This window comes from Lucilia cuprina, chromosome 5 (genome assembly GCF_022045245.1).
Source record: "Lucilia cuprina isolate Lc7/37 chromosome 5, ASM2204524v1, whole genome shotgun sequence".
Classification (NCBI taxonomy): Eukaryota; Metazoa; Arthropoda; class Insecta; order Diptera; family Calliphoridae; genus Lucilia; species Lucilia cuprina.
The window spans coordinates 19,609,782-19,681,870 of NC_060953.1; the positions used below are offsets into that span (position 1 = coordinate 19,609,782).

General features: G+C 29.3%; 4 protein-coding genes across 7 annotated transcripts in view; 1 reads left to right on the forward strand and 3 right to left on the reverse strand.

The window, feature by feature from the left end:
* LOC111683231 (serine/threonine-protein kinase BRSK1) overlaps window positions 1–6,834 on the reverse strand; it is a 34,057-nt gene extending 27,223 nt beyond the window's left edge. For both annotated transcript variants that reach the window (XM_046951957.1, XM_046951956.1), the window contains exon 1: window positions 6,467–6,834. The gene's annotated coding sequence lies outside the window, so the exon portion shown is untranslated. The remainder of the gene's footprint in view (window positions 1–6,466) is intronic.
* Window positions 6,835–15,377: 8,543 nt separating this feature from the next.
* LOC111688016 (cAMP-dependent protein kinase catalytic subunit 3) lies at window positions 15,378–49,548 on the reverse strand. Of its 3 annotated transcripts, none has more exons than XM_046952305.1 (9): window positions 49,057–49,548; window positions 47,890–48,074; window positions 40,213–40,729; window positions 23,398–23,566; window positions 22,278–22,387; window positions 21,961–22,206; window positions 21,712–21,893; window positions 19,245–19,322; window positions 15,378–15,576 (listed from the first exon to the last, which is right to left on the reverse strand). In XM_046952305.1, exons 3-9 carry the CDS (start codon window positions 40,685–40,687, stop codon window positions 15,451–15,453), a joined length of 1,386 nt encoding a protein of 461 aa, XP_046808261.1. In that variant the 5' UTR covers window positions 40,688–40,729; window positions 47,890–48,074; window positions 49,057–49,548; the 3' UTR covers window positions 15,378–15,450. The 3 variants fall into 3 exon arrangements, with proteins under 3 accessions (XP_046808261.1, XP_046808260.1, XP_046808262.1); XM_046952304.1 differs by having other exon boundaries at window positions 47,890–48,084; XM_046952306.1 differs by lacking the exon at window positions 47,890–48,074.
* Window positions 49,549–58,251: 8,703 nt separating this feature from the next.
* On the forward strand, window positions 58,252–61,399 carry LOC111688018 (group XIIA secretory phospholipase A2). Its single transcript, XM_046951958.1, has 2 exons — window positions 58,252–58,619; window positions 60,754–61,399. The coding sequence occupies exons 1-2, from the start codon at window positions 58,373–58,375 to the stop codon at window positions 61,203–61,205; spliced, it is 699 nt and encodes a 232-aa protein (XP_046807914.1). The 5' UTR covers window positions 58,252–58,372; the 3' UTR covers window positions 61,206–61,399.
* A 229-nt stretch (window positions 61,400–61,628) lies between these two features.
* LOC111689028 (shematrin-like protein 1) lies at window positions 61,629–62,069 on the reverse strand. Its single transcript, XM_023451532.2, has 2 exons — window positions 61,792–62,069; window positions 61,629–61,702 (listed from the first exon to the last, which is right to left on the reverse strand). The coding sequence occupies exons 1-2, from the start codon at window positions 62,033–62,035 to the stop codon at window positions 61,629–61,631; spliced, it is 318 nt and encodes a 105-aa protein (XP_023307300.2). The 5' UTR covers window positions 62,036–62,069.
* Window positions 62,070–72,089: the final 10,020 nt, after the last annotated feature.

Below are 72,089 nucleotides of genomic sequence, written 5' to 3' on the forward strand. Positions count from 1 at the left end.
TAGCTACAAATCCTATTCAAAACAATTAATAAATGTTATTAATAACGATCACTCATTACCAAGTAATGTATGAAATAACTATGTACATGGCTAGTATGGCAAAAGATTAGATAGCTCGAGTACTTAAGCAAATAGACCGGATATCCATATACTTACGTAAATTGCAACCTGCGTGTAAGATAAACAAAGGTGCAGTGTTCTTTTTACTCACCCAGTGGATGATCACGTAAAGAGTTCAATACCTACAATACTCAAATTTGAAAATATTTTACCAGGAACATTGAGAAATAGATTTTTTTTTAATATTTTAGAATTAGCTGTTAAGCCTAAATTGGATTAAATTGTTTTAAATTTACATAATAGCCACCTAAAAGTTTCTTCGGATCTTAAGTTCGTGAGAGACTTTTCGTTCGATTTTGACATTTCCTAGCCCGTAATAGCCTGATTTTTTTGTTTGAGCGGAAAAAAATTAATGTTATAAAACTTATATTTCTAAGCTACTTTTGTTTTACAACTTTGTATTATTTACATGTGATATGTGAAAAATACCTGGTTGGCTCCTAGAGGAACCATTAGGCATCGAACTTTTGTTAGGGATGAATAATTTGGATTTTGTGATCGCGTTTTGCCTTATATAATAAATTTTGGTAAGAGTATTGTGTGATCTAGGTGAATATCGCTAGTTGGCAATAAACAGAGATTGTTCGCCGACGTTTCGAAGCAATTTCAACCCCAACCATTTTATGGTCTATATTTTCCCACTCAAATTTTAGCACAAGATTTCATCAAGCATTGACAGGCTATTGACATAAATGATGTGCTTCATCTTGAAATAATCAATTAAAAAACATTTCAATGATTTATATAATCTGATATATGAAAAAAAATGAAGTCTGGGTGCCAGATGGTCCCTTAAAGAACCAACCAGATATTTCTAAAAATCTCTCTAACAAATGAAGTAAAATCACTTCAAATACCTAGTATTACAATAATATTAGGTAATGAATTTTTCTGCTTAAAATTTTGTCGATTTACAACTAAAACTTTTTGACAAAAGTACACATTATCACAAAAGTAATTTTTTTGAGGTAATTTCATTCTTTTGAACCTGGAAGAAATTAACGCCGCTTGCAATTGAAAACATTTTAAAAATCATGACATGAAGTTGACAAATACATAAATTACAAAAAACCTAATTTTTATTGGTTAAAGGGTTAAGCTAGCTTATGCACATTATAGTTGGACCTTAAGTGTTGAAAGTACGAAGAAGTATAACAGCAGCTTCTACCTTGAGGCTTATTTTGTAAGGCGACATTCCTGATGGCGAAGTGCTGTTAAAAATTCGAACTGTTAGCTTTCTATTTCAGAATAAAATTGCATTCCACTGAATCAATTCTTAAGTATGTTAAACTAAACATTTCTGAAATGTGTGAAAGCTGTGAAACCATGGTGAAAATCTCCAATTTGCCTAGACCCAAATAATGAGTTTTGCTTTCTTAACCAAGTTTGCATAATAAGAGGTGTAATGTAAAAAATGATTTTCTATCGCATCAGTAGACTTCAAAAACCTATGGATAGTCAAAAACTATTATGAAGACAATTTCGGGTGTAGGAGCATATTTTTGTGCATTACAAAAATCAGCACAAACATACAATACCCTCCCCAGGATATAAAAAGCTATCCAGTTTTCTTTTATCTGTCAATAAAACTGACAATGTTTACAAAAATGTCAGATAATTTACTAAGGGCCAATCTCAAAAAACCCGCTCTACCGATATACTTATTGCTAGATTTTCTAACAAACATTTTGCAATCAAAAAAATTGGCAATCTATATTGTGTCTGACCATTATCAGGTCTTACAATATTGCTATATCCCTCTACTTCTGTACGTAAACATGACAAAGATTGTAATTAATGTTATTAAATTTTAAAACTAAAAGAGGAAATACACGAAACAAAATATTCGGTAAATATTTATTTAGTAAATTATAACATTTGGGTATTTGGATATGACGCATGTACTTTCTGTTAAAGTTTGTTTCAATACATGTGTATGTATGTATAGTATTTTTGTATGTTTTGTTATTTATTTCATCTAAACAGGTTAAATTTTATCGATGATGCAATCCAAGTTCATAGACTTGTTACAAAACAACCCTTAGCGCCATTAAATAAAAAAGAATAAACGAAAAATGTCATCGAGTAGCAATTGTTCAGCAGAAAAGTTTGCTTTTATATTGATTGCATCTTATACCATTAAATATTTTTGCACACATTGTATACATACACTAGACTGGTCCTTCAAAATATTATTATTTTTTTTCTTGATGAATCTTATTCTTATCCGATAACGATTGAGTACTTCTAGGAAATTGATTAAAAGTTATTAAATTAGGTAAACAATGGTACTTCTGTTCTACACTGAAAATAATACATACTTCACTTTACGAAATATAATCGAAATATTTCGTGCATAATACAAAATATGATTAAATAACAATATTTATGATCCCATAAAATGCGATATTTGTGAAAGTTTAACTCGAAAACATCTCAGCTCTAAACAAATGAGATTTCATTTCATATAACCTACTGTTCCCGATATACCGAATTAAAGTTTCTAAACTATTGCGCACTAACACGGATTGTGTTACAATTTTTCTTTTGACTTACTCCCTGGCACATACTGCATTCGAAATATTCTCAGGTCATATTTATGAATTAGTGGACGTTATCTGCAAAGCCATGGTGCTACATATTTCTATTTAATCAGACTACGTCTTTAACTCTCTCTAACATAAACTATTGGTTTATTTTGTTTATATTACTATATTATTACGGATTTTAAACACTAATTTCTTTTGAATTTAATTAATTAAATAATTATCCTCTGTGGCACTTTCTGAAATTATGGCACTAGGTACTATCAATCAATCACAGAACGATTTTGAGGTAAAACAATGCATTAGAAAATATTAAAAGTTTATGATTAACGTAAAATTATGACAAATTTGTTATTAGTGCATATATTTAACAATATTAATGCCGTGAAAAAATAATTCACTATAGCTCGAAAACGACCTATGATGGGCCAAAATGTAGAAAATTTAATTGTCAATAGAAGTGTAGTAGCATCTGAAGGCGTAAGAATTCCAATAAGCAAGATATTTGTAAAAAATTAATTTCTGTAACCTTAAACACCTTAGCGTACATTGAAATAAATGGTGTTTGGATTAATGGTGATTTTTAGCCAAATAATGAAAGTCCCAATATTAATTAAGACCTCAAGATTCCATAGTTTACAAATTTTGAAAATTGAAAAATTTTAGGAAATATTCTAATAAAACCATATTAATCAATTCTTATTATTTTAAATGTGAGTTTTCATTCTCATTTTATTGGGAAATATTTTATTGGGAAATATTATAATTCGATGTCCATAAATTCAGTTTCCAGACATAATTCCTAAGAATTTTCCAATCATTATTCGCTAGAGATGTTATATCCGCAATAAAATCACAAGATATTTGAATCTAATGGCGTAGAATGCTTGACAATGGCTTCAAAGTTTCAGTGTCATACATGCCCTACATTCGCACATCCAATTTTGTATATTTGTGTCTGTAATCCTGTGTGTCTACACAGAATACTTGCCATAATTTTAACCTTAGGCTGTTATATTTCTGTTTCTGGGCCTTTAATTTAGAATCCCTGGACCACTTTGTCCACCAATTTGGAGAAATCATTGTAGCAAGTTATTCCTATGGACATTTGCTCTAATGTTTCGCTTGACCATGGTATTCAATCAATAATCAACATTTCAAAGTTTCTGGGATTTTCTGTTCCTTATGTGATTAGACACTTCAAGGCACGATTATATTTAGCTTTCGAGTATTATAACGTGTCCTTTAATTGCTTTTGTCCAGTTCGTCTAAATTTAAGAGCCATTCGGCTGTAAGTGCCGCCTCATATCTTAAATATGTTTCATTTAATGGTATATCTAGCAATGTTTCCAGAGCCTTTGTAAACGTAGTACTTACTGATGGCACAACTTATTAAAAACTTTTCAGAATATAAAATTTAATATAATGAGAATAATATATATCTCAAGTTAGTTAGTAAAATAACTTCTTTGGCCTGTATAATTAATAACAGTAGTAACCCTTTGTACAGTTTGGATGTAATTCTTCATGTAACCCAACAAGAGTTATTTATATCATTTAGTGTTGTAATTAAAATTGACCGGTTAACATCTGAGTCCAAAACAATCTTTTTTTGCTCTTACAAACATCAGCGCTAACTTCTCATACCGTCTCCATTATGTTAGTGTAGAAAACAAAAATTATTTATTGTAACCATTAAAATCAAATTCTTGCAACGAATGATTGCCAAAAGAAAAACAAGAACTCTTGAATACATTTAATATGATCAAATGACAACTCTTGGATATGTATATGCACCATACATGTTAAAAATATGAGATATGTATTTTAAAATAAAATTAACGTATATGTAGGTATATTCTTATCTATATCATTACAATCTTAAGTACCATATCAGAAACTAAATTAGCTTTTGTACAAGGAATAATAAATGTTGGAATTAATTGCCATAAATTTCATTTTCCAACAATTATTTACCATAAATAGACAAACTTTCAATGCCAGTTATAATAAGTAAGTAACAATTTCAAATGAGTTAAAGAAAGTAAAATACAGGTGTATTTAATTGAATTTTACGTTTGTTTGTTCAAAATATGAATCGAATCTATTTTTATACTTTTGGGAATATGGAACAAATATATGAGTATAATAGAAGTTACAAGTATGGGTATGTGGGTGCGTGAAAATTCAATATGAATGGATGGATGGAAGACAGAAGGGATGGATAATGAAATGTACAACAAAAGAAAACGCGTAGGAATGTTTTTAATGTCTTGTGTATTTTTATATTTATTCTATAAGACTTAAGGCGGGAGTCGTTTAAGTTAAATTAAAGACAATTTCAAAATTCACCACACTCAGAGAATGAAGAAAAATAACAAAAAGAGTATGTGAGAATTACAACAGACAAAGAGAGAGAAAGAGAGTGTACAATGAAAACAACAGTAATTGTTGTCTAGTAAAATTTAAATGAGAAGTGAATAACAGTAAAAAAGCACAAAATGCGGAAACTAACTTGTGTGCACAGACACACACACGCACACATGATACCATAAAGTAAAGGACAAAACACACCCAATGGGCGATTTAAAAAGGAAAAAATTAAAAAAATAGAAACATTGACAATCACATGGAGGGGTTGTTTTTGACATTTGTCTGTGCTGCTTAACCACCCCAAGCTCCACTCTCCCCCTTTCTAGTAAATATAATAAAACAAGTTTTAAACACAGCTGCTTTTGCTGTTCAATGGAATAAAAAAATAATTATTTAATTACCTTTAACATGATTTTAGTAAATTTTTTACGAAACGAACGAACTAACAAATAGGTTGACATTTCAAAATAAGACATTTTTAAATTAGCTATTTATTCATTTACAGGGTTTTTGACCTATTCAAATACACATTTACCAGCAATTAATGGTATTCATTACATTTTATGATTATTTTTGAAGCAATTAAAAATGAAACTATAAACACACAAACAATTGAATACAACCCTGCATTGAACAAAAAGTCTCGTGACTATTTTACTTCCTGCACTAGTATTTACATCCGCCATATTAAATTTAATTCACTACAGTTTTTCCTCATTATTATTGCTGGGCTTTTTGTGTTTTCTTCTGCTACTTTGACTCTAACTACAATAATAATTAAATTCTTTGTTATATGTACGTAAGAGTGTTTGAATATTTTACATTATTTATATTATGCAAACGAATGTATGCACATATGTATGAAGGGATGTGAGTTTGTTTAGTCAGTTCTCTTGTCTTTTTGTTTAATTTAGTTGACTGAATTAAAACCAATTCAATATTTGATTGTTAGATGTTTGGTTGTCTGTTTGTTTGGTTATATGAAACAAATAAAATCAACATCTATAGTACGACAGCAAACAACTGATGGCGATGATGACGATTAGGTTGATAGTCCGTATTTTATGTTGGGACTTTTTTATTCCATGGCGGCTCTGAATCTAGTGTTGAGTATGTTTATTTGTTGTTGTCCATGATGAGTTTTTACACACACATATATAAGAAATATTTTCTATTATTTTTTTTGGTACTTTTCCTGCTGCTCTGTGTTGGTTTGGTTGAAAATCGATATGTTGAAAAGTATATGTAGTATGTACGATGTACGAGTATTTCGTATGTGCATATTAGCAGCAATTCATTGTTTCAATTGGCATTTGTTTATGAAAAATTTCATTCTATTATAACTTTTTTCTTGTTTTTATTACAACTTTTCAAATTATAATAAAAAATAATTTATTTTCTTTATTTCATAAGAGACCAGCACTTACATTTTTTCAAAAACTCTTAAATATACATTTCCGATTTTCAGACATTTCGACATATTCGATTTTTTCTTACTCTCACTAATTTTTTTCACTATTCTTGTATTTTTCTATTTCATATACACGTAAGTAATGGATTTTTTCTAAATTCGTATGGATATTTTTCACACCTCTTTGGAATTTTTTCTTGTAATTTTTTTATATCAATTTAAAATTGGTTATAAATCAATCAAGTGATTTTTCAAATTATTTTTTTTTGTATTTTATTTGCTTTTAATTTATTTCATTTTCTTTTTTATTCTACTTTACATTATATTTATTAATGTAATTAACACTTTTTTACGTTACTAGGGAGAGGCAAGTGTTTTATAAGACAAATGAGTTAAAACTGATTTGCTGGTATAACCACAGCTAAGGGTAACTAGGAGTAGAGAATAATGTGTCTTCATTCAAGTGTAGGTGTGTTTGTGTTTTACAAGGAATAAAGCTTTGCCATTGACGTTTTGTTGCAGGATTTTATGTCAAAAATTTTGGTTGAGTGTGCGTACTACCAAAATAAGTTGGTATGTTGATATAATTATAGACACCCTGTGTTACAAATTCACCTCTTTGGTCAAATTTGAAAACAACTAGAGTAATATATTGTTTTACATTGTCTTAAATAAATAATTTTCTTGATTTTTTTTTAATTGAAATATTAAAACAAAAAATATTAAAAACACTGCATATGTAAGCATTTACAAGATTATATTAACATCAATGACGTCATCAACTCTCCTAAACAACCCCATAGTTTTATTATACCTATGGTGAATAGTAACATTTATATATGCCCTAAAGTATGCAATACTTTAGCAGCTTAGACATTTACATTGTAAACAAACCAAACATTTGTGGTAGAAAATGAAATGTATATTTTCCGGTTTCGATAGTCGCTAAGCAGTGTTGCCAATCTCAATCCTCTGGGACTGGCGTAGTATTCTGACAAACACCAAAAAAATCAAAAAAATTAGATTTGTGTCTTCAGAATTTAAAATGGCTGCACAAGTTGATATTAAAATGCTAAAAATGAATTTGGTAAATAATAAACCCAACATGTTCGTTACATTTAAGAAACTGAATACCAACTTGGATTAAATGGGTCATTAAATATAGAGACAGAGGTATTTTATCATCCTGAGATGAATCCTGAATTGATAAACATTTCGAATGAGAATATTTTATTTCCAATTTTATTTAAATGCGCTATAATTTTCAATCAATAATTAAGGACTGGTTTCGTAAAATATTTTTTAGCCATTTTTATACCCTTCACCTAATTTCTAAAATATAATTTTCCGGAACCTTATAGATAGCGGAGTCGATTAAGTCATGTCCGTCTGTCTGTCTGTATGTTTGTTGAAATCAGTTTTTAGAGGACCCCAGATATCGGCGAGATCCGAATCTTCAATAATTCTGTTACACATGCTTTCGGGAAGATCGCTATTTAAAATCAGCAAAATCGGTCCATAAATAACGGAGATATGAGCAAAAATCCGAGACAACCTCTAAAAATTTCATTAAAATTTTATTTTTTTAGTTTTTAGTTTATCCTGCAAAAAACTAAATACACAATAATACGGCAAATTTTGTTATTGTACTTTTGTTTAAAAAACCAAAGCAGAGCGTGAGCAGCAGAGCAAGAGTAGCAGAGCGAGAGCAGCACTAGTGCGTGTGAGCTAGAAACATGAAATTAAGTATGTGGAGCCTGGCTTAAATTAGAAACCATAAAAGGAAACTTTTTGCTACTTTTTTTTTTGTTTTTAAAAGGTACTTTTGGAATATTCTATAATATTGAACCAAGGGACATGAAATTTAGTATGTAGATTTGGAATTAGATGAGAACCCATAAAAGGTAACTTTTTGGTGCTTTTTCGTTTTTCAAAAGGTACTTTTTGAGTTTTCTATAATAATGAACTTAGAAACATGAAATTATGTATGTAGAGTCCGGATTAGACGATAACACATCAAAGGGGATTTTTGGTACTTTTTCGTTCTACAAAAGATACTTTTTGAATTTTTTATAATGGAGTCTGGATTAAATGAGAACCCATAAAAGGGTACTTTTTGTTGCCTTGCCGTTTTGCAATTGGTATTTTTGATTTTTTGTAATAAAATTCGTACTTTTAACACATCATAGTGAAAGGTATATAAGATTCGGCACAGCCAAGTATAAAACTCTTACTTGTTTATTTTCATTTTTTTAATGGTGAAAGAAAGAAAATTGTAAACAGAAAGTGCGCTATATTTTTGAGAAGTAATTTATATAAGTTTTATAAAAATTATGTCTAGCAGACACAACGACAGTCCCAGAGGATTAAGCTTGAAGTCCACAAAAAATCCCTATTATACTGTTTGTGAGGCTCAATAATATTTGCCCTTATTTTTCTTTAGTTTCATTAATTTCAACTCATTATTACAGCCTCTAATATAATTTAAAAATAACTTCCAAACCCATTGAAATCCCATTCTAAAATTTGTATATAGCAATAACAATAGTTTCAGTGCTCTACATACCTAATTCTATATTTCTAGGTTCAATATTATAAAATATTCAAGAAATACCCTTTGAAAAGTAAAAAATACGAAAAAGTTCACATGTGAATATATATTGTCAAAATGTTTTAAATTCAAAAGAAATTAAACGCCAAAAATTTTTTGATTGAAAGACAACTGACAAGATAAACACAAGTTAAAATTAATACCTGGAAATACTTGCGTGTGTATCTACCCCCTAAAGAGTTGAATGCAAAATATATTCAATTTCTGCTATGTGGTTGAGAAAGATGGCTATTTCGATCAATTCGGCATGTGTATACTTTGGAATATTGGTCCTAATACAAAATTCCATTAAATAGCGAACTTTAAAATTAAACTTTAAGTCGACGAATCTCTAACCAAGAAACTAAACATTCGGAACCACCGAATTTAGTGTTTTATACCTTACAACCATCTGAAATAAGAATCTGCTATAGAAAGTTGAACTAATACCCACAGCTAATGTAACACAAAAATGCAAGTATATAGATCAGGAACAAAACTTTCATTTTGAAAAATAGAAGAAAATTAAGTGCCAAATATTAAAAAAAATGTTTGTAGATATTCCACTCAAATTCCATTATAGGACTATAAAAAACCTTTCTTTAGAGCATTTTGAAAAAAAGAAATAAAAATTGTTGGAAACAATGAAAAAATTGCTACCTCATAGTCCGGCAGTTCTGGACCGAAATCGCTGAAAATTTGTGTCTGGCCTACTATCCATTTCATCAAAATCGATTTTTGAGTTGGTTCACTTGATATGAAATTGCCCATATGTTAGTAATTTTTATCCAAAGTCTAATATCATGTAGAGTTCTTTCCGTTATACATAAGTATATACACATTCTTAGCATTAACTCATCTATATATATATAAAATTCTAACGTTACTGACTGACTGACTGATTGACTGATTCATCATCGCACAGCCTAAACGGTTAAAGCTAAAGAGCTGAAATTTGGACAGGGGGTTGGTCTCCCACCAAATAGATCCACTAAGACGGGATTTTTGGAAATTCGAATGTTTAGGGGGTAAAAAAGGGTAAAAACGGGTAAAATCGGTAACCTCATATCTCCTAAACTAGAAAAGATACAAAAATAGTTTAAAGCTTATCGTCGTTCATTTAAAAAATAAGCGGACAGGTGTCTGGTACTTTTTTCAATTTCGGCCCCTTTAGGGAATAAACGGGTAAAAACTGTATTTTGGTACTTTTTTTGCACCCCATGTATCTTTTAAACCAGTGAACATTCAAACAATATTTTTGACTCCTTCATAACTTGACGAAAAAATAAAAATATAAATTTAGTACTTTTTGGTTATTCGGATGTTTAAGGGGTGAAAATTGTACCTATTTTTGGTACTTTTTTCATAAAACATTGATTTTGGTTTATTAACTTATACATATAAATACGTAATAACGGGCTCCCACTACGATGTTGCAACATTTTGGAATAGAATTTTTATTTCGTTAATGAAATTAAGCATGTAGAGCCCGGAGTAAATGAGAATCTATAAAAGAGGACTTTTTGGTACTTTTTCGTTCTCCAAAAAGTACTTTTTGAATTTCCTATAATATTGAACCTAGAAACATGAAATTAAGTATGTAGAGGATGGATTAAATGAGAACCTATAAAAGGGGACTTTTGGTACTTTTTCGCTCTTCAAAAGGTACTTTTTGGATTTTTGTATAATATTGAACCTAGAAACATGAAATTAAGCATGTAGAGCCCGGAGTAAATGAGAATCTATAAAAGGGGACTTTTTGGTACTGTTTCGTTCTACAAAAGGTACTTTTTAAGTTTTCTATAAAATTTAACCTTCAAAAGGTACTTTTTGAATTTCCTATAATATTGAACCAAGAAACATGAAATTAAGAATGTAGAGCCCGGAGTAAATGAGAATCTATAAAAGGGGACTTTTTGGTATTTTTTCATTCTTCAAAAGGTACTTTTTGAATTTCCTATAATATTGAACCTAGAAACATGAAATTAAGTATGTAGAGGATGGATTAAGTGAAAACCTATAAAAGGGGACTTTTGGTACTTTTTCGTTCTTCAAAAGGTACTTTTTGGATTTTTGTATAATATTGAACCTAGAAACATGAAATTAAGCATGTAGAGCCCGGAGTAAATGAGAATCTATAAAAGGGGACTTTTTGGTACTTTTTCGTTCTTCAAAAGATACTTTTTGAATTTCCTATAATATTGAACCAAGAAACATGAAATTAAGAATGTAGAGCCCGGAGTAAATGAGAATCTATAAAGGGGACTTTTTGGTATTTTTTCGTTCTAACAAAAGGTACTTTTTGAATTCCTATAATATTGAACCTAGAAGCATGAAATAAGTATGTAGAGGATGGATTAAGTGAGAACCTATAAAAGGGGACTTTTGGTACTTTTTCGTTCTTCAAAACGTACTGTTTGGATTTTTGTATAATATTGAACCTAGAAACATGAAATTAAGCATGTAGAGCCCGGAGTAAATGAGAATCTATAAAGTGAAACTTTTTGGTACTGTTTCGTTCTACAAAGGTACTTTTTGGACTTTTGCATAATATTGAACCTAGAAACATGAAATTAAGTATGTAGAGCCCGGAGTAAATGAGAATCTATAAAAGGGGACTTTTTGGTACTTTTTCGTTCTTCAAAAGGTATTTTTTGAATTTCCTATATTATTGAACCAAGAAACATGAAATTAAGAATGTAGAGCCCGGAGTAAATGAGAATCTATAAAAGGGACTTTTTGGTATTTTTTCGTTCTTCAAAAGGTACTTTTTGAATTTCCTATAATATTGAACCTAGAAACATGAAATTAAGTATGTAGAGGATGGATTATGTGAGAACCTATAAAAGGGGACTTTTGGTACTTTTTCGTTCTTCAAAAGGTACTTTTTGGATTTTTGTATAATATTGAACCTAGAAACATGAAATTAAGCATGTAGAGCCCGCAGTAAATGAGAATCTATAAAAGGGGACTTTTTGGTACTGTTTCGTTCTACAAAAGGTACTTTTTAAGTTTTCTATAAAAATTCAACCTAGAAACATGAAATTAAGCATGTAGAGCCTGGAGTAAATGAGAATCTATAAAAGGGGACTTTTTGGTACTTTTTCGTTCTTCAAAAGGTACTTTTTGAATTTCCTATAATATTGAACCAAGAAACATGAAATTAAGAATGTAGAGCACGGAGTAAATGAGAATCTATAAAAGGGGACTTTTTTGGTAATTTTTCGTTCTTCAAAAGGTACTTTTTGAATTTCCTATAATATTGAACCTAGAAACATGAAATTAAGTATGTAGAGGATGGATTATGTGAGAACCTATAAAAGGGGACTTTTGGTACTTCTTCGTTCTTCAAAAGTTACTTTTTGGATTTTTGTATAATATTGAACCTAGAAACATGAAATTAAGCATGTAGAGCCCGGAGTAAATGAGAATCTATAAAAGGGGACTTTTTGGTACTTTTTCGTTCTTCAAAAGGTACTTTTTGAATTTCCTATAATACTGAACCAAGAAACATGAAATTAAGAATGTAGAGCCCGGAGTAAATGAGAATCTATAAAAGGGGACTTTTTGGTATTTTTTCGTTCTACAAAAGGTACTTTTTGAATTTCCTATAATATTAAACCTAGAAGCATGAAATTAAGTATGTAGAGGATGGATTAAGTGAGAACCTATAAAAGGGGACTTTTGGTACTTTTTCGTTCTTCAAAAGGTACTGTTTGGATTTTTGTATAATATTGAACCTAGAAACATGAAATTAAGCATGTAGAGCCCGGAGTAAATGAGAATCTATAAAAGGAGACTTTTTGGTACTGTTTCGTTCTACAAAAGGTACTTTTTGGACTTTTGCATAATATTAAATCTAGAAACATGAAATTAAGTATGTAGAGCCCGGAGTAAATGAGAATCTATAAAAGGGAACTTTTTGGTACTTTTTGTTCTTCAAAAGGTACTTTTTGAATTTCCTATAATATTGAACCAAGAAAACATGAAATTAAGAATGTAGAGCCCGGAGTAAATGAGAATCTATAAAAGGGGACTTTTTGGTATTTTTTCGTTCTTCAAAAGGTACTTTTTGAATTTCCTATAATATTGAACCTAGAAACATGAAATTAAGTATGTAGAGGATGGATTAAGTGAGAACCTATAAAAGGGGACTTTTGGTACTTTTTCGTTCTTCAAAAGGTACTTTTTGATTTTTGTATAATATTGAACCTAGAAACATGAAATTAAGCATGTAGAGCCCGCAGTAAATGAGAATCTATAAAAGGGGACTTTTTGGTACTTTTTCGTTCTTCAAAGGGTACTTTTTGCATTTCCTATAATATTGAACCAAGAAACATGAAATTAAGAATGTAGAGCCCGGAGTAAATGAGAATCTATAAAAGGGGACTTTTTGGTATTTTTTCGTTCTACAAAAGGTACTTTTTGAATTTCCTGTAATATTGAACCTGGAAGCATGAAATTAAGTATGTAGAGGATGGATTAAGTGAGAACCTATAAAAGGGGACTTTGGTACTTTTTCGTTCTTCAAAGGTACTGTTTGGATTTTTGTATAATATTGAACCTAGAAACATGAAATTAAGCATGTAGAGCCCGGAGTAAATGAGAATTTATAAAAGGAGACTTTTTGGTACTGTTTTGTTCTACAAAAGGTACTTTTTGAATTTTCTATAATATTGAACCTAGAAACATGAAATTAAGCGTTTAGAGCCCGGAGTAAATGAGAATCTATAAAAGGGGTACTTTTTCGTTCTTCAAAAGGTACTTTTTTAATTTCCTATAATATTGAACATAGAAACGTGAAATCAAGTATGTAGAGGATGGATTAAGTGAGAACCTATAAAAGGGGACTTTTGGTACTTTTTCGTTCTTCAAAAGGTACTTTTTGAGTTTTCTATAAAATTTAACCTAGAAACATGAAATTAAGCATGTAGAGCCTGGAGTAAATAAGAATCTATAAAAGGAGACTTTTTGGTACTGTTTCGTTCTACAAAAGGTACTTTTTGGGTTTTCTATAAAATTTAACCTAGAAACATGAAATTAAGCATGTAGAGCCTGGAGTAAATGAGAATCTATAAAAGAGGACTTTTCGTTCATCAAAAGGTACTTTTTGAATTTTTTTATAATACTGAACCTAGAAACATGAAATTAAGTGTGTAGAGTATGGATTAAGTGAGAACATATAAAAGGGGACTTTTTGAAACCTTTTCGTTCTTCAAAAGGTACTTTTTGGATTTTTGTATAATATTGAACCTAGGAACGTGAAATTAAGCATATAGAGCCCGGATTAAGTGAGGACCTATAAAAGGGGACTTTTTGGTACTTTTCCGTTCTTTAAAAGGTACATTTTGAATTTTCTATAATATTGAACCTAGAAACATGAAATTAAGCGTTTAGAGCCTGGATTAAGTGAGAACCTATAAAGGGTACTTTTTCGTTCTTCAAAAGGTACTTTTTGTGCTTTTTATAATATTGATCCTAGACACATGAAATTAAGCATGTGGAGCCCGGAGTTAATTAGAATCTTTAAAAGCAATCAGGGACTTGAGTAAATGAAAATTTAAACTGGAATATTTTCTGGTACTTTTTGAATTTTCTATAATATTGAACTTAGGAACATGAAATTAAATAAGATTGGTCCTTTGGTACTTTTTCGTAATTCACTGGTACTGGTACTTTTAGAGCTTTCTAAAATATTGAATTTATAAACATAAAATTAAACACGCAGTATCCCAATTGAACGAAAATTGAAAAAGCATACTCTGACTTACTTTTTTTGTTCTTTTACTAATACTTTTCGAATTTTCTATAATATTGAACCTAAAAACATTAAATTGGACATGTAGCTTCCTGATTGTGTAAAAATCTTTATGCGATTTTTTTTGGTTTCTGGTTGAAAATTTAACATGCGTCATCCTGATTTAATGAAAATATATAAAAAGGCACTGTCTGGTACTTTTTCGTTCTTCAACTGTTTTTTCTAATTTTCTGTAATATTGAGACTAGAATCATAAAATCAAACTTAAAGAGTTCTCTAAAAGGGGAATTATTGATATTGCAGATATATATACATTTACAATAATGATATTTATTTTATTCCACTACGATGAGGGTAGCGAAGCACACTGGGTATAGCTAGTTTATTATAAAATTGCATGTGAATACAATTTTCAACATTTCATTTATTTAATTTAATAAACAATTGAAATTTATTTTTAATAAATATTTATTGGGTATAGCATCTTTGTTTATAATATTATATAATTTGGTTTTCTTTTTCTTTAATTTTGTTTTATTATTATTTTTCCTCATGCTTTTTTTTGTTTTTCTTCTTCAATTTATCATAAATACAGACTTATATATTAAAATTAATAAATAAATAAATTAATGCAAATTAATATTTAGACTAATTAGAAATCTTTAAATAATTGTAAATCACTTTGGTCTACTGCCCTGGCGGGTTTCCAATCACTTTCGGGATAATCATCAAAATTGCTGGTATCGCCATCATACTGTACTTCGGGAATAATGGGTGGCTGTGGGCGAAAGAAAAACAAAAAAATAAATTAGAAAACATATTGTAAATAAATATATATTTTTTAGAATTATAAATAGAACAAAATCATAAATTTAAATCTTCTGTCAACATTAAATAAATAACAACCAAACTGTACGTAAAAACTTTTACATTTTATTTTGAAAAGATTTTATTAAAAAAAACAGCAACAAGTTTGAGAAACTCTGCTCCTTATTTTATTGTTAGAATTTTTGAGCAAATTTAATAAAAAAAAACTATAAAAATAATGAAAATTAAATTTGCTACATTAAACGGAAATTAATTACCCATATAAAAATGTTTACAAAAAACTTTATACGATCATTATGAATAAATGAAAGAAAAAATTACATGTCAATTTATAGTAATTTGAATTAAAACGAATTTTGAAATCTCTACACAATCATAAAGGTAAAGTAAATACAAGTCCAGTACATCTCAAATTCAAGATGTACTTCGAATGGATCTAAAGCCAGAGAATTGGCGTATTATTCAATATTTTTACAATATAGATCATAGAATTGAATACGTAAAAAATCAAGGTTATTAAATTATTAGAAGTAGTTCAAGAGCATCACTTACATATCGATATAATTTTGCTAGTGTTTAAAAAAAGCTAAAACGTTTAAAAAATAAAGCTAACTTCTCACATTTTAAAATCTATATTAAACAAGTGAAAAATTGCAGTCGAAGATTTTCGACGATATAATAACCATAATCAATGCTTTTCAAAATATCTAAAATGGCATTTTATCCAAGCGATACGGTTTTTTTTAAATATTTATATTCGTGTTTAACTCTGTTTATCAATATCATTATTTTTTTCCAATGTTAAAATTGGGTAAAAATTTCCATAGCCGTTTGCAGAAAAGCACAATTTATAATTTTGAATAATTTTACAAAACCCGTGAACGTTTAGTTGAATGAATGCTCTTTATAACGAATGGCCAATAATACGAATGGTAAATTTTTGCATTGTCTATTAAAAATATGGGTGAGAGAAATTCATGAAAACTCTTGGAATAATAAAACGGTGGATACACGCAGAGAAAAAACATGGTTGTGGTAATCATGTTTTAAGAGCAACATATTATGGTTTAAATTACGATTGTAGTCTAAATATATAATGATTATTGTAACCATTTTAAAATATCATAATATGATTAAACACAGTTGAAAAAATTTATCATAAGATTTTCTATTTTCCATAATATTGTTTGTTATACATGACTATATTATGATCCAATGTCATCAAAAAGTTGGTAAAAAATATGTTTCTAAATCAAATTTATTTTGATTACTGAATCAGTAAAATTACAGTTTCTAAAATAGCAAATACCTACAATAAATACATGACACGATTTGCAAATTTAAATTTGATTCGAAAAAAAAAATGAGAATTATTTCAACGCAAAATAATATGTTGAATAAACTTGTTTTGTTATTGTACCAACAACATAATATACAATGGTTATAAAACATATAGCAACATAAATTTGTAAATTTAAATGGTTGTAACATAATATGTTTTCATCGTAACCATTATTTAGTTATTAAAAAATAACAATTTTTCGCTGAATCATACTCAAATTTATAATTGCCATGAACATGAAAATGATTACAGTAACAACAATATTGTTTAACTAGAATTAAAATAACAATTATATGTTTTTGGACATAGTTTAGTTATAGTAACCATGTCGAACTATGTTTTGCATGTAGAACCATAATGATCCTATGTGTGACCCTAAAGATAGCAGAATGAGAAGCCCCCAATATTAGGAAGTCTGAAGTTAGTATGATAGTACGTATTCTGAGTGCACACACAGGATTATGGGCGTATGTAGAGCATGCAGAAAGGATAATGAAACTCTATAGCACCTTGTAATTGTCAAGTTTTCGTCGACATTAGATTCAAACATCTTAGGAATGATATTATTCCGGGTATAATATTCCTCACGAACACTGATTGGAAAATTCTACATATATGCCCTACATCTATGGCAAAACAATAAATTTTGAAGCTAGGTAAAATCGTGTGTACCTTAGATATTTTCTTGAAAACGGCCCAGCTTACAAAACCAAAATATTTTGGGTAATGTTTCGGAATAATAATTTCTGGTAACTCGATCTAAAGTACAAGAAAATACAAATTCATTCATATTCGTCTCCAGCAAAGTCTATTATCTCTGAAATTATAATCTCTAAAAATCTCTAAAATTATAAGGTACACATTTGATGAAAGTCAAAAATTACAAATATTAAATTTAACTTAAAATGCCCCAAAAAACAATGTAAATTTCAAAAAAAAAATTAATTTAAATGTATGTGTGTATTTTAAAATTAGAAGGATCATTAAAAATGTTCTAAAATAATGTTACATCTGCCAAATAAAAATTCAAAATAGCCCCATTAATTTTCAACAGATTTTCTTTTACTATTCGAATAATACATGTTTGTTTTGTAAGTTGAAACATGTGTAATGTAAATAAAATAAATATTGTAAATGTAAACAAAATTAGAATTTTATATTATATCATCTTTAAATAATTTGTTAACAAACAAATCTGGTAACGCCATAGAAACAATTTGTTGCCTCAAATACATTTTTAAAAAGAACAAAAAAATTAAATAAATTTTTGCAAATATGGATCGTTCAATGGATGAATGGTGTTCCTGTTGCTGCTGTATTTGTCTAAGTACAAATACATAAATATTTTTAGAATAATTATTTGATTAATTGCACCAAATGTTAAAGATCCCATTATATATGAATTACAATAAAAATAGCATTAAACAATAACTCAAACAACAAATGGTAATAATTTTTGATGCAAATGCTGATGCTGCCGGGTTGATGTTGATGATTATGGCGCGATGATGATTGCAGTTAAATAATCTAGTATTTAACTAAACAATTTGCAACTACAAACGAAAACATTCTAACTTAAGTTGTATACGAATTTATTTCTATATCGATCCCTAGGTTGTTAACAAATTAAATTGTTTTCAAATAATTTATGACCATAATCAAAATGTGAATTTGTTTATAATTCTGTGCACACACAGTTCACAAACTTTCATTAATATATAATGTATCATTTCTTTTTTGTTGTTTTTTTTTTTTGGTAAATAATTTGAAAATATATAAAAATTTTATATTTTAGTAATATTTCATTTTGCTCATTTTTACCTAATTTCACATTTTTATTTTGTTTTCTTTAATATACACAGCAAATTTATTTTATATTTTGCACGAAGCTAACAAAAAAATTAATTTGCCAAAAAAAAAAAAAGAAAGGAAAAAATAGCGTAGGTAGTTTCACGTATGAACCCGAAAATATCCCAAAAAATAAATTTTATAAAATAATAACAATAATAATAATCAAAACAATGAAAACACGTTTTAAAACTAGAAGAAAAAAATGCTTCAAAATAAATAAGAAAATTTGCATATAATTAGAATATAATATTTGTTGTTATTTTTTGCATGTTTTGAATAAATCGATTACTTTTTAATAATTTAATAAACGAAAAAATCTAACGTTGTTAATACCTTATTTTAATTATTGGCAAACAAAATTAATTCCGAACCACTTAACATTTTTTTTCCAAACATATTATTTTTATTTTTTATTTTTAACGTACCTTAAGCTTTTTGTTATAGACGTCATTCCAATTTAAATCTTTAAACCACCGATGCCTTTTAACGTCATCAGCCCCATTCTGAAAAGATATAGATAAAATGTACACATTGAAAAATTGACAGTTAATTGAAAATAGAAACATCTTATATTCGCAATTATGATTTTAAGAGCTATGTAGCTATGTATATCGAAACTATGTACATATGTATTTATTTCTGCCATCAAAACGTCTGATTCATTGAACATTAGTATAATATGAGTTCTGGTACTGGCAGACTCTGGCGAGAAAGTTTGCCAGTTCTGGTTATGAAATATGAGGGATAGCCGATTGTCAATCTCCTATTCGGTACGGGCGAAAATTCAAATGCTTTGGACATGTCTTCTCTCTATTGGAAATTTGTTAATCCCAGTCGGCCCTACATTTAGTCTAATCATGTTTATTATTGCACGGACTTCTACCTAAAAACTAGTGTTGTGATTAGAGTGACGTTGGTATATATGTATTAAACCCTTTCCTTCCTTACATCTGTAAGCTGTTTTCTGGTGTAGATAGCTTTACAATGACGTACTGTGGTCAATAACCCAGTGCCGGTGCCAGTGTTGATCTGCTCGGGACAAGGAGTCATGTCTACAGTACGTCATTGGCATATGCAAATGTAATGGCAGAAGTCCGTGCAATAATGGAATGTGTATACTTGATTCGACTAAATATAGGCCGAGTGAGATTAACAAATTTCCAAACAGTGAGAAGGCAAATAGAGCAATATCTGTTGATAAGAGAGCTTTAAATAGTGAAATGGTGGATATATCCGCAAAAACTTCTATGAGGTAATCCGAACCAGAATAGGGCGAGAACCCTTCTTCAAATAAGGAAGGCCGAGGTTGATATTATGCTACATATTCTATGAAAGGATTATTGTACAGCATTCGGAGAATATAATGGAACTCTGTAAAACATTATTTAAAATATCTAAGAAGCGAAATTATTACGGATATATCATCCTTTATGAAAATTGAATGGGAAATATTCAAGAATTACGTCCAGTAAACGAGTTTCTAAATATTTATCCATAATTGGAGGAGAACATATTTTTATCAAAGTTAAAATAACACTTAATTAGGGTTTGCTAAATTCTCAGGAAATCAGACTGAAACCAGTAGTGGGCTACTTTTATCTGATTAGACAGGTGGTAGGATACTTAAGCTCCTGTATTATGTCGAAATTTCGGAGCTATCCACTCCTTACGGGATATAAGTGTTAGTAAAGAAAAACACTTATATGAATAGAATGTTGCAGAAAATTGCATAAAAAACTACCGAATGGATATATATTTATATGATAATGGCCGGAATGGGATAATTTATTTGGAGAATAGAGATAAGTTATCTAAGTTGTCTAGACTCAAATCTAAAAAATAAAACAAAGACCTTTTTTGTAAATTCGAAACGAAAATAATTCCCCAGGCATAATGTATGTACATATTCTTTTGTCACCTACTGTAATTTCAATATAAAATTTATATTTTATATTTTTTAATAACAACTAATAAATTTAAAAAACATTTAAAAATGTTTAGAAACTTAAAAACATTAATCTTGTATTTCCCTTCCTTTTCAAATACATTAAATTTAAATTCAAATTTTTAATAGCAATTAAGATTTTGTGTTATTTTGTTGTTTTTGCCATATGCCATTTTATAATTTGAAAGACATGAAATAAGTCTTCTATGGGCCTGTATCCATACGAGCAAAGAAAGAAGAGAAAAACTTTTTTATTTTTATATCATTTGTTTGCGTCCATTTGGCGTTGATATTTCATATTTTATTCTATTTTATTTAATTTTATTTAAATTAAAAATACGTCTGCATGTACATATTTTGTACGTATGCTTTCTGTTTGTTTTATTTGCAAAACCGCCATATAAATAGGAAAATATTTTATAAAAACATTTTCCGATTGCACACGTTCTCAAATCATGTTTACACCCATTTCTAGACGGGGTGTGTGCTGTGAACACCATTCTAATGGTACATTTTCGTAAAGATTTACTACAATTTTTACAATTAAAATGTATTTTATTTTTATATGTACATCTATTTTCATAATTTGTATTTCTGTTTCTATTTATGAATTTGGTCCAAATATGAGTTGATTAATTTTAGAAATGTCGTTATTTTTGAAAATGATTTAATATTTAATTTAGTGTTAATGATTTGATTATGGTTTTTGTTCTTTTTTTGATAATGTCATAAAATTTATTGCTATTTCTTTTATGTTTAACTAAGATTTATGATAATCAGACAGATTTTATACAGCTTTTTATATATACATATGTAGTTGTGATCACAGGTGATGACATTGGAAAATTTGTAGTGCGATGACACTTAAATTTTTTAAATTAAATTTTAAGATGAAAGCAAATATTTTATTTCTATTTCGAAGAAATACTAACATTTGTTTTACTCACCTTCATATTACCCAAACGTTTTGTACGATCATTCGTTAACAATTTCTTAACTAAGTCTTTCGCAATAGGATCCATATGACGGGGCCATTCGATTTTACCACCCAGAATCTTTTCATAAATTCCAAATGGATTTTCATCATAAAATGGAGGATATCCCACCAGCATTTCATAAATAAGAATACCTAAACAAAACCAGAAAACAATTGCCATCAAGAGTCAAGAAAATAAGTTTTTAAATAGGAAATATACCTAAAGCCCACCAGTCCACTGCTCTGTTGTGACCTTTGGATTGTATAATTTCAGGTGCTAAATATTCGGGAGTTCCACACAGAGTCCAGGTACGATCTCTTAATTTTTTGGCAAAACCAAAATCTGTAATTTTTAAATGGCCATCACGATTGATTAATAAATTTTCGGGTTTCAAATCTCTATAAACGATCTGTAGAGAATGTAAATATTCTAAAGCCAAAACAATTTCAGCCGCATAAAAATTTGCTAAAATAAAAAGAAACGTTTAACGAGAATTATTTTCAGAAATTTTATCGCCGATTTTCAATACAACTTACCTGATGACCTACTAAATCTACCAGCATTTCTTAAATATGTGAATAATTCACCACCACAGACATATTCAAAGATCATATATAAACAACAGTCATCTTTTGTTGACCATTCTCTGGAAAGAAACATATTTTTTTAAAGTTATTATCATTATATTAGTAGTTCTAAGTTAATATTGGCCTTCAAGTCTTTTTCTAAAGATGACTGAAGTACCTAGATCAAGCCCCGATCATTGCAAAAAGTGGCAGTATAATAAAGATTTATAAAAAACTAAGTTTTGCCGATTTCTGAAGAGATACCAGATCATTAAATATGAATGAACTGAGGTGTAGGTTCGGTTGTCTTATTTGACAAAATTGGGATAAGCTTATTTCATTGTCTTCCCATCAACTATAGTGTTTTTCTGTCGGCACTTCTTTATCTAAACTCATACACTACCACTTCCTTACTAGTCAGACATACTTAGAATTCTCACGGAACGCAGCGAACTACCACGATAACCAACCAACATATCCTTGACGGACATACATAACTTTATTCAGACAACAACATTTAGAAACATCTTCTCTAAAAAGCCAACCATCAAAAATAACTTTAATGTTCACGACTAAATTAAAAATATGTATGTAACGGTATATTGATGAAATTCGACAAAAACAAAAACGATTGGTTCGTATAATAAAAATGAAAAGTTTGATTCAGAGATCATGCAATATTTTTCTAGATTATAAAACTGAATTAGAATTTCTCATTCACATCATGTGTCATTTATGAAGTTTGTGTGTTGTGGCTACTGTGAACAAATTCCAAAATCGTTGCAATGGTGAACCAATAGATATGGACTACAAAAGTAGAAGCCCAGGTCCATATATGAGATTTGTTGCATATAATATAACACACTTATTAGTTTTGATTGTTAAAGCAAAAACATCTAATTCTATTCTTTGGCAACAAGGCAAAAAATACATGACTTGTGGTTTTTGCACTTTTCAGGGTAATGTTTAAAATACCATAAAAAAATTTATAATTTCAACAGTTCTAATGCATAGAACTGTTAAAAATAGTAACTTGTAATATGTAAGTTTTCATTTTTGTCATAGTATTTATTACAATATTCGTACTTACAAACTAATAACAAAGGGATGTCTAATTTCACGCAATATGTTGCGTTCATTCTTCACATGTTCGACTTGTTTTAAACGAATTACATCAGCCATCGCTAAAAGTTTCATGGCACAATATTTCTCTGACACACGATCACGACACAGACATACTCGTCCAAATGTTCCAGTTCCTAAAAATATTCAAAAGAAAGCAAGAATTTTTAGCAAAAAATAATAAATATTAAAAATAATAAATAATTTTTTTTTAACATTAAAAATATTTTTATATGAATATACATATGTATGTATGTAAGAGTAAACAATAACAATATATACATAAATCACGTAAATTTTGTACGTACACATAATTTATTTAGGAATTTTAATTGGCGTTTAATAGACAAATGGACGCATACTTTTTATTTTAAAGTCCAATAAACATGCGATTGTTTAAAAAAATTGGCCAACATTTATTGGAAAACTGTGTAATATGATATAGAAATTTTGTTTTTTATATAAATTTAGTTTTGTTTAAAATGAGAAAAAATGTGTATTATGGCCACTTAAATTCTTGTTTATTTAATACGAAAATAAAAGAAAACATGTATGAACATACATATGCATATATATGTTTTTGAAGGCACCGTCCAAAAGATGGGAGTTCCAATAAAGTATATATGTATGTATAGGTATTCTACTAAATAGATCCTAAAAGTTAAAATGTTATGTATGGCAGACATCGGACCAGATTTAACTCTAGTACCTTTACAAGATCCCTTGCAATACTTATATTATTCTTACTAGTGTACTCTAAACATTTTATTAGATAAAGGCATTCGTACAATAGGGCTCAAACCTATTTACAGACCCAAAGCGATTGCAATTTTTTCTTAGTTGAAATATTATAGGGTCAGCGAATCGTGTTTCAAATGCTAAACCAAGTTACAGTAGTTTTTTGATATTATAACTTTTTTTCTCTTCTATTATATAGAAGGGGAAACATTTATGAATTTGAACAGTAATTGGCTCTTTACAGATGACAGACAATGGGATTCATAACTATGTATAGCTTCAATACAAATTGTAATATTTTTTAATATCAGCTACTAAATATAATCAAACATCTGTTCTGTGTTTTGGAATCTAAATCTAGCTGCACAAAGCTATTTTTAGAAGTCTTCATATTTAAATCGAATTTTGTAAAACTGCCTTCGGAAATAGGGTTTTATAGATCGACCGACAACAATTGAAAGAAAGCGCAAGTCAATGTTATAAGTAACTAGCTAATACCCGGTGTGCTTCGCTACCCCTATCGAAATGAAAATCATAATAATCAAAAAAATTATTTATTTAGTTACTAAATTATAAAAAATTTCCTAAAGGTTTTTATCCTAAATAATCATATTGACACTAAAGTGGCTCCGACAAAATTTTAGGACTCTAACTGTTACATTATCTCAAGATAAACGAATTTTTGTATTTAATTATTATGGGAGGTGTCGCTACCCCCTGGGTAGTCCGCCAATTTATTACTTTAAATGTTTACATGGATATTAAAGTTATTCATGCAAAATTTTAAGATTCTAACTGTGTTAGTTTTCAAGATAAACAAATTGTTGTATTTAATTTATATGGGAGGTACTACGCCCCCTAACGCTAGTCCTCCCACATTTTATCCTAAAATAATCATATTGACACTAAAATGGCTCCGAAAAATTTTAGGACTCTAACTGTTACATTACCTCAAGATAAATGAATTTTTGTATTTATTTTATATGGGAGGTGCCCTGCCCTCATGGGTAGTCCGCCAATTTATTACCCAAAATGATTATATGGATGTTGAAGTTATTTGTACAAAAATTTAATATTCTAACTGTAATAGTTTCCAAGATATACGAATTTTTGTATTTAATTAATATGGGAGGTGCCACGCCCCCTAACGCTAGTCCGCCCACTTTTTATTCCATATAATCATATTGACACTATAGTGCCTCCGACAAAATTTGAAGACTCTAACTGTTATATTATCTCAAATACACGAATTTTATATTTTCCTAATGTGGGAGTTGTTCCTCGCCCACTTGAAAATTTAAAATGAAAAGTAGCCTATTAACTATTCCAGACATACAGGAATACGCTGTTCAGCCGTTTAGTAGTCTATAGCGTTCAAACATACAAACAAACACACATTCATTTTTATATGTATAGATATTGGAAAATTGTTCTTTATCTATGAATTAAAGGTTTGTACAACTTCATAATTTTATGAAATATTTTAAAGAGGTTCTACAACTATTTTTACTTTCATAAACTATAAATAAATTAATTTCAATTTCACTTAAACCACGTTTATGCACTAATAAAGTTTTTCTTCTAATATTTATTAAAGGTATTTACATAGATATTTATTTAGTCATATGAAAATTTGTTTTCGTGTTTATGTAAAATTATATTTTTATTTAGCCATTAGGCTAATGGCTTCGATCGTGCTCACTATTATTTTTCAAGTGTAATGTATATTTTGCTATACTTATATAGTTTTTAGTTTCTGCCATGCATTTTGGCATGATCTTCTGAGAAAATCTTAAATATTTATACATTCACACAAAAAACAAGTAAGAAATTTCGGCGAGGCCGACCATAAAATACCCTATACCTGTCACAAAAATAAAATGAAATTTAGTTTTCGTAATAAAACATTTTAGTTGAATTGTACCTTGTCTCAGACATATTTAAGCCATTTATTGTTGGAAAAAATTATGGACAAATTTTGACCATATAATTATATGGTCAAATGAGACCATATAATTATAAAGTTCACCCTCATGAACTTGAAGGCTAGTATGGAATTTGGTTTTGCAGCTTTTTGTCGAGATATGAGTATATTATACATAATTATGAACTTAAAAGCCCTATTCGGCAGATTCAGTTGTATGGGGATTAGGTGAAATAATGAACCGATGGGCCGATCTTAACCATTTTCAATAGGCTTCGTCTCTGGGACAATAGAAGGTTATGAAACAAATTTTATTAAATTATCTTCAAAATTGTGACCTGTAGTCAGAAATTGATTCTGAGCCGATTGGTATACTTTAAGGTATAGGTATAGGACCTATATCATTGTGCGTTACAAACATCAGCACAAACCCAATATACCTTCCGTACTAAAGTGGTGGTGTTGGGTAAAATAATAATACGATTCAAAGTTTACAAGAGTACGACAAGACGTCTTGGCTGAACTGGTTCATTTGTAGGTATGTATCCAAATCCAAACACGTTTCAAATAGTTTTTTCGACATTTAAAATGTGAAAATATTACAAATCACACAAATATTAAAGTAAATACACACATATTTTAGTATTAGCGTGTTTTTCTTTTAATAGCTCATTAAATAATTATTAGTGGTCATTTATGAAATGAACTATTAAAATGTTATTTATTGTAGAATTATTGTATAATAAATTAAAATGTATGTATAGCATTTCATTTAACAAGTTCAGTTCAATAAACTTTTAATTGTTTATAACGTTTGGCGTAAATTGTAAAAAAAATATTTAAAATAGATTTAGTTTTTCATTTTTGTTTGTTTTATACAAAAATTTCTCTTAAATGGAAAAGTTCAATAAACTTTTACACATGTTTCTGAAAGGAAGTTGATAAAAAAACAATTTTTAGAGAGGTACCTACCATTAGGGCTTTTAGATTCGGGATGTACTTTTTTATACTCTATGTAAAATCGGTAGGGCCGATTGGAAATTTTAAAAAATTATATTTTTAAATCTTTATCTGGAGAGTATTATAGGTGTATTACTATAACCGGACTCAATGAAAAGCTTAGTTTTTCAATATGTAATGATCTATAAATAAAACACATCGAGATATAAATATTATCGTTTTACTTGTCATTTTAGTTTTTATCGTGGAATGAATTTCCAGAGCATTTAAAAAAACAGGTTATAATAAATATTCCACACATTTTTATCCATTGTCTTTATAGTTTACGTCTTAAATTAGAACGCATTAACAAATTCAATGATATATGTTTGTACTTAGTATATTGACAGGGTCAAAATTGTACAATATTTAACTGAATTGATTTGAAAATGACATGAACCTTCAACTAGTTATTATTTGGCAAACATCCATAAAATGTGCATTATTGATGTTAATATTATTTATGTGTAGGTACTTTTAAATAAACTAAAAGTAAACATTTAAAGTACATTTAAGAAATGCGTATTTATATATAAAATAAGTGATTAATGACACAATGTCAACCTATTTTCTATGAAAACAACAAATTTTAAGTGAAAATAAACACTATTTCACTATAAAAACTATGAACTTATGTGAATATACATACATAGAGGGAAATAGAAATATACATGTCTGATACAAAATTGACACCAAAGTGTTTATCATTTTTCAATAACATCCGTTCTCAAAGTATATACATACGTACGACAATACTATACATATAAATTTTATACGGATTATTGTCAATAGTGAACTTAAAACGTTTGTTCATATTTAGATAACGGAAGTGTATACAATTTAGATTTCGACAATGAATTGTTGCACTTTGACAACAAATGTTTTTGAAAAATTAAAAACACTTTGGTGTCAATTTGGTACCAAGCGTGTATATTTATATTTCCTGAGTATGTACATATGTATGTTGCTCATTTTGTTCTAGAGTGAAATAACTCAAAATTTTTGTTTTTCAAAACTATGATTTAATTTTTGACGTTTATTAATTGGAAAGGCTTTTATTTTCAGACTACAATACTGAGTATTAATACATTTCAAAATAAAAATATTATAGAATTTGGTCGATATATCAAAAAATCTGTAAGAAAAATACATAAATATTTCAGACATACTCTTTATCAATTCTTACCTTTATAAATTCAACTGTGTTCTTAAATTTTTCGTTTATGTTTAATTTATTTTACTTGCCTGTTTATTTTTTTCAGATAAAAATTGTTTCTAACGTTTCTTTTTTTAATTACAACTTTGATACATATGAAAAATTAGAAATTTTTGAAATTTTTCAAAAACTTTAAAATAAAAATCAGAAGTATTTTTATTCATAATCAATCCAATTGTATTTAGACTACGAAATTGTATTATACTACATGATTTTCTGACAAGTATTAATATTCAGTATTGTAGTCTGAAAATACCTTAATAAATAAAACATCGTTGCCACATATGAAAAAGGGAAAAATAGTTTCTAAGAAATTTTGTTTTGTGATTGTGGAATTTATGTTAATAATTTTCAAAACAATTTAGGTCCAGCGGTAACTGTTGTCGAGCTGTCCTGCCCGTTAGAAAGCCTATCAGAATCCTTGGAATGCATTTACCCAGTCCAATAAGTGTCTAGGTAGCCTTCACATCAAGTTCTATATCTAAGGCCTTTTATATTTTTAAAATTAAAATTTTTCACTTGAAGAAAACCGTGTATTCTTGGACCGGATGGAGCACTAATTGCAATTGCTTGATACGAAAGCAAACAAAAAATGGTATTTTCAAAGTAAATGTGGTAGCTCGATTTATTAAAATACCAGCAAACGTCAGATGGTTAATATGGCGACAAAAAGAGAGAATGACACTTCCTTGATATTTTTACTATGGTATCTAACAATCAAGTAAAAAAATTCCTTTAATATTGCCTATTTCTTATATGTATTTGGACTTTTAAAAGAACGAAAATCTCTCTACATAACTTCATTAGATAAAAAAACTGGACCACCTTTTATTTCGAAATTTCATATAAATGCATATGAATATTTTGGGCACTGTCACCTTTATAGACAAATTCGTATATCTGGGAAATTGTTAAAATCTGCTAGAATACTCAAATTACGCAGGGGCATTGAAATGAGTATATGGGAACAATTTGTATGAAAATGCTGAATAAATACATAAATAAATTGGTATAACTGGGAAATCATAAGTGCTTTCAGCACTTTTTCAATTTTGCACGAGCAACAACAGGGGTTTGCAACTAGCATTAGGGACTTGGCACCATACATATAAATTAAATACAAAAATATATACAGATATCCATGAAACTATTAGAGTTAAAATTAAATACTGAAACTCGCATAATTGGAATACTGAGGGATTTCAGCTTGTGTATATATTGGAAACTAAAATAGTGAGATTTTTAAAATTTGCTACAAATTCTTGCACTATAAATATATAGCCGACTTAAAAAATGGGAAAGGGTTTTCCCATTAAGAAGTAAATGTAAAAAAATTTTAAAGGGGGTTTTATTTATATTGTTTTTAGTGTAGTGAAGCACACTGGGTATTCCTATTAAGATATATGTACAATATTGTACAAATCTTATAAATATGTAAAGTTAGGACACTATTGTAGTAAACAAACGTATGTATATAAATAATTGTTCATATTTATGTACATACTTATATACATAAGTATTTAAGTATTCATATTAAATAATGAATCTGTCTGCCTGTCATTACTTTTATTTGTCTATTGATTTGTCTCGCCGTTTGGGATTTTCAATTTTTTATTTGTTATTTAACAGGTTTTTCTTTCTTCAACTTTAACAATGTAGTCTGTGTCTTAAAGCTGTTCGTGACGACAAAAACACGACCATGACAATTACTTTTAGACTTTTCTCCTATTGAAAATAAAAAAGCTAAAGTTGTTTGCCAAAGCAAGTGTCTGGAAAACTGGCTGACTAGGTAGTTGTATGGTTAGCTGGTTGACTGATGGAATGAATGGCTGACAGAGATGATTGACTATTTGTTAAATGGTTAAATTTTATGATCATCAACTTTTGTGCAACCAACACTTTACGCAATAACTTTCTCAAAAGTCTCTCTAATACTGGTGTTGTTTTATTTTTTATAATAATGTTCAAAATTAACATATATCAATTGTGTAAATGTGATAAAATAATTTACCATTAAATAGATATGCAATAATTTTCTAGAGTTTAATTGGTTATTTATTTGAAATAAAATAATTGTTTATATTTATAAATATTGTGGGAACTAATAACATTTTGAAAGGCAATTAAATTGAGATTATATTAAACGCTTGATGTATGCACTGACATCGAAGTGCTTTCAAAAACATATTGATTATGTTCTCCAATAATTAGACAAACCATAACAGAATCATCTAAAATTTAAAGAATAGATGTATAACCTGCGAAATGAAGGATTTATGTAAATATTAGGAAAAAGGTATTTCGCATTGCACCACATGATATTTTGACTGAGGAACTTAGCTGAGAAAGGACTTAGACCTGTTTGATACGCACACAATGTCGTAATATTTCTATGGTCAATGTTTCCAGTTTTTACTTATGCTTCAATAATCTGGCGAACTTCTTTGGACAAAAAGTGTAATGTCAAACTACTACTCAAACTACTGCTAATATTTTGCATAGACCTGGTCCACACTAGGAAATTTTTGTTGAGAAACATTCTGTTAATTTTCTTTTGAAGTTTCATGTCCACACATAGAAACTTTTGTTTCAGAAACTATGTACTTATTAATTGCATTGATTTGTTGTTTTACGAATGAGAAGAATAGAACAAAACAAAACAAGTTTCCGAGTACGGGAACTGCGTATCGCGAGAGAGATGAATGATATTCTTTCTCTTTCTTTCTCACGCAAAATCAAAAATTTCCCAAACAAAGTTTCCTAGTGTGGACCGACAGATAGAAGTGAGGCCATGAATAATACGTCATCCAAAGCCCTAGATATTTCGCTTATTCAAAAATATATAAGATATAAAACGGTACTTGCAACCGAGCGCTTTTTTAAGCGTATTTAACAACACAGATTATAGGATACATTATCAATAAATAATAAACACATTAGAAAGACATCCATAAACATCGGATCAATGAATACTGGACGCATTAGATCGTATGTTAGTTAGTTTGAAAGGAGGATGTATATACATCAAATCCGAAAAAATACACCTAGGTCTCTATCGGGCCTGCTGTGCGCTCCTTAACCAGTGTCTCAGGTGGGAATCGCACCCACCACCTCCGGTCTACCAGACTAGAACACTAACGACTAACCTACCAGAGGCCACCATTGGATCGTATACCGGACACACAATTTGTCGGGAAAATTGAGGTTAAGTTAAAAACTCAGAAATCAAAATGCAAGTCAAATCATTCAGAAATCCGTGTAATAACGGACTGGTTAACATATTTACCTACAGCCAGAGAGCAATTAGGGAGATTACAGTTGATAAGGTTAAATCTAATCATCAATCTCAAAAGGCTCGACAAATACTCCTCAATACATCAGTTATCAATATTAATTGTTATTTATTTTATTTTTCCGATATATTTAAGCATGATATGAAAGAAAAACAAATTTCTAAAAGGGGGCTAAAGGCAAATATGACTTGATTCTGATAACATTTTATGAATAGATTCATATTTGTTTATTTTTGGATGGGAGGTAAAGACAAATGGGGCCTGATCTTTATGAAATTAGCAATATTATCAATTCTTCTTTAAAAATTAGTTGCACTTTTATAGAGACACAAAGTTAGGTGAAATAGTTATCAATCGGCTTTATCATTAGGTTCCATTTTCTTGAAAACTGCGAGACGTAGTCTACGCATAACGATTATTGTCCGGTTGGTATACTTTTAGGTGGGTATGATCTGCGAATGTACTTGCTTTAAAGGGAATGAAACTGTTTGAAGTTACGAAATTGTGATGTAATCATACAAATTTTACGGAATGAACTAATTGAGAGGAAGTCTAGAAATCACATCAGAGGTTATCTTGTAAAATAGTATAAATTTAAAAAAGATATAAATATTTTTTTCTAACATGCTGAGTAATTAAATATTTATTTTTAATTAATGAAGTGAATTATGACTGGCACTAATTGGAGTTCAACTTATATAAAAATCTCGAATTTCAAGTTAAATAAAAGACAAACAGATCAATTATATGAACAACATACAAACATAGTTAATAATCCTGCCCTTAAAATAATATCACTAACTACATTGAGAATTATAAGAAGACCTATTAAATTTTGCATCAGTTTATTTTCGATACTATAAAATAAAGTAAATCTATTTATATGAATGTCTATTGTTCATATATAAAAAACATGTAATTATATAGATTAACACAAGTACTTTTAATTGTTCATAAAAATCTATAAAAAATACATATTTATTGCTGAACGTTATATCACAAAAAAGAGATCAATAAATCGGGTCAAGAGCCATTTTAAGTGTTTTAATCAACAACCTTCTTAATGGCTATAAAAACGCACAAAAAAAGATCACAATAAAATAGCTGAAAAAAAAACAGTTCAATGGTCCAATTTGCTTTAATAAATATTTTTTTATATACTTCTTTTTCTTAGTAAAGCAGATTTATTGGAAAATAGCACTAACTGCAGTGTGGCTGGTCAGCATTTATTCGACAGAATCAATTATTTTGTGTGTTTCTGAGTTTTTCATTATTATTATAATTATTCTTTTTTATAGTATTGACTCTGAGAAAAAAACAATAAATAAATTGTTTTTGTTTATACAAGTACATAGTACATATTTACTAATTGTAGCCATTTGTTATTTTGCGGTGTAAATATTAAATTTGTATATTGTTTTAAACTGTATTTATTATAGGAAAACATTTCGTTAACTGGAAAATATCTCGAATATGTCAAAAAATTCATAATTTTACATAGAAATTTGAATTTTATAAATCAAATATAAGGAAAAATTCAAATAATACATTTTAAAAATAAATTTTGATTTGTTATTTTTCAATATGAAATGTTTATTTTATCATTCCATCAATCATTCATTAGCTTTGTTCCAGAACTTTTCTGGCTAAAGAGAATTAATGAATTTTCTCTTCGTACTTATAAAAAGTACGGGAACAGAAAAAACAAAATTTCCCTTTCAATAAATTTGTATTGATATTTATTCATATAAATTTCTATTGAAATTAAAATAAAATTGTAAAACTACAATCACACATACTTATTTATGAAAATAAATAAAAAATATCAAATATTTTTTGTTTTCAATGTATTTTTTTAAACAAATAATTTATTTGACAATTTTTTTCTATTTGCCAGGAAAACATGTTCTGGCTAAAACCTGCAAGTTCTGGCAAAGAGAAAATTATTTTAATTGCTCAAATTTGTTCTCATTTACAATTTCTGGTAAAAACCTGCAAACTTGTCAAGTAAAGGACCAAAGCTATTTAGTCAGCTTATCAATCGGCACAACGTTTTATAACATTCTATTCTATAAGTATTAAAGTATTATTCTATTGTAAATAATGTTTTTGTTAAGGTGATCTTATACACACATGCAAACATATGTATATATCTTATACATATGTATTTATGCATATGTATTTATTTATATTCCATATCTACATAATTAATAGGCAAGTCGATTATTGTGACCGCTTTTAATCCTACAGTTAGCAAAAAATATTTAATTTTAAAGGATTTTGTTCTCAGATGTGTAAAATGTATATATTAATAAGATCGGTTAAGAATTGTGGGAGTTATAAAGTTGTTACTAATACATAGAAACAAAAGTCACACATATGTATGTTTGAACTAAAAAACAAACAAAGCAAGGAAAATGAACAAAAATATAATCTGAATTATTAATTGAATTTCGATTCGGGTAGCGAAGCTCCCTTTGATTATGCTAATGCTAATAAATAGTTCAATAAAACTCTTTATTTCAATAAATTTACCTAATTTAAAATAATTGAAATTTTTTGGAACTTTTAGCTAGACTTTAAATGTTAATTATATAAGTACGTTAACTACATGGTGTGCCAATTTTTGATCTTAATGATTTATTTTGAGAAATCGGTAATAGATAGACTACAAGCCTAAGTACTTGATCTTGACTAATGCCGTCCCGTTGCTTAACTTCCGAGATACAAAATCATCAACCACGCTGATGGGATGGCCTATATTGAGTCGACAAAAGCACCTAAAGACATAACCATTAGACCGAAGTTTGAGTTCATCAAATAAGCCGAAGACTTTGTTCTTACTCACAAATAACACACTGTGGTAAATCTGGTATGAACAGAGTTTTTTCTGAACCTACTTGTATAAAATATTTCATCTACCATCATTCAACCCAGCACACTTCTTATTCATCCGACTCACTCGTTGAGAACAACATCCGACACACCCATTCTAGAGCTGACAAGACTCGTATACATTAAACACCAACTCATTTCCAACGCTTAGGCCTAGAGTCACTCGTAATATAGACTCAAAATATAGACTTAACAGCGCATCTGTCTTTTCGCCGCAACTCATTCTTCCCACGAAGTTTGGTTTCAACAATATTATTTCAAATTTGGCATTGTTAAGTCTATATTTTGGATTACCTTGTGTCCGTTAAAAATAGGAATAAACGCAAAAATTATGGTACTTGAGTCATACAAATTGGGGCCTGTTTATTCACTCTAGCCTGGAATTCCGCGGCACACATTTGAACGATTTTTTATTCTATTGTTCTATTAATATTATTAGTTAAGAGTTCATTTAAATTTTTCCAAAACTTTAGAGTCCAAAGATTTTTGGCCTTCCTTGAAAAAGATTAAATTGTATTTATTCTGGTAAGAAACAATATAATTTTTATTGGTTTGACCTTTAGAACGTTTCCCTGACCTAAATCGATTTTTATATTTTACTTTATGATTTTGAAAAATGTATTTTTAAATTATGCCCTAATATACATTCATATAGTAGCAATAAAATTTTCATTAAAGGACCTTAAATAACAACCAGAATTGAAGATTTTTAGTTGATTTTCTCCACATATGTACACATGTAGATTGTAATTATAGAAATGTTTTTTAATGCGTTTTTAGGTCATTCTTATTTCAATATCTTAATAATTTTCCATTCGGACAAAAATGTTTTTTGTTTTCTGAACCATGCTGTCTAATAATATTTGGTGATGATTTTGTTGATTTACATCCGTTGTTCAGAAAATTCGTACGATACCGAAATACAAAAACTCATTCAGAAATCGGCAATTTGCCAAAAATTATTGTGTTAGTTAATAATTCGTTTGCTGTTTTTGTGTGTTTTTTTCTAAATGTCGCTGATTTTTGAAATTTAATTTAATATATTTTTTAATATTTGGCATATGGGTTCTATAAAATTAAGATGTATGTATGTTCTTATGAATGTTTATCTCTATGTTAATACTTTGTTTTTCTTATATAAAAGAATTATTATATAGATATTCATAACATATATAACAAAATACATATACATACGTAGGAATATTATGATTTTTGCTCCGTATATTTTGTGAACATTGAACAAACATCACAAAGAAAAAAATATATTTTGCAAAATAAATGTTGAGAAAATATAAATAAATTTAAAGAATAATCAAATGAATTAAGCAAGTTGAAGAAAATGTGTTCGGACATGTGATTTTTGCGACAATAAAATGAGCGAATATCTCGTCGATCAGATGTTTAACTATGGATTTTCAATATAATATTGTGTGAAAAACATTAAATCTTTTCACACACTCACAAATGTATATAATGCAGATACAAATCTCTCTACACACCATGAATAAGACATTGACTATATACCAAACAAAAAAAAAAATAATAATAAATAAATAAATCAATTCAAACTAGACAAATGGACGACTTTAACTAAATCTTTAGCTGTTTAATGTGAAAACAAATGAAAAATAAAACAATAAACAATAATATTTATTTATTTTGGACTCAATAAGTTAAATATAGTTTTGTGTAGAAACACGCGTTAAAACAAGTTTGTTTTTTTGTTTATCCCGAATAAGTTTAAAATTATTAGATAAAATATTATAACAATCTTCCGATATTCGAATTTAAAAAATTTTAAATAATTTGATATAAAGTAACATTTTTATATGTTTATAAGGTTCGCTTGGTAATAAAAAATACCTGATTTTTTCAAATGTCTATTTACTGAAGCTTAATGCGAATGAGTTCCATTTGTTTTAAAGTAAGGAAAATGGTTTGCGCGTCCAAAAGTGATAATTTGACACTAAAAACAAAAAGATGTCAAGGTGCTTTACTTGAATATCTGCCTGTTGCTCTTACAACCTTTCTTCATGTTCAAGCACTTTGCTTAATCATTCTATTGAGTCGGCAATAGCATCTAAAGACTGAAATACGAATCTATCAAATGAGACGAGAACTTGTTCTTAGTCACAGATAAGGCACTGGTATGAACACCGTAAACGCTGAACTTATCCGGACTCACATGTGTAAGAGACCTGATATCCATCACCATTCATTAACATCCATTAAAAATTATATACACTTGACGACAACTCATATCCAACGCTTAGTCCCAGATATCTGTTGGATATCTGTTGGATATCTGTTGTCTCGACAACATCATCGAACTAATACAGATTTATAGATTTTACTGTGTATCAGTCTTTTAACCAACATTGTCATGGGTTTAAACCACATCCACTGCCTTCACTGGAAGAATCCTCTTCAATAAATAGGACAAAACAACATCAGGCTTTGATTAGGCTCCCTGGTCGGACCCTAGGTCAAATCAGTCCAAGGAAAGGCCGAGAAAACATTTGACTCCATCAGTATATAGTCCCGACGGACTAGAGGCATTCGTATTACTTATTTTCTCCCGGATTGCAATAACACCAGGATTCTGTCTCAAAGTGGACAAAGACACACAGTTGAAGACCATGAAAAGGAGGCATTAGTCTATAAAGATTACTGAAAACCTCCACAGGAGCTTGCTAAATCATTATGAGCGTATGCCAAAACATGAAAAATTCTACAACAAGCTTGGCAAATGAAAACCAAAGTAATTAAGAGGTTTTCTATTTATTCGAACATTCTCTCCAGAAGAGATTGTATTCGAAATGGGCTCCTATCAGCAAAAAGTTAATCACATCAAATAGTATATTATTATTAACACGATTTTCGAATTAGAAGTGTTAATTGGGGTTGTGACAAATATTAACCTGCCAAAAAAGTACTTTTTGTGAATTTTTATCTTGATATTATTATTTTTGTTAAAAAAATAATACCATTTACAATACTTTCTTCGCAACTTTCAAATTATTTTGATCGTTATGCACTTAATAAAACAGAACATTAATGTTCATAGAGAAAAGATGGACATTTTTGAAATTATTTTTGCCAATTTTCCTAGCTTTAGCCAATTGTTAATGACAATATTAATTGCTGTCTGTTTTCAATGTTGTTTATAATTAGATATAAATTATTTTCAAAAACACAAACAACTTGTTTTTCATTTTCTTTGTTAAAATTTTATTAGGAATTTAAAGAAAAAATAATAAAATATTGCAAAACACTTAAGCAATTGACACAAACGAAGAAAGCGTACCCAAAGACATGAAAAACTATATGAAAAAAATAATAAATAAATACAAACCAAAAAAAAAACAACAGAAAAATATAAAAATTTCCCATTTTCTTAGTGTATATATAGTGCCACACTGTGCGTTGTTTAGGTTGAACGTTGTATAAAACAACAACTGCAACATGAAAAACAACTTAAATACAAATAAAATATACACACACTCGGCAGTGTTTACTCAATATTAGTGGAAAACCGAATAAAAACCAAAAACGACCACAAAAATCCAATTGCTAAATTAAAGATAAAACTGTCATCGCTGACACAATCAGCCGCAGCGTCGCTTCCATGTAGAAAATTATAGACTTTTCCATTCATATATATATACATATGAATGAAATCATACGTACAGACAAACATACATAAAAATGATCTTTGCAACAACATAGTGCAAGTAGTAAGTACATATCTAGGAAGTACATATTGTTGTGGTTATTAAAAAAAATATATTGCAAAAGACTTCGGTTAATAAGACGTAAGTGTTGATCATTGCAAATATTCATTGGCATGTTTATACTTAAATATGTATTTACTTTGATATGAAGAAATACAAATTTTATATTATTACAAAAATAAATAAAGTTGGCTAAGATCAGTAAAAACAAATATATCTTATTTGTTTTTTCAATGTTTAAATTGTAGGCGTGCGTGTGAGTTTGTTTTTCTTGTAATCATTAATGTTGTAAACAAAACTGAATTTAAAGTAAAACAATTAAAATGTAGAAAAAAAACATATAAAGATTAAAGGACGTGATTATTTATTTTATAATTATACTAAATGTATTCGTACTCGAAAATTTTAAATTATCAGCATTGAAATTTACAAAGTACCTCTATATCTATTACTTAGAACTTGTTTGAAAGTTGTTGCTAAATTATTTGAAATATTTATTTAAAAAATTTCAAAAGCAGTTTAATTCATTTAATATAAAAGTTTTGACTTTCAAGAAAATTTTCCATATTGGCATATCCAGCAATACTTTCAACTGGGAAATTCATGTAACAAATCAAAACCGCATTAACGAACAAGACAGCATTAAAATCAACATATGTCGCGAGTAAATTATAGTGTAGTTGTAGTAAATAGAGTTGCAGAATATATATTACTCTTATAAATGCAAGCCATTCTCATTTAGTTCGCAATCAGAATGTTTCAGACAAATGTTCTTTTCCAGTTTATTGATACCTTGAATTATGAATGGAGACGATAAAGGAAATGTTTAGATCAGAAGGCACCTTTTTACGGTGCGTTTGTGTTACCCTAGTTGTAGTAGGATATTCTTTAGGCATATCCTAGTAGGTCATCTAAAAAGATAGAGCAGAAAGGCCGAAACATTGTTCTCTGCTTTTATTGAATTATGGAAAATAACAGAGATTCTTCCTAATCATTATTACAACTCCTACTGTAGTAGTGATAAAGAAAATTAATCCACACTTTCTAAATAGACGAAAAAATAAAATATATTGATAAGGCTGTAAACAAACTAACATGCTTCAAGGAGCAAATAATTGAACCACCACCAAAGAGGAAAGAAAATCCACCATGGCAATTTTCCAAATATAGAATGCCCCAAACCATTCAACGAAAAATGATGAGGTCTTTACATAAGTCTTTCTTAAATATGTTTAAAAATCAAGTCAGGAATGCTAAGCGTAGATCGGAAACATTTAAAAGTGTAAATGTATGAAATTACGTTTTCGGTACCCATTACGTTCATGCAAAAAATACAAATTATATGTGTTTTACTAATTGAAATGGAGTATTTAGTCATCAATGAACCAACAAACTTATAAATCATCAAAATTTTAATATCGTTTAAATTTGATGTTTCTACATTGATGTTCATATTACCTTGTCCTATATTAAATTTTTATCGCGTACAGTCTTTTTAAATGCACATAAAAATTAACACATATACATTTACTGTAAATATTTACATTAGTGAGCAAAATATATAAATATTCACACCTCAAGACCAACAGTCTGGAGATAATCAGGCAATTCGAAGAAAGAAAACACCAACAAAAATAAAACAAATATACAAATAGTATATGAATCATCGACTAGGGAACTCACACGAAATTCACAATAATATTTACGAAAACAACAGATAAATAATCGCTCAACATGTTTTTGTCCTACGATCGAAATTTAATAGAATTTCGAAGAAAATTTTTCTTTATGAATCGCAATAAGTTTAAGGAAAAAACAACATTAAAATGGATATTTAAAATACCAAATAACAATTTCAGGTTTCTGAAATAACATTTAATTATGTTTTAAATGTATATATCTAAGAGCAATGGGTGTTAAAGTAATAAAATTTTTATTTTAAAATAAAAGAATGAATGAAAACTTTTACTCAAAATGAACTTACCAACTGTTTTAATAATTTGATAATCGTCTAAACTATATTTTCTAACACCTTTGGCTGTTTCTACACTACTATTATCCTCTGATGTATCATCTTCTTCATCATCTGTTTCATTGCCATCATCATCCGTATCATCATCTTCTTCTTCCTCCTCATCATCATCGTCCTCTTCATCATCATCGTCGTCCTCGTCTATATCTTCGTAGGTGTTTTCAGTATGAATTTTTGTGTGTTTTGTATGCTGCTCTTCGTCAGTCTCCTCGCTGTAATCTGATTCTACAGGATCTGAGGATTCACTGGAACCCACACTACTGCTGTTAGTTCCATTACGACTTGTATAGCCACTGGATAAGCCACAGGGACGATTGTGTGTACTACCCAATTTAAGTGTTAGCGAGACATCGTTAGATGCATTAACTTTGGAGCTAGTTGTCGGTGCCATTTTTGAATGTAGGCGGGAGCAGGTGGCAGCTGACATTGATGTTTATTTTTTTAGTTCGCCAATATTATGGTTAAATTTCTAAAATAGAAAAAAAAACAATGATTAGATTTAAAACATAAACTATTGTCTTAAACAGGGTCAATAACAGTTACTTAATTTATCACTATCCATAATAATAATATTTATGGACCGATCTTGATGAAATTTAGTACACAAATTAATACATTTATAAAATATATATATTTTTGCCTGGCGGTTCGACAGAGAGTTGATGCTTTATAATAGACAGTGTTTCCACTAACGTCTAACCACCTAGTTGGCTCTAATTCATCTTTCGTCACGAAAGATTTTGTTCGCCCTCATTTGCAAGCGAGAGAGTCGAAATTTTAAAAACAAACTTGAACATTTTTTCTGTCTTTTCGTATTCTACGGGGTGACGATTGACTTCCTTGTAGGATAAAAAAGCTAGTCATATGGCCAGTCGGTGGGTATGAACCCTAAGTGGTAGGTTATATGTAGGTAGTTAGAGACTATTGAACTAAATTATTAATTATTCTTCAGTTAATAACGATACAAAAATAGTTTAAAGAAATTTTTTAGTTTTATTATAGCCGAAACCGAAAACATTCAAAAGCCGACCGGTTGCGAAAATTTCATATTTTCGAAGTATTTGACAAGCCGGTTTTTTATATCGAATAACCGGTTTTTTAAATTACCTTATATAATACATATATGTAAAATTACACAAATATATAAAGATTTTCAATAAATCGAATGAAAAACAAAAGGGCTCCAATATTTTATTAAAAACCAAGGCGGTAAAGAGTTTAAGTTAATATCATATGTTAACACAGATGGAATTCATTATATTGTGAATATTAAAATTTGTAAATCATGGTTTTATATAATTTTCTCTAATGCCTTTTTCATCTAAATAGCTTTAAAAGAGTTATCTAAGGATTTATTGAATCCTTAAAACACAATAAGCACAAGAATTGTGTAACAGATTTATGATAAGACTTAATGAACGCAGAATAAAGGTAGTAAACACTTAAGTTCAAGAAAGCACCCAATTAATGACCAAATTTTGAAATACAAAACAAGAGTACAAAACAGAATCCAAAGAGTTTGCTGTGGAATTATATAATCGTTTATTTCCACGCAATGAGCTGGATGAAGTATTAGTTGATTCAAATGTTGATTTATGTTTTGAAATTGATAATTCTACAGGTCTAATTTACGATATAAACAGCACAATAAGTTGAAAGTAAAATAAAAAAAGAAAAACCGGTTAACCGGTTTTTTATACAAAACATATTCGAAACCGGTTTTTAAAAAATGGAATTTTGGAATTATTCGAAAACCGGTTTTTGGAATAGACCGGTTTTTTGAATACTCTATTTTACCAAGTCGATGTCCTACAATAGCTCAAATAATACAGTGGAGTATTAACGTATATAAAAACCATCAACAAACTTTATAAATACCATAAATAAGTATCAAATAATATTTAATATAATTAACATCAATTCTCCAACAGAAAAGTCTTAAACATTTTATAGCACTTGCTACACACATTTGTAATCTATCATTTACATTATTCTGTTATTTCTGCTACAATCCCATTATAGATATAAATAATTAAATTTTTATTTTATACAAGAACATACTTTGGTCTATAGAAAACTCTCAGACAAGAACGTTAAATAAATATGAAAAGATTATTGAATTCATATACAATAAAAACTATTGTACTATTAATCCTATTCAATGTCTATTGAATTCTCTATGAACTCATCAGGTGCTTGAAAAAGTTTTAATGCGTTTTGTATGTCATCCTAGATACATAGAATATTCAACATACAAATGCACAGTGGTTTGGAATTATTTATTTTCGAAACAAGTAAGAATTGTGTGTAACCTGTATGTATTGTGAGTATGTTAAAAAATTATTTACTGGAAGAGACTATATATGTGGTTATATCCTAATAAATTTTGTTTAAGGAATTTGAGTTTATTATGAGGAATTTTCTACCGGAACGCAAGAATGTCATTTCCAAACAAAATGTTTCATAACCACAGTGATTTGTTACTTTAAATTCATGATGATGTCCAACATGAGATAATAAAAGAATTCATAAATTGTTATGTTACTTTAAAGAGAGATTCATAAAAATATTATAAAAAATATTTCAATTTACAGTTTATATATTTTTTTTTAAAATCCTATCAGTTGTTGAAGTATATTTTAATAATATCTTCATATACTAAATTAACAACGTTTTTCAAATTTTATTAATTTTGTATCAAAATGCCAACGTTTTTTGTTCCACCCTTTACATATTTGTATAGTTTTCCATTTTTACACAATCATCTATTGTAATAAAATGAAAACTACAAACACCATTTAGTTACAATCTGGGTCTTAGGTTATAGGTTAAGTAAGTACTTTGAAAAGGTTTGAAATTGATTAGTTTTGTAAAAAAAAAAACAAGTAAGAGTGTTATATTCGGCCATGCCGAATCTTCAAATCATTCATGTTTATGTAGAATTTTACTGATGTACTCACATTTTTGGGTCAGTAATAAGTCTTAAAGTCATTTTCAGAAGGGGACCTTGGTAAGGTCAATTATAAATCCATTTTCATTAAATTTATGAAAATGATTTTATTTCCTATAAAACTTTTTTATGTCGAATTTTATTGCTTTATATATATGTTATGAGCAGATATGAGCATAAATTTAAGTTCTCATTAAACATGTTTGTGTTAAATTTCACCGCTATTGATACATCTCTTAGCGATAAAGTTATTTTCTGAAGGGGGCATTATAATAGGGATAGGAGAAAACGTGAACCGATATTCCTACTTTCAATAAGGATCGATCCTTATAAAATTTGATAGGGAGATTTTGGCTCGCACGAAACTTGTGTATGTAGAATTTTATAGTAATGAGCGTTGAATTCGTTGTCTAAAGGGCACCTTATTAGGGGGTTAGATAATAATGGACTCATCCTCATAAAATTTAAGAAAATGATTTTAGTTCCCATAAAACTTTTATATGTCGAATATTATTGTTATATATATGCTTCTTAAGGAAGATATGAGCATTAAAGTCGTTTTCTGAAAGGGACCTTATAAGTGGGATAGGGTCAATTATGGATAGGGTCAATTATCCTTATAAAATTCTACAAAGAGATTTATGAGACCATAAAACATGTTTGTGCCGAATTTCACCGCTATTGATGCTTCTTTTAGCCAGTTATGAGCGACAAAGTCATTTTCTGAAGGGGACATTATATGGGGGGTAGGGTCAATTATGAACCGATCCTTATAAAATTCTACGAAAAGATTTATGTCCCCATAAAACATATTTGTGCCGAACTACAGCGCTATTGATGCTTTTGTTAGTCAGTTATTGGCGATAATGTGATTTTCTGAAGGGGGCCTTATATGGGGGCTAGGCGAAATCGTGGACCGATATTGCCCATTTTCAATACCAAACAAACTGGATTAACTATAAGTATCTGTGCAATTTCAGCTCGCTAGCTACTTCCGTTTGGACTCTATCGTGTTTTCAACAGACAGACGGACAGACGGGCGGACATGGCTAGATCGTCTTAGAATCTAATAAGGACCCAGAATATATATACTTTTATGGGTCTTAGACGAATATTTCAATGTGTTACAAACGGAATGGCAAAAACAATATACCCCCCATCTTTTTTGATGGTGGGTATAATAATTGGAAATTAACTTGTATATTTACAAGTGGCTCAAAACAAAGAGCTGTTCTAAACGATATTATAGTTTATTAGGGTCACACTATACATATAGGGTCAGTTATTTTAGATTTTTTTCCTCTTTCCCTTTTTAAGATTTGAGGTAATAAAGAAATGGTTAATTCGTATATATTTGTATGTTCTAAATAAGTTTGCAAATATTAGCAGTTCAATAACATGTTGTAACACACAGAGGTAATTTTTTCTGAGCCGATTAGGCTATATCCGTGCATACGCCCATGTAATTGAAATTTGGCCCTACATAGGGCTCGTTATATAGGGCCAACTTTCAACTACATTGATATTGGTACATATCAGTCCATTATTTCACCTAACCCCAACCAACGGGATTTCTGAATATGGCCTTGAAGCTTATAACTAATTTAAATATATAAGAATCTTTACCAAAATTGGCTCAACTAGGTTTAATCATACAGCGATTTTCGTAATGATGGGTTCATAACTGACCATAACTCCCATAAAATATTAAAGTAATACAAATTAAAAAATTGACTGATTGATAAAACATTATATTCAAGGGAAGAGGCCGATTTGGTACATAATTTATATGAACGGTCTTTGTTAGTGCATATATATTTTCCGGATCGGTCTATAGTTGGTCGTAACTTCAATATAAGGCATAATTGATGTAACTAATGTAAAGGTACATTTAAGCAATCTTATGGAATTTTTTTCTATCGGTGTTAATTATTTATAACATACAGTTTAAATGCAAATTACTGCAATTAAAATTGAATGGAAATGAAAATATTTAAAAAATGTCATAAAAAAACTTTTTTTATGACATTTGGCATTATTAAAAGTATTTAAGAACGCCTGTCAAACTACAATTATTTGTTTTAAATTTATCAACAAAATAATTAAAAGCTAAATTTTAATCTATTATCTACAATTTTGTTATATAAATATATTTTTTTAATTTTAAAAATTTTCTAAACAAAAACTTTAACCCCATTTGCAACAACTGATCATTGATCGCAAGAATGGAAAAGTTTACTCATCTCAACGAAAATGAATGAAAATTAACAATAATATTTTATTAATAGATACAAGTAACGTCAGAAAGTGTTTTTATATCTTTTATTTTGTGCTACAACTTATGATGTGCAGGAGGAGAAATAGTGGAGAATATGATAATAATGATGATGAAGATGTGTAGAAGATTCTGCTAAAACAATATAATTTATAAGAACAATATTACAAAATAGCCGACTCAATAAATTAAAAATTATTGCGTGTGTTTTCACCGTATGACTCAACAAATAAATTAAAATAAATAAAAAACAAATAATAAAATAGTAATAATAAAATGAAGAGAATATCGTATAAATTCATCCCACCGTATTTGAACAACATAGTCTTATATGTATAGTGTGTTAAAACAAATATTCTTACTAGATCATTAAAGCCAAAATAGAACTCCCAAAAGGTGTTTCTATCATATGGACAATATATAAAAATTTTCTTTTGAAAGCAATTTATCATATGTTAAAAATACTTTTATACATATGTGGCATAATTTCCTAATATATATATATCACCAATCCTAATACAAGTTAAAAAAAACAAGGTAAGAATGTAGGAAGAAGAAAAACAATGATGCGACTTTATCCTGAACCTAAAGTGGCCACCAAATATGCTCATCAAATAACATTGCACAGCTTTATTCATTCTCAAGAGATACCACCATTTCTAGTCTGTCGGAACTCTAAACTTGTGATGTCACTTCACTTCTCAGGCGTTCCTTGGAATGATTTGACAAGGGGTAGAACCGGAAAACTACATAATCTGGTATTACGGGTGGCCAGTTGCCTTCAGGACTATGTCCTGGCTGGTCAGTTGGTTGAGGTTTCGTCGGGATCCAGGTAGTGGCTGCGGTTAAAACCCAAAATTAGTGGGAAAAAACTGATGCACTGTAAAGGATATGTTTCGGAATAAGTTCGGTACTGTTGCCGATGACAACAGATAACTCAGAGAGGACAGATAGCTCAAGTATTTGAGCGAAGTACATATACGTAAATTGCCATCGGCATGTAGGAAACACAGTGGGGCAGTGGTGAGTCACAGAAGTTCACTCAGTGTTCGAAAAAAACCACCGTGTAATAAATCCATCATAACAAGCCAGAAGAGTGAACCCATTTATAAAAATATAATGTATGTATGAAAATTGGTGATATTGACACACGCTTTTACATGTATATCTCCACTTCATGTATCTCCCGTTAATATGTAAATATGATGAAATTTTGTACGAGTTAGTTTTAAGCATCCAAATTAGGAAATAATGGCTGACATTGATCTATAACTGACCCTACCCCTTAGAAGACCCCTTTCAGAAAACGACTTTAATACTCACCACATGCAATACTCGAGAGTTTGAACGTGAGCACCTGCCGTGTCGGCCTTATCTCACGGTGGTCTTTTTCATCCACAGGGTAGACTTGAGAACGGTCTACCATCGCCCCTTTGTCTTCAATGAAGACTCAGGTGGCAATTTTTGCACATTGGCTATGACCGGTACCATGCGCAAGTACTTTGCTGGAGTACTCGAGCTATCTAATCTCTTGCCAAAGTAGTCACGTTGTAAGACAACCACACTACTATGGCTCTGTTGATTCGGCAACAGCACCTAGAGACGTAACCGGTGGACCGAAGCACGATCCATCAATAAGCCGTAGACATCGTTCTTACTCACAGTGACACGCTGTGGTAAGTCTGATATGAACAGAGTATACTCTGAACACATCTGGACAAGGAAGGAATATTAATTGGTATCACTTGTATATGATACCTTTCATCCATCATCATTCAACCCAGCACACATCTCATTTATTCGACACATTCATAGAGAAAAAACATACGACACACTCATTTTAGGTATACGGGTGGGGTAAGGCCCGCATACCTCTACATTCATTCTGTATCATATACAATTGACACCAACCCATTTCCAACGCTTAGTCCCACAGTCACTCCTCTGTGGGGTATCTATTGATTTTCGGCAACAGCACCGAACTCTTATCCCGAAATATTGACTATTATCATGCATCAGTCTTTTAACCGCCACTTATACTCTTCCCGCGAATTTGGGTTCAACCAACAACCACTACGTGGATCCCGAAGGAACCTCAACCAACCGACCAGCCAGGACATAGTCCTGCGGGCAACTGGCCACCCGTAGTACCAGATTATGCGGTGCTCTGGTCAGACCTCTGGCAATCTATGCAAGGACTAAGCCAAGCGGTAGACTGAAACACCAATTTTTCAATCCCGGTCAGATTGGAGGTATTGGGCCCTCTTTATACCCCGGGATTGCAATAACACCAAGGCGGAGGTCTTCGCCAAGGTAACATGCCCCCTGGGGGATTTAGCTCGAACAATTTCAACTCACACTGTACTTTTATTATAAGTAAATGAATGAATCTTTTTAAACTTACCCCAAAGTGAAATAAACAAAATTTTCAGCCGATGTATACAACACAAGTATATATACTTTATGTGTGTCTGTTGATGCTGCTACACCAAAATTAACTTTTCTTACTCGAACAGTCAATAGATTTTCTTCTTGTGAGAATATTACTTTTTCTTTACTTTTTTTTCATACAATACACATAATTTAATTCTACAAAAGACTATAATATTGATTTGAGCAAATTTAACTACAACTCAAAAACAACAACAACAACAAAAAACGGTTCGTTTGATTTTTTTTCTCATTAATACATTCATTCACCAAAACCGATCAAATTTATTACAAAGTACAAAATTGAAAATAAACATTAAAAAAATACTTATTTAAAAACATTTTCACGGTGCAGTGAAAATTAATTCGCTATTCTCTATTAAATGAATTTATTATTTAATTGTCTATGAACAATTCCAACAAAAAATCATGCCATAGTTGATTTAGTAGTGCAAAAAACAAAAAAGTATTGGATAATAATGGTAATAAGAACAATAAACAGATTTATAAGGTAATTGACCAAAACGGTGAGAACGGCTATAATAAAAAATATCTGATGTTTGTTGCACTTGGTTGTGTCGACTATTACACACCCTTGTACAATATAGCAATTTTTTTAAACTTGAAGGGGGGGGGTCCAAAGTCTAAATTTCTCAATCGCCTTTATTAACAATGTGTGTTTTCTGAAAGTTCTGTCTAATCACGTGACATTGGAACAAAGTTTGGTCCTTTTCTTGTTTTTGGATGGTGAGGGAACTTTTCATAGAATATAAAACTTAACATACATTTGCATCAAAACTAAACCGGTCAAATACACAAGTCGAATAAAAGTTTAATCAAAATAAACCAAAAAACATTCGTAGAACAAAATATGAAACAATGAATGTAACAAACAATTATATTTGATCGGTTGTAGTTTGTTGCCACTCATAACAGTTTTGCTATGTTGTTGAAGTTTTTTTTAGTACAAATGATCTAGAATTTCCGGTTTGTTGCAAAACATTCACTTAAAAGAATTATAACAAACAAAAAATCTGATAACAAAAACAATAAAAACACACAATTTAAGATCAGTATTTAAAGTCTGGTTCTGTGTAAATTGTGTTGTTGCTGCTGTTGTTGAAATTGTTTTCAAACTTACAATCACTTCTATTACGTATTTTATATTGTTAAATGAGTTATTGTAGTTTTTTTATTGTTGGTGTTGTTCTGCTGCAACTCCAGCTTTAATTTGCAGTTTAGCCAACTTTCATTTAGTTTGAAAAAATAGTCGTAGTAGCGTGATTTTTATGCAACTATTTTACTAACAAAATGTTTTTTGTTTGTTTTGCTTTACTTTTTTTTAAATTTTTAAGTAGCTTTACTTTAATAAAAATTATAATAAATGTAGTCTCAGTATTAATTTAAAACACTGGCACATATAAACTTTCACATTTGTCACTTTGTTGCTTGAAACCGCATCCAACAATAAACAATTGCTAAATGATCGCTTTGCTTTTGCCACCAACTTAAATATAACGAAATTTTCAAATTTTTCTTCTTAAACAATTTTTAAAATTTAACGTTTTTTTCAGTAATTTTTCTCCCGATATTTATGAACCAAGCGATTCCACGTTCTAAATGAAACTGAAACGCAAAAATATGAAAAAGTGCGGCCACAACGAGTGCCGACGACTGGCTGGCCAAAAAACAAAAAAAAAAATAATAATAAATACAAAAATAATTGTTTGTTGGATGCTGCTGCCTGTTAGCTTGATTTTTAATATTTTTTTCTTTTTTATTTTTCTTTATTGCTGGTGTTGTAGTTGCTATTGTCGGTTTTAGGTGGCAGGCAAGTAGTCGGGCAAACAGTTGTTGCCGCCAATATTCCCCCAACTTGTCTATGAAAAACTGTTTGAGAGATGATAATGTGAGAAAATACAGAATGTTTACATTTACTAGTCGTCTAATGCAGTAATGCCATATCGATTTTTCATTAATCTCAAAATTATAAAAATAAAACCACCAAAATGATATGTTCATTCAATGAGTTATGAACAGATCATTATAAAATAATGTCGAATTTCATCAAGGAACAGATATTTTAAGCCAAGTGTTGGGCCAATTATTATAAGGTTAATGGTGAACTTTTTAATTATTTTCTGATAGGGGCTTCATATGGGTTCTAGGGTCAAAAGCAATTATTGTTAAATTTTGCAATGATTATTGCACAATTAACATTTTAATGAGTAAAAACATGGGTTGACCTCATACGTAATGTATTGTTCTTTCTCTGTTTGATTTTTATATTTTTGTTCATATCTCTGTTTTATGCACCGATTTTGCTGATTTAAAGAAGAGGAAACTACTTGAAAGCATGTCTTATTTATAAAAATTCTATATGTTCCGAAAATTATATTGTGGAAATAGCAAACGGTTTGACAAACGAAAGTAAAGTATTATTTAATGGTAAAGAAGTTTGTTTCAGTACAGGTTTGTTAAGTGTGTAAACATTATGTCTACGTGTTTGAAGTTATGGTTGAGAGAATCCCATAAGGCCTCTTGGATTAATAAAACGGTGGGCATTATCACAAAGTTCCTATTAGATGGTCCTAATGAGAGTAAGAAGAGAAATTTCCTCAAAATGATCAAGTTTGATGTTAATATGATGGTGCGTATTTTGCGTGGACTTACATTATTACAAGAACATCTATACAAAATTTGATGTGCGGATTCAGACGAATGTAGAGCATGTGGAGGGAAAAGTAAAACTCTGGAGCACTATTTTTTGCCACTGTCAGGCATTTATCGAAAATAAAAGGCAATTATCTTGGGAGTAATGTTAGTGGCCTAGGTGTATTTCTTTGGATTTGACGTCAACCTTAGAAACAATATCACTTTATACATAATATTTTAAGTTTTTAACAATAATATTAAAACTAAAAATCTGGTAGCATTGTTTTTACTTACATCAATAAATAGTCTGACGAACTCTTTATGTATTTTATTTTGTGCTCGTATCTTGTAAGAGCGTAAAAAGAAAATTCAAACACATTTAATTTTTATCCATAGAATACGTACTCCTAAGTGCACTGAATAAAATTTAAATATGTACATATTCTTTGTAGTGTTATTTATAAGTAAAAAAATTGTTAAGAAACTGAGATTGTTTATTTTATTTTATTAGTCATTTATTGGAACATTACAGCAAAAATTCGTTGCTAATGTTTGATGTTTTTAAAATTTTTCAATATACGGTTTGCATGAATTGAAATAAATCATATTATTTAATTTTGTAGACTATTCCGAAACAATGACCAAAATTGTAACTCAGTTTCAGAATTGTTTGGGAATTTATTAAACAGCAAACGAAATGAAGGTTTGTGAAAACGTTTGAAACCAATTTAACTGATATTATTTTATTTTTAGCAGAATTTGATGTTTGATTTTCTCTCATCCTTCAGAAATCGACCCAACTATTCATTTCTCTTTTTATTGCTCACAAGTCGCATGCAGACTCACATTAATACGAATCACATGATTTTACTATAAAATTTCCAAATTTAAAATATATTTTTTAATATTTCTCAGTAAAGTGTTTTGTCACAATAAATTTTCGGAGGAATTTGTAAAAACTTTTACAATATGTGTGTGTCTATATATCTAGCTAGCTACACCCAGTGTGCATTGCTACCCTAAAGTTAATATAAAGAAAAAAACCCACTTTACGATTTTTGAAGATGATGATGCCAATCCCCTATTGAAAGTCCGCCAATTGATTACCCAACATTGTTTAAATGAATGTTGTATTTCTTTGCCCAATAAATCTGGACAAATTAATATTTAATTTGTAGCCACAGTAAAAATTATAAAAAAAATCGGTTCAGCAGTTTGTAAATCTGTAAAATTTCGAAGTGTTGCAAACGGAATAGCGAAATCAATAGTATATATTTCGTGGAAGATTAGCTATTAAACACAAATGCTCTTAGTTAAATTTTCAACACTATAAGCAATATGCTTGTGCGATGTCCGAATACAATCATATACGTTAGTCGTTTCCTCTCAATGTTTTTATTATTTATTTAGTCGTATATTTTTAAGTTTGTTGCAATATTATATTGTTTTCTATCTGTAGTAGTTGTAGCTGTTCTTGCTCTTGTTTTAGTTGTTAGTTTTTCTTTTCTGTGACTGCTACATAGTCATTGTTTTGAGGCTGTTTTTTGCTGTCTGTCTGTCGTAAAATATCCAAATCTCTGTCATGTCACTTTTATTTTGAATGTTTTGTCAACAATAATAATAAAATACACCAAGAGTTGCCAACCTTAAACAAAAAGTGTAAAAAGTCTTCTTCCCGCCTTCAAGACCAATTTAAAATATATTTCTAACGAAGTCTTGTGTTAACACACAATCTGAAGCCCTTTAAAAGTATTAAGAACAGAAAGTCATTTTCATTTCAACTTTCAATGAAAACGTATTTTTTTAAGGGAGGAGGTATGGCTTTAGGTTGTGCAAGGTCATTCTACTTGAAAAACTGTAAAGACTTTTTGACGTCATTTATTTTTTTTTTATGTACATACATACGTATGTGTGAGTGTGTATTTAGTGGTGTTTAAGTACATGTGAGCGTATGAATGATTTTGTTTTATTTTTTAAATAATTGCGAAAAAATATAAGTGTTTTAATAACAAAAAAACACAAATTATTTTTTCTAGAAAAATTATTAAAGAATATAAACACGTAAAACTAATTTTCCTTTAACTTTTGCAAACTGTTTTCTTATTTTTTTATTTCACATAAGTTTGTTTAAAATAAATTTGTGTTTAGATTTCGAACTCGATTAACAATAAAAAAAAGTAAATTTTACTTTTCCATTACTGTTCCTTTCGCGTCCAAACTCACACTAGGTTGTGTTGTATGATACAAAAATAGGTTTGTTACATTATTTTAACAAATTGAATTATATATTTTCTATTTATTTGCTTTTTTGTGATTTTATTTTTTATACCCTACAACCACTTTAGTGGGGAGGTTTGTGCTGATGTTTGTAACACACAATAATATTGGTCCTATATCCACCTTAAAGTATTCCAATCGGTTTAGAATCATTTTCTGAGTCGATTGAGCTATGTCCGTCCGTCTGTCCGTCCATGTAAACCTTGTAATCAAACGGCAGGCCGCAATTTTGAAGATAATTTAATGAAATTTAGTACATGATCTTCTATTGTCCCAGGGACGAATCCTATTGAAAATGATTAAGATCGGTTCATTATTTCACCTAGCCCCCTACAATTGTATCCCCGAATATGGCTTGTAAACATTGTAATCAAACTACAGGTCACAATTTTGAAGATAATTCAATGTAATTTGGCGCATGATCTTCTAATATACGGTAGACGAAGCCTATTGAAAATGATTAACATCGGTCCATTATTTCACCTAGCCCCCATACAACTGAACCCCCGAATAGAGCTTGTAAAACTTGAAATCAAACTACAGTTCGCAATTTTGCAGATAATTCAATGAAATATGACACATGATATTTTATGGTACTGTAGACGAAGCCTATTGAAAATGGTTAACATCGGTCCATTATTTCACCTAGGCCCCATAGAACTGAACCCGCCAAATAGGGCTTTTAAGTTCATAATTATGTTTAACATACTCGTAACGTGACAAGAAGCTGAACTTTATAATTATAGGGCCTCATTTGACCTTAGCCCCTCTCAAAAGCCCCCATCAAAATTTTACTTAAATATCCACAGTTTTATTCAACAGTAAATAAATGGCTTTAGTATATTTGAGGCAAGGTACAATTCAACTTAAATGCTTTATTATGAAAACTAAATCACATGTTATTCCTATACAGGTGTAGGGTATTATATGGTCGGCCTCGCCAGACTATAACTTCTTACTTGTTTTTATTTGTCTCCAACCAATGATAAATACCCGATAAAAATTAGAGATGACACTGATTCATTCGTAATTCCAGCAGAAATTTTGTATGGCGAATCATATAATTCAGGGCTTTTTTGGGTGTTGAATAATAAATGGAAGCGTAAATTACGCATATTGCATCATGTGAATGGGGTATAACAGCAGATATTAGTAGGCTAATTACTCTTTGAAATTTTGTAGTGCTCGGTCCACAACTGAACCAATCGATTATTTAAGAACATATTCCGAAATAGTATGTGTGATGGTAAATACAATTTTCAAATCCTAGAAGACAGCATTACCAATCATTGATGGTCTGTTGAGCGCTCCTTAACCAGTTCCTAAGGTGAGAAACAAACGCAACATCACCAGACCACCAAGAACACTAATCATTAACCTACCGAAGACGACATGTATGTTTATTAGACTAAGACAAATTCATAGAGTAGTCTATATGCTAGTCAAGCTATACCCAGTATGCTTTGCTACCCTTAAAGCAATGTAATTTAATAAAACACTACACCAAATGTTCATATTAATCTCAAAGCTTTTGTGCAAAATTTAAGGATTTTTGATATAATAGTTTCGCAGACATACGATTTTTCTATTTAATTAATGAAAGTCCTTTTCATTAGATATTAAGGTTCTTCGTGCAAAATTTGAAGAAGCCCTTTTTTAAATAATCATTGACACTAAAGTGATTCCGCTAAAATTTGAGGATTCTATCTATTATATTTTCTCAGATATTCTAATTTAATAAGTATTAGGATTCTATCTGTTATATTTTTCCAGATATTCTGATTTAATATTTTCTTAACATGACAGGTGCCATCTCACTATACCCATTCCGCTCATTTTGTCCAAAAATATTTGTATGGATTTCAAAGTTGTCCATACAAAATTTAAGGACTCTAACTTTTGCAGTTTCTGAAAAATGTGAATTTTAACATTCATTTTGAATGTGGGAGTGGCACGTCGCCCACATTCATTTTTATATACATATAGAATAATATATAGACTAGACTTTAAATACTAGATAATAAAATAGGCAGTAAATAACCAAAAGACTAATTCATAGACTATTCAATAGACTAATTTATAGAAAAGTAAGTAGTCCTTTGAACTTTGGAAATAAATTATAAATGGTACAAAATGGATAATTAGAGGCCCAATCATCGTCAATCGATCGCTAGACTTAAAATATTTTGGGAATCATCATAAAACAAAGCAAGGTAAATTTTGAGAGGGGTAACAAAAACGTGTTTTTGCTTTCCATAGAGAGTGGGTCGGTTCGATGTACATATGTATGTACATAATGTGTTGTTTATCAATATTTTATATAATGTATAATATTTAAAATCAGATTAAACACAAAGACTTGAGATCGATAATATAATAGTTCTATAACATTTAGCATTTTTTGCAAATAACAAATATTCTTTGAAGAGCATTTATCGCGATTTTTCAATGAAACAAATCACTACAATAGCATAGACGACTAATAATATAATATATATTTCAATATTGTCCAGAAATACAACTGTTTTCATTTAGAGAGTTTAATCGATTTTTTAAGGCAGGTCTCTTGTGTATATTTGATTTTTGTAATTATTATGTGAACATAGAAAGGAAAGCATGAAAACTTTAGCGAAAACACATTAATTTCTGTTTGTGTTTTAATTAATTGAAACCTTTGAAAAAAAAAATGCCGAAACGTGTGGGAAAAAAACCGATTGAGTAAGATTTATTTTTGGATTTTATTATAAATCTTTTTAATATGTGACAAGCACAGAAACCAATTAGTCGTTTGCAAAACGTCTACAATATGAGTCAAACATTCATATTTTTTAAATATAGTACCTTAAAACTTCCTTCCAAGAACTTTTAATTATTAATAATATTGAAAAAAAACATGAACATATTTTGAATGCAGTGAGATGCGATTATTTCGTATTCCTTTTCATTTATTCAATAATTTAAAACAAGTAAGAAAGTATAGTCGGACATGGCCGACCATATGATACCCTACACCAGTTATGAATATTAAATGTGATTTATTTTTCATAATAAAGCATTTGTGGGAGCTGGGGTCAAATGTTGCCCGATCTTTATGAAATTTGGCAGGGTCATCAAGTTGTGGCGTATTTTATTGATATATCTGTATATTTAACATAATTATGAGATCAGAAGCCATTTTCGGCGGGTTCTGTTCTATGGGGGCTAGGGGAAATAATGGACCGATTTCAACCATTTTCAATAGGCTTCGTCCTTGGGTCAAATAAAACGTGCGTGCCAAATTTAATCCAATTATATTGAAACTTCCGACCTGTACCTTGCACACAAGGTTTAGATGGACAGCCAGCCAGCCAGACGGACGGACATAGCTTAATGTGCTGATGTATGTTACAAACATCAGCACAAATCGAATATACCCTCCCCACTAATATGGTGTAAGGTATAACAAGTCCAACAAAAAAGTAGGATTTTGAACACAACCCTTTTAGTTTCGGATGAAATTCGGTACACACATTCTTCGTGTATATACGAAGTTTGAAGTTCTTCAAAACTTCTAAATTCGTAACGGTTTAGATTGTATCGAAGTTTAAAGTTTATGTTTTTTGGACTTTTTCAATACAACATATCGTTAGTCTGTGTTATTAAAGAAATACAAATTATAATTGCCATCACCAGATGATTGTATAATTATACCCTACACCACTATAATGGGGAGGGTATTATACGTTTGTGCTGATGTTTGTAACATACAAAAATATTGGTCCAATACCCACCTTAAAGTATACCGATCGATTCAGAATCATTTTTTGAGTCGATTAAGACATGTCCGTCCCTCCGTCCGTCTGTCCGGCTGGCTGGCTGTCCATGTAAACCTTGTGCGCAAGGTACAGGTCGCAATTTTCAAGATAATTTGATGAAATTTGGACCAAGCATGTTTTTTGGCACAAGGACGAAGCCTATTGAAAATTGTTGAAATCGGTCCATTATTTCACCTAGCCCCCATACAACCGTACCTCCCGATTTGAACTTTTTATGCTATAATTACGTCAAATATTCTGCTATCTCTCTAAAAATTGGCACAAATAAGTTTTATATAAGTATAAATGATACTGCAGATTTTCGTAAGGATCGGCCTATATTTGACCCTAGCCCCATACAAACCCCCCTTCAAAAAATGACTTAAACGTCTTAAATTGACTTGTAACCATTTGTATCGCAATGAAACTCAACAAAACTAACTGTTATTTAGAAATATATCCTTTTCCCATATTTACCGAGGATCGACCCATATTTGACCTATATAAAGCCTTATTTAGAAATTTTAGTTTTTTATCAATAAATGGCTTAAATATTTTGGAATTATGGTAATATTCAACATAAAAGTTTCTTTACAAAAAATAAAAATTTTATAAAATGTAAAAATTTTAAAAATATACTCATGGTGTAGGGTATTATATGGTCGGCCATGCCTGACTATACTTTCCTACTTGTTTTTTCATTTTTTTATCTTAAGAAATATCAATTATCAATATAGAACCCCAGTCCAACTTTATTCACCAATTTAGAGCCATCCGTGTAACAACGGATTCCTACTGGTATTTGATCTAATGTTCCGCTTGATCATATTCTGTGTCTGGTATACGATCAGGCATGTCGATAATCTTTCAATGTATACAGTACATATTGATGACGTGTCCTATAACCGCTTTTGGCAAGTTCGCCTAAAGTAAAGAGTCGTTCGGTTATAAGCGCCGCCTCATATCTTAAATTTGTTTCTGTTGGTGGAATATCTAGTAACGTTTCCAGAGCTTTGGTTGAAGTAGTACACATTGCACCACTTATTTCCAAGCAGCATGTACGCAGAACTCTTTATAGTAGTTTGATATTGCACTTTTTGTCTAAAGCAGTCCACCAGATTATTGAAGCATAAGCTAGAATTGGTCATAGTAGGACTAAGTCCCCATTTCATGCCTATAGTTCTCCTACATATTGCTCGGCACCGATGTGCCTGTTGATAACATTCTTTATGTGGTATTTTGTTTAAATAAATATGACATAAAAAGTTTTCTTAATGTGCTAAAGAAGTACCAAAAATACAGTTTTCTCCCTTTTACACCCAAAAAAGACCGAATTTTAAAAAAGCATGAAACATGTGTCTCATAATTTTGAAAGATGTATCCAAAATATTTACATTTATTATGTTTATTATTTAAAAAGTTATAAAGGACCCAAAAAGGTACTAAAATAATGAAAATACGTTATGCGTTTTTTATTTTTTTATCAAAAAGAGATATATTTAAATTAAAAGGAAAAATAACGACACAATCTAGATATGAAAGCTTTTTTATCCAAATTTCACCACATTTTAGATAGTGGTGAAAACGTGTTCGATAAAATGACAAACAGCTGATAGTAAAACAAATGAAAAATACCGTCAGTCAAACAATACTAGTCCTCGAAAGCGAAAGACAATTGAAGTGAAAAAACAAACATTTTTTAACTAAAAATCGGTGTTAAAGAGACCGGAAATGCATATTTCTTATATGAAAATAGCCATTTATGCTCTGACATTTTTAACGTACGCCTACTCCGGTTATGGTTCCAGTACTATTGCTCATCTACGCGATGCCATCATAGCGGCAGAAGCCATATTCGGTGATGTCTTTAAGAACCTTATTACAGTGCTTAAAAAATTCCACACCGTACAAGAAGTTTTCGATGCAGCGGTGGAGGAACAATGTATATTTAAATGTCCAACCTTAAACGGTGGACCAGGTAAGTGGAAATTTCATAATTCAATTACGTAAAATTCATTTAGGTTTTATTAAATTAATAATAAACTGTCAGTCAAAACATATTTGCCAATGCCTAAACCATAGAATATATTTTTCTCTGTTGTTGTTTATTTTTGTCTGCTTCTGCTAGCACTGTTTTAACTTTATATTTTGTGACATTTGTTTTTGTTGTGTTTAATAAGACAAATGTTTACAAATGTTTTTTTAATCAGCTGCTCCAGTAACACCAGCATTGTTTTTGTGATGTTCCAGTCTTTTGTGCGCATGATACTGGAAGTTATATATTTTAGAACAACACGCTGGAGCAGAGTTGCCAGTCAAGAATTACGTGTTGATTTTGCTATTGTTTGACGTGTTCCAATCGCACACAACAATAGAAGCTTTCTTAAACGAATTGCATTTATAACGCAATAGATGTCGCTAAATGGAAACGTTTTTTTGAAAAGTTTTGTTGGCAATGAATGCATTAAGTGTAATGAGTAATGTCGTTATATATTTGTTTTGGATAGCTTACTTAAATTTAATATATTATTAAAAAGCTAACCAATATTTTTTTTTGAAAAAAAAAAAAATCAAAATAAAGAGTGTGTTGCACTCACTCATAACCATAAAGATTTAAGTAAGTAACGTTACGATTCGTTTCAATGTTTACCCATTTTCTGATATCATATAATTTCAGAAAGTTTTTGCATCAGTAATCACAATGCTGTAACTATTTTTTTAATTCCGACTCCATCGAGAGAACAACTAAAAATTATTCACTATATTATTTCTTGATTCAAAAATTATAAAAGTAGATTGAAACATTTAGTTCAACTTTTTATTAAAACCCATTAAACTAAGGGCGCGTTTTTTTGATAAAGATAATCTTTTTTCTTTGGTAATACGTTTCTTGTTTTTCAGTTATCAGTAAAGTTACTTATTATCTTAGTTTAACTGAGTGTAATTGGCTAATTAAACTCAAGTTATAAGTGAGAAAATACAATTAACAAAAACAATAAAACAATGATTTCGGAAGAACAATGTAATATTTTAAGTAAATTACAATTTTCTGATTTGTTTTGTTTTATTTATTATTGTTTTAAATGTTTAATTAACATTTTTCAAAAATTTTCCATTTTACAAAAGTATTGTTTGCAAAAAACTGCTGTTCATTGTTTATGTTTTTGAGTGAAAAGTTGGCAATACTAACAAAGTTAACTGAGCTTAAATCTTAAATTGAAAAACACAATCATCGGTTAAAGTCCGCCTAAATTTGTTTCGAGTTTAATCTAACAGCAAGTTAAGCCTAGTTAAACTGAGGACTAAGAAATCCGCCCTAAATATCTGTTAATAATTTCTTTATCCATATATGGAATTAATTTTGATTAGTACCAGAGAAATTTATATTTAGTGATGCCAAACAATTAGGAGAATGATTTGTATATTTACAAAATATATTCCTGTCGAGATTTGATGCGATGTGTATATCTTTTAATGAATTATATTCATTTTTTTTCCAAACGATGTTAATATCTTATACGGGAACTAAGACCAAATGTGGGCTAATCTGGAAAAAATCGCGTGTGGTTCATATATATGTATGTATGTATGTATGTATGTATGTATGTATGTATGTATGTATGTATGTATGTATGTATGTATGTATAACATAATTAAGTCGTATTTTATCACGATAGCTTTATTTATAAAATATTTGCGTTTAAGTGATTTTTGGAAGTAGACCTTATATAGGAGCTATGACCAAATACAGGCCTATTGAGATAAAAACAGTGATTTATATATACACAAATCATTTTTATGTCAAATATATATATATTTATCAACGAATTTTAACACGATAGTTTAAGCGATTTTCAGAAGTGGACCGTATATGGCAACTACGATTATTTGTGTATCGATATAGATCTATGGTTCTAATAAAATTTATGTTCATACTATATTTATACATAAACAATTTTGTTTTGATAGCGATTTCGATTGTCATAATTGGCAAAAGAAAATAACGTTGGACAAAATTCGAAATATCTTTGATAGTTTCTGAACCGATTTTTCTGATTTATTTTATATTTTTAATTTTAGTAGTTCTAAAATCTATATTTTATATTTTCCAGAAATTCGACCTGTCCAAAATAAACTTTATACTCCAACAGCAGATGGTTGTGGTTCTTTAGGTTTACGCATCAGTACAGAATATTTGCCCGCTGTTGAAATGGAAACATGCTGTAATGAGCACGACATTTGCTACGATACATGCAACAGTGACAAGGAATTATGTGATCTGGACTTTAAACGTTGCCTTTATAAATACTGCGATAGTTATGAAAAATCTATTGCTAGTGATCTTATGATGAAAGGTTGTAAAGCAGCGGCCAAAATGCTTTTTACAGGCACATTAACTTTAGGCTGTAAATCCTATTTGGACTCTCAGCAAAGGACATGCTATTGTCCACCACCGAAACCACAACGAGACGATAAAAATAATTACTATAAAAATAATGAAGGTGATAAATACTACAAAGGGAAAAAACAAAAGTATGGCTGGAAGGCTTCTAATGAAATTTAGTCTATATTATGGAGCCAAGAAATATTTAAATAGTATTTTATATAGACAATTTATGTATGAAGAGAATTTATTGTTATTTTTAGTTGAATAATTTATTTATTGTTTGCAAATCAATTTTGTATTTATGTTAAATGTTAACGAATTTGTATATTATATTTATATTTACGGAAATAACACCAAAGTTTTTACAATTTTATTCGTATATTTTTTAATGGCCAGCAGTTAGAAACGATTACTGAAGTATGTTTAAAGATTTAAAACAAAGTTATTAACATTTTCAAAGAGGTTGAAATATTGTATTTGCAACAGCATATTAAGAACACAATTCGAAATTTATTATTGCTTAACTATTAATAGATAATTTACTAAATACTATTTAACAAATTAATGAAATGAATGATAATAGATAACTATGAATAATGATTAACCAAAGAAACCGCCATTCGATGCAAAAGATGTAGAAAAACCACTGCTAGTACTGCTGGAAAAACCGGACCCTAAAAATAGAAACATGTCCAAAACACTAGATTTTGCAAATAATACTTATAAACGGCATACTGTTGCACACTGTATCAACTAAACTTACTGAAACTGTTTCCGTAATAAGGATAACCACCATAACCATAGTAGCCACCGCCGCAGTAAATACTTGTGTAGCAGGGATATGAACCATACATTGGATATTGAGGATAGTAACCATAATTTGGATAACCAAACATACCGCCCATGCCACCATAAGGATATCCCATACCACCAAATTGTGCTGCAGTTGGTTGGCAAAATATCAGCAAATAACTGGTTAATAAAACTATAAATTTGGAATAGTTCATGTTGGTTTTCTCCCGGAATTAATATTTCGTTTGTTCTTTTTTAGTTTTGTTTAACTTTTAAATTCAAAACTATAGTGGTTAATTATTTTTATACTAAAAATTATAACTATCAAGTTCTGATGGCATTGTTTTAATCACCGATTAATGTTTTATCATCAATCGGTCAATGATTTTCTAAACATTTGTATTAAATGATCGCAAATGTCATGGACATATTTTAATAATTGTTAGAATGAGCTCATTTGTAAACTATACATAAGTTTGTACACAAAACAATAGTTTTTAATGTACTTAAGTAGACATATTTTATACACTACTCAATTTATTGCAGTTTATATTTCAACTGTAATATTTGTATTTTTGTTATTTAAATACCATTAATTAATTAACCACGACAAATAAGTAAACATTTTTAAAATCTTTTCAAAACAATTTGACAAATTTATATATTTTTTTACGTTGAAGGGTTAATTTCGATTTTTTGTTGTTTTCGTAAATAGAGCTTTTCATTATATATTTTTGCTAAGTTTTATTAAAATCGTTTGAAAACAAAATAGTACTTTAGTACAGTCAAAGTCGCTTATAACGAAGTCGGTTATAAAGAATTCTCGGTTATTACGAACAATGTTTCAAGTCCCGATATTTTGGTAACTATTTTCATAAAAAAACTCGGTTATTACGAATCCTCGGATAAAACGAACTACTTTTTCAGTCCCTCAAGTACAATTTCATACAATTTTCCTTTTTTTATAACGAACTTCAAAATTATGTGTTGAAATCATAAGAAAGTATTTAACTTTGTTAAAAACAAAAACTGATTTTGTTAAGAAATATATGAACAAATAACTTCAATGGTGTTTTTTTGTAAAGAATATTAAATGAATTTATAATTCATATTCTTTTAAATTCGTAAAATGACACTTTATTTTTGGAACTTCATAATATTCACCCGTCTTATTACGAACTTTGCTTATGACGAACAAATTTGACTGGTCCCCAGGAGTTCGTTATAAACGGGTTAGACTGTATAATAGTTTTTAACAAATAATTTTTTTTACATATTAAAGATGCCATATTTCGCGATTTTGCAAAACGTTATATAAGATTTAAATGTAACCTATGAAAAGTGCGCCAATCCGCCCAATCTGTTCTACATTTTCACATAAATGAATTTTTATACTTAATTCATATGAGAAGTGTCGCTCCTCCTATTGGTAGCCCGGCAATTGATTATTCAAAATATTTAGATAGTTGTTAAAGTTCTTCGTACAAAATTTTAAGATTTTCTAATAATTTCCAAGATAAACAAATTTTTTTATTAACATCATGTGGGAGGTGCGACGCCCCCGCTGCTAGTCCGCCTGCTTTTTATCCTTAATAATACTATATTGGATATGATAACATTTGAGGACTTTAACTTTTTCAGTTATTCTGATTTAATATTTTCTTAATATAGAAGATGCCAAGTCTATTATAACCGCTGGATGTCAAAGTTGCACATCCATATTTATATGACTGTTGAAGTTTGTGAGATATGCGATTTTAATACTTATTTTGTATTTGATCAAAATAATATTTTAAAATAAAAATAGCTAATAACTTCTTCCGGGCACACAGGAGTCACTAAGTATACTGAGATGTCACTTTTGACATTTGAAAAAGTCTAAAATCAGCTTTTGATTGATTTTGAAATTGTTTGGTGAGAAGAGGTATATAAAATACAACTTAAAAATCATTGAAGTCGTTTGTATTGTTTGCATTGTCAATGTTTTGTACTGCGGTATTATGTAATTCTAATCCCGTGAAGTTTTATAACCTTACGATCAGCGCTAATAATGCCACAACAATTTTTAAATATTGCCGTACCGGTACCCTACATCAGAAATGATGTTGGAAATCATATGTTAATATTTAAAAAATATACAAAACATGAAGATTCAATGTACAAGTTCATGGAAATCAAACGCGCTTTAATTAGTTTTTTTTTCACAAACAATGATTACAAAGTCATTTAATGTCACTCGTTTATTGACACGAAGCGGAAATTTTATATGGCATGAAAAACTTTGATAGTAATTTATTTTTACATATTTATACATTTATCGTTTATTAGTATCATAAATTGTACTTAATTATTACAGTGAAGTTATGAGATCGATTTACTGTGATAAAAACGAAAATAATCTAGTAAATTTTGTTAGTCAATTACATACTTATTTGCAACAAGAGGGTGTTAATTCGAAACTGAGCTTTAGCACTGTGTGTAATAAGACATTTGAATAAAGTTAGACAATTGTTTTGTAGATTAAATTTTTATTTTTTGATACAATTTTTTTTTAATATTTAAAAAACAACAGTGGGTATATCTCTAATGTACATGTCGTCATCTGAAATCCAAAAAGCCCTATGTTCCAAAAAATCGAAATCGACTTTTTGAATAATTATGATGCACCGTATTATAATACATGTTTGTGCTAAATTTTACACTCCCACAATTAAAATCGAAGTCCATATCAAAGAAATTCTAAAAGGCTATGTTCTAAAATTACCTTAAAATTTATGAAAATTTTAAATTTCTTTTGAATTTTTAATAGAGTATTCAAAAACCGAAAACCGGTTTACCGGTTTTTTAACATTTAAAAACTAACCGGTTTCGAATATTTCATATTTTCTAAGTATTCGACAAGACGGTTTTTTTATATCGAATAACCGGTTTTTGAAATTACCTTATTTTATATAATACATATATGTACAATTATATATGTTTATAAAAACCCGGTAAAATTACGCAAATATGTAAAGATTTTCAATAAATCGAATGAAAAACAAAAGGGCTCCAATATTTTGTTAAAAACCAAGGCGGTAAAGAGTTTAAGTTAATATCCCATGTTAAACACAGATGGAATTCATTATCATGTGAATATGGAAATGTGTAAATCAAAATTTTCTTTAATACCTTTTTCATCTAAAATAGCTTTAAAAGAGTTATCTAAGGACTTTACTGTATCCTTGTAGATGATAAAGCAATTAAATTAAATTGTTTTTAAAAAACTTATACCCCATTTATACATGACCGAAATCTACTAGATTTCATTTAAAATCTCTTTATAAATCTATACCGTTTATACTTACTATTTTTGACATTTAGGAAGATTTCATTTTTTACAACGTTGTCAGTAAAATGTTCAGAAAATGTCTAATAATCGTCTGAACTTAAAAATTTTCTTTTGCAACGTTGCCAGAAAAAGCATGACCCAAAATATAAAAGACAAAATATGTAAGTTGACAGTATTATTAGACATTTTCTGCACATTATACTGCCAACGTTGTAAGATCTAACAACCGTGTATACATAGCATAAGCTTATAAAATGTTGAACATTTTTGGTTTATTTATCATTTTAGAAGGTTTTTGCTTCACCTGAAAAATTAGTTTATTGTGACTTAGGGCTTTTTGGATTTCATATTACGATATGTATCTGCAAAAATTTTGGTTCACACCGATATTTTTAATAGAGTTATTAACGATAAATCCGTTCACCGGAATATGTATATTTGTATGGGAAACATTGAACCGATTGTTGTGATTTTTAAAATAACTTGTTTTATCCGGACAGGATCCAGAAGTGTTGACAGGCTTATATACCCTCTATAACCACTTATGACGAAAAGAAAAAAATTCTGGAACTTTATAAAATAAAAACGACTGTTTTGAAAAAATAGAGAAAAGGTAATTACCAAATATTGGAAAAAAATTTGATAGATATTACACTCACATCCCTATGTAAAGTCCTTAAAAGAAATTGCATAAGCTTGAGAAACGAAAAAAAAATTTAAATAAAATGTTATAGTTATATTAAGAGTTTTTCACTGAGAAAGTAAACTAAAAATTAAATTTTGAAATTCCAAAAAAGTTTTGAAAAATCCAAATACAGGATTTTTTGTTGTTTGATTCTAATATCCATACTGCCAATAAGGTTATCCTTTAGAGAATAATTAAGAAACATCACCCCAGTGATCCCATAAAATCACACGTCAAAACTTAAACTCGCAAATTTCATCCAAATCGGAAGACAAAATTTAGATGAGGTTCAATCATTAGGAATTAGGTTGCAAAAATTTATAAATAATTGCGATTTTTTTTGCTAAAACGAAAGAAACATGGTCTTAATAAAAAAATCACAGGGTACATGTGATTTCTAGATATTGGACATTGCAGAAGACTTTATTTTGGATTAATTTAAAATCAGAGAATTAAATAAAAATCAGTTAACAGATTCAACTTCTAATAATGATTAAGTATTTAAATTTCAAATTTAAATTAGAATATGCATGTCTTTCATAACATTTGAGGAATATTTGTCTTCTTAGATTTCAAAAATATTGTTACAATTTAAGAAAACATAATTGTTAAATTGATTTGCATAAAAACACAATTTAACATTTCAATCCCCAGACAGTTTAATAATCTAAATATGTACTGTGTATGAGAGTATGTATGAATTTAAAGTCAACAAATAATTACTAACACCAGCGTACACATGACCTGAAAAGTAAACAACACAGTAAAATTGTAACAATACAAACAACAAGACAGAATCCATTTACATCAATGAAATGAGTAAAATTCTCTTTCACTCAAAGCAGAGAATACAGCACAGCGTATAAATGAGAAAAACAACTCAAATTGTTGCTCATACGCCCCGATGTAAATGATATGGCTTACACTTCTGCACGAGACATGCATTTATAAATGCATACATACATGCATAAAAACAAGTGTATACTCTCGAAACAAAAACACATGCAATGAATGCATACATACACACATAAATTCATGCATTCATGTATTCCATTCTAAACAATGCTCTTGTTATGACTGACATTTTCATTATGTTTATTATTTACACAAACAAATCTTCATACATTCATATGTACATAAGGACGTCAATGAGAAACAGTACTCTTACTCTTGCAGTAATATTGGTGGCAGTGGCATGATGCTCCTGCTGATAATGATACTTAACACACATGCATGCATTCATGCATAAAAAATACATACTCTCACATACATATATATTTTACACATGCAATGAATAGCAGAAAAAAAATCAATTAAAATGCACTCGAGTGCAGCAATGCCTTCAACAAACATTTAAACAAATGAAAAATAAGGAAAAATATCATTCTCTCTCATCTATTAAGCCTCCCATGAAAATGAAAATTGCGCATTTTTATTAAACAGGAAAACCGACAAACCCAAAACCAAACCCAACCACTGTTTTAGAATGAACAACAACAAAAAAGAAAAACACCGACTATAAACAACGAAAAATAAAACATATTTTGGCTGTTTCCAACAATGTCTGAACTGCGTGAGTAACCGACCAGGAGGATGATGCTGAGAAGATGGTGATGATGACGATGAAATGTTTGTTAAAAGGAAAACCAAAAAAGGCATTAAAAATACTCATTGCCAAAATAACCAAACAAAACAAGTACTGAATTTTGTTTTAAAACATGCAGTAAACATTTTATACAATTCACATTAGTTTATTGTGCAATTTCGGCGAGCATAGTCAGTCCTTTTCCTGGAACTTTCGTTATTATCGTAACAGTAACTAACAAAAAAAAAGAACAAAAATAATTGTACCCTTTAAGTTTAAATTATAGCACCTTAACAATTTAAACTAATGTATCTTTAAAGTTTTTGGATTTTAATTAAACGCATTCAATCAAAAAACCACATCATTACTGCATTAAGTAAAAGTGTGTGTGTGATTGTGTATCTTTCTTATATTTATATAATTTAACTACATAAGTCGTGATTTGGATTTGTTTATTTTATAAAGTTGCATTGTGAGACGAACACGAACTCTTTACCACCCAAACAATCGTTTTATGTTTGTGGCTGCATCTTAAGACCAAATCAATTAGCACTCAATATAAACACTGTGTTTGTTTGTTGGAATAACTGTCTTATGGACTACTCACCTTTCAGTTGCATGAAATAACGAATGTCAAGACATCAATTACTACTTCAAAAACCTATTTTTATGTGATTGTTTTGCGGAATTTGTTTGCATAAATACATTCATACGTTAAATAATTGTATTTTTTATACTTGATTCAAGCTAGTCAAACTATACATTTTTGTGTGTATGAATGTGTTTACAATAGAGGTGCTCAAAAAGTTTATATATCATAACAAAAAAATTAGAAACCGTAGTCGGACGTGGTCATACAATAAAATGTAACCATGAGTAATCTAAAGAAAGTGATATAGTTTCGGTACTATATTGATTTGGTTATTCCGTTCGATTTGGTTATTCCGTTCGATTTGGTTATTATTTGGTTTTTAACACTTCGAAATATTGGTCTAATTAAGTATATATATTTCATATAAGGTCCTCGAAAAATTCTATGACGTTCCAGGCATTTGTTTCTTGAAAACACGGTAACTTCAGCTAGAGAGCTGAAAATATTTTTGGTTGATGTACTTTATATTGAGATTGAAAATGGAAAATTTTGATTCACTCAGATAAGGACTTAAACGGTGATAAAAATTACAATTAGCATCAGAATTTGTCAGTTTTAATGAGCTTCGGTCTATAATTGACCCTACTGCTCATAAAAAATAACTATATAACAAATATGATATCATTCTCAAATTCATTGATGATCGGCCCATAATTGACAAATAAGGTTTTACTCTAAAAATTACAATAACGTCTGAACTTTCTTCAAAATATCAACATAGCAATGTAATTTGACATAACAAGTACTTATTATTGAAACCAAAATCTTTATCAAATGCTATGAGGATCGGTCCATAAATCTCAAGGATAAGAATTGTGAGATTTGTCTTGTAACAAATAGATGTTTCCGAAAATTACCTGAAATGTATGCTTATCGTCCAGTGTCCTGTTATTACTGCTATCAACCTCGACATATCATTTAAAGGCTTGGCGCTTTTACATGTGTCTAGGCTATTCCACCTATTTTCAGAATACTGATGAAATAATCTGAGAATACTGCTCCTGACCCATGATTTGAAGATTGTTTATTCAAAATTATAACCCCAATATATAACGAATTTGCATTAATATCGGATATATTTTTAACATTTTAAACGGTCCTCCATACGAAGTAGTATTAGTAAAATTACATACACATCATCTGCTGACAAGTACATGCATTCGTAAAGACATATTACATACATATTTAAAAGTGTTTTATAATTTGACACGAAAATATATATTTTGTATAACAAGTACTTATAACTTTAATCTACTTGAGTTAGCAAAAGAAATGTTATCCACATTTAATCTAAATAATGTCAACAACAAGTAAAATCTTATTTATACGAACTATTTCTACTTCTTTTCTAAAGTTTTTTTTTTAATAGTAAAATAACTTATACTATAACTAATTTTTTTTTAACAATTTTAAACAATTTACAAACAATAATTAAATTTTAAAGTTAATTTTAAAATTAAAAACTAAAAACTAATATTGCAAGTTGAATAAAAGTTTGTTATAAAATTAAATTATTATAATTAATTATATTTTAAATAAATGATTTAAATTTAATCACAATTAAAAAGGCCCGAATATATGAATTTAAAATTATTAGAAATCTATATTGCAGAAAATTTGATAATGTAAAATTTTTTTAAAAGTAACAAAGGTAAGTTGGTTCTTAACTTGAAATATATACATATATATAAAATTATAGTTTACAAATCAACTCATATTCTTGTCCTCATTCGAATTTTGCACAGAAATTCTTAGTTGATGCAGGTAATTTTAGAAAATGATTTTAACGGACATAACTATTTAAAAGAAGCATCTATAGCAATGAAAATCGGCATAAACTTGTTTTATAGAAACCTAAATATCTTTGTAAAATTTTATAAGGATCGACCAATAATTGACCCTACCGGCCATATAAGCTTCGCTTCAGAAAATGACTTTAACGCACATAACTATCTAAAGTAAGCACAAAATTTGATGATGGGTATAGAATTTTCGGCATGGCCGAATATAATACTCTTACTTGTTTATTTTCCCTTTAACCTTTATTGCAATATAAATTATTTGGACAAACTTAATGCGTTGTTCTTTTTAGCTGAAAATACTTTTACTCTTGTTTACAAACATCTCAAATTGTAAAGACATGTACAATTTTGTAAATAACAATGTTTACTTAAAAGCGAAATTAATGCAGCTCTATATTCCTTTATACCAAAACTTATATACCCTTCTTTCTGTACACTTTACTTTAACATTTTTACAATATTTCATTAAAACCTAGTGATAAATAAGAGTAGAATATATGTATATATTCATACTTATTTGACAGTTGAATTTTGGAATTACCCTAAATTAAAGCAAGTATGAATGTAAAGCCGGGCATGTCTGACCATATGATACCCTACACCAGTCAGTATATTAAAAGTGTGGTTTATTATTTTTTTAAATAAAGCATTTAATTTGTTTTTTAACTGTATTCTGGAATATTTTTAATTATTCTACTTCAAGTATTTGTGTAGAATTTAATAGTGTAATTAGTGTTTATAAATTAATTTTGACCTTCAAGTAATTTTCTGAAGGGGAGTTTGTATGAGGGCTAAGGTCAAATGAGCCCCGATCAATACAAAAATCAGTACTGTCACTTAACTTAAAGTTTATAAAACTAAGAGTTTTATAAAACTAAGTTTTGACGATTTTTGTTGGCAAAATATGACATTAAACGTAATTATGAGCCCAAAGGCTCTATTCGGAGTGTACGGTTGTAAGTATGAGTGCTAAACGAAATAAAAGACCGATTTCAACCTTTTTCAATACCGTTCGTCCTTGGACCAAAAAAAGAGTATGTGCCAAATTACATCAAATGAAATTGCTATCTATAGAGTGCGCATAACGTTTGCATGGATACACAGACAGACAGACGGATATAGCTAAATAGACTCAGAAAGATATTCTGAGCCGAATGGTATACATTAAGTTGGTTGTAGGACCAATATTTTTGGGCATTATAAACATCAGCATAACACCCTCCCACTTTAGTGGTGTAGGGTATAAATACCATATACCTATAAAATACATATATACTTAATTTTGATTCTCTTGGAATATTTAGGTAAAGTTTTGTGCAAACTGATATTTTCGAAGTAGATATGAAAAATAAAAAAAATTATTATCTATCACTCATGTTTTATGCATTTCTCTTTTATATCTTATGTTTTGCGTACTTCACATTTTTAAATTTAAAAAAATGTCATTTTGTCAGTATTTTACATTCCATTATTTTGTATGTATATTTATAAACATGTAGATGTACATTAGGCTGGCCCCAATATGGAAATTCTTTAAAAATAGTCAAAAAATCCAGTTTGCAGTTTCGATTAATGATTAAATGGGCAGATATCTTCTTTCTTGCTGAGAAGAAATAGTTATATCGTATATTTTTTTTATAATTTGTAGACAGTAAAACAGAATTGAAACAAAAAAATCTCGCGTTTAAAAAAAGTTCCCAGTTATGCACATAAAAAACTAAAATTCACAAGTAAGAGTGTTATATTCGGCTATGCCTAATCTTGTATACCAACCATCAAATCATTGCCATATAAATAAACTTTGATATTTATGAATATTTTATTATCATATATCGATATTAATATTAACATCAAGGTAATATTTGAAAGAGGTCCATTAATAAAGGTTAAATTTTTAAAAACAAACCATGTTTGTCCATTTTTTAACATAAACTGAATTTTTGTTAGTATTTACAACATATTCTGTAATTTTTTGGAGAAGATGTTTTATGGGGTAGGATCAATTATTAACGGATCATCGTAAAATCTTGTAGAACGATATTGGTTAATACAAATCATATTTATGTCGAATTTAGAAATTCGCGTTTTTGATCTAGTAATTAGCGTTTAAGTGACTTATCCTCGTAGAATTTTTATGGTGACCTTTTATGAGGGGTAGGGTCAATTACAGACCGATCCCCGTAAAACTTGGTATAATTATTTTGGTTAATACAG

What these genes read in the sequence shown, in the direction of transcription:
- LOC111688018 (XM_046951958.1), top strand. Translation starts at nt 58,373, where the DNA reads ATGCATATTTCTTATATGAAAATAGCCATTTATGCTCTGACATTTTTA. An exon ending in AACCTTAAACGGTGGACCAG is followed by an intron (nt 58,620 to 60,753) that starts GTAAGTGGAAAT and finishes TATATTTTCCAG; the next exon opens with AAATTCGACCTGTCCAAAAT.
- LOC111688016 (XM_046952306.1), bottom strand. Translation starts at nt 40,687, where the DNA reads ATGTCAGCTGCCACCTGCTCCCGCCTACATTCAAAAATGGCACCGACA. An exon ending in CATCCCTTTGTTATTAGTTT is followed by an intron (nt 22,388 to 23,397) that starts GTAAGTACGAAT and finishes GTTTCTTTCCAG; the next exon opens with AGAATGGTCAACAAAAGATG. An exon ending in TAGATTTAGTAGGTCATCAG is followed by an intron (nt 22,207 to 22,277) that starts GTAAGTTGTATT and finishes TTTTTATTTTAG; the next exon opens with CAAATTTTTATGCGGCTGAA.
- LOC111689028 (XM_023451532.2), bottom strand. Translation starts at nt 62,035, where the DNA reads ATGAACTATTCCAAATTTATAGTTTTATTAACCAGTTATTTGCTGATA. An exon ending in TTATTACGGAAACAGTTTCA is followed by an intron (nt 61,703 to 61,791) that starts GTAAGTTTAGTT and finishes TTCTATTTTTAG; the next exon opens with GGTCCGGTTTTTCCAGCAGT.